This window comes from Diabrotica undecimpunctata, chromosome 10, assembly GCF_040954645.1.
Source record: "Diabrotica undecimpunctata isolate CICGRU chromosome 10, icDiaUnde3, whole genome shotgun sequence".
In the NCBI taxonomy this organism is placed as follows: domain Eukaryota; kingdom Metazoa; phylum Arthropoda; class Insecta; order Coleoptera; family Chrysomelidae; genus Diabrotica; species Diabrotica undecimpunctata.
In genome coordinates this window covers 31,766,449-31,838,537 of record NC_092812.1, presented here as the reverse complement: position 1 = coordinate 31,838,537, position 72,089 = coordinate 31,766,449, and the positions used below count along the sequence as shown (strand labels likewise).

At 33.1% G+C, this 72,089-nt stretch overlaps 1 protein-coding gene and 1 non-coding gene across 2 annotated transcripts; one reads left to right on the top strand and one right to left on the bottom strand.

Moving 5' to 3' along the window:
• Nucleotides 1–38,358: 38,358 nt before the first annotated feature.
• On the bottom strand, nucleotides 38,359–39,243 carry LOC140451679 (uncharacterized). Its single transcript, XM_072545523.1, has one exon. The coding sequence runs from the start codon at nucleotides 39,241–39,243 to the stop codon at nucleotides 38,359–38,361; it is 885 nt and encodes a 294-aa protein (XP_072401624.1).
• A 12,537-nt stretch (nucleotides 39,244–51,780) lies between these two features.
• LOC140452572 (U6 spliceosomal RNA) lies at nucleotides 51,781–51,887 on the top strand. The gene has a single exon (XR_011952216.1). It is a non-coding gene; the product is annotated as a U6 spliceosomal RNA (small nuclear RNA).
• Nucleotides 51,888–72,089: the final 20,202 nt, after the last annotated feature.

The window sequence follows — 72,089 nt, the reverse complement described above, 5'->3', positions numbered from 1 at the left end:
AGATAATACTGGCGATTATAATCGCAACACAACTAATTACCTGTAAAATCTTACAATTAACCCATCGGATTATCCTTTTGACGGGAAAAATATATTTTTAACCTTTTTTTCGATCTGCCGACATATATATCCAACAGGTTGTTGGCATTAATTTAGATTCTTGAAGGGGTTGCCACCCCATTTAGGGTAATGACCCTGCATTCATTAATTTAAAACCTAAAGATGTCCCTCTTGAAAACAAAATCGAAGTGTAGTGGTTTACTGGAATATATGCATAATATTTATATATACAGGGTGCAGATACACGGCCAATTAGAAGTATTTCTAGAACTAAAGTAACTAAATCATAAAAATTGAAATGAAGAGGTTTTGAAGACTGAACTGTTTAATGAAAATATTTTTATCTCTTTGCTATAGTCGGTTTGCTATATTTACGCGGGTTTCGGATTAACAAAATTATGCTAATGACTCATTGATAACCAGTTGCAGTAAACGACTTCCCAGAAAATTAGGTAAAAACTGCATTAATTTTCATATTTTAAAATACATTAAAATAACATTAGGGTAGGTATAAATTTGTTACAATATTGCAGTTGAATTGATTCTTTGCCAGTGTTGACATTGTATGTTTGGTGGAAATATTTAAAAATGCCTAGACGTTTGTTAGATGTAGATAGTCTAATTTGTAGTGTATATAAGTATTTTACGGATGAAAAAGAAAATGGCGGTCCTTTAAAATCGGTAATGTCTGTTCAACAATGCGTATGTGATGCTCTAGGAATTAGTGAAACCAAACTAAGAGGAGTATTAGAAAATCGCAATAATGAACGGCCGAAAGAAGATCACCGAAAAACTCGCCTATCATTGAAAACGATAGATATTCCAGATGGAAAAAAATTTGAAATTCGTGATACCATTTATCGAATGCGAGCCAACAAGGAACATGTGACCTTAAATACAATTCTCTCGGAATTAAAAGATAGAAAATTTGAAGAAATTGGCAGAACAAGTCTATGGCAAGTGATACATAATTTGGGTTTCAAATTTCAAAAGGAGGATAACAGAAAAGCCCTTTGTGAAAGAAGTTCTGTTGTGCATAAAAGAATTAACTTTCTAAGAAAATATTCTAAATTAAAAGAAGAAAGGGCAAATTTTATATATTTAGACGAAACATGGATATTTTCTAGGGGTGCAACCAAGAGAATATGGCAAGATGATAACGTAAAGTCTATCAAACATACTGATGGAGAAGGGAAGCGACACATAATTTTACATGCAGGGGGGAAATCGGGTTTTATAGAAGGTGCTGATTTAATATTTTCATTCAAATCAAAATCAAGTGACTATCACGATAATATGAACACAGAAATGTTTGTAAAATGGTTACATGAAAAACTTCTCCCAGGTTTAAGTGAGCCCAGCGTAATTATTTTAGACAATGCACCTTACCATTGTGAAGTATTAAACAAAAGTCCAACGAATTCTTGGACTGTTAATAAAATTAAAGAATGGTTGACAAAGGAACATATACCATTTACACAACATATTTTAAAATCAGAATTATTACGCTTGGCAAATATCCACGCAAAACCAAAAACCTTTGTTGTGGATCAGATTATTGAAAGTTACGGTCATCAAGTTTTACGTCTGCCACCGTATCATTGCCAGTTTAATCCCATCGAATATATATGGGGAATAGCAAAACAATATTATGACAACCATATTGGGCCTAACGGTTATAGCGACGACGCAGTTCGGGAAACTTGGCGAAAGGCACTTTCAATTGTAACTCCAGAAGTGTGGTGCAACTGTATATTCAAGTATAAAATTATTATTAGGTTTATATTAGCCACATTAGACTCCATTAATGAAGTAATTCTCCTTATTATACGGTCAATTATATAAAAGATTTTCCATTATTATTTAATTAAAAAAAGTTAGGGATTATTTTTCATTTCATTTGACCAGTTGATATTTCCCCAAAGAGCAGGTAATTAAAACTGGGTACTTACAATAAAATTTTTAATCCGAAACCCTCGTAAATATAGCGAACCGACTATACTACGTTGCTCTATATCTTTTAATTTTAAAAATATTTTTATGTTATTTTGTTTATACTTTTTTTGTTGAGTTATAGTGGTTTTTATATGAGAATTATACTTTTCTACCATGTATATAAAGTTCAATATTTTCTAATGTAATTTGAGTAAAAGTTTAAATTCTTTTGGAACTTATTAACCACTTACAGTTTTATCCTTTACAGCGTAAAGTTGCCTTTTTTAGTATACAGGGTGCTATCAAAATTGGTAATAAACTGACATCTTAAATAATCGCCTATTTCCTTTTTTCAAATGAGACACCAGGTATGTCATTCATTATTTTAGAAGAATACGTTTCTCTCTATCCATCTGTATTAGTATCTCCTATACCTATAGTTTTCAAATACAATAACAAGAAGAAGAAGGGGTTCGAATAAGAATATTTTATACCTGAACAGATTATGTAAGTACAAACATTATTGGTTTATTAAAATTATGGCAACATTTGAGACAAGAAAGTTTTCAATGATTTCATTGATTTATGACTTTAGTTTGGGGATTAATAGTTGTATAATAAAACTATACTATCAATGATTTTTAAACGGAGTATAGTAAGTGCATATTTATAAAAATTTTAACTCATTTTTTATATTCATCAAATGGTTCATTAACTTTATTCTACTTTTTCTATAGTGGCATAAAACTTGTCATAACTTCTTACTTTTTATCAGAATCATCAATGTAAAATTTATTGGACTTATCTCACTGAATTCAAACGATTTTCAGACCATTTGTTTTTGGGAATATATAAAAGCATTATATCAACCAAATCCTGAAACAACTAAAGTTTCCAATAAATAAGCAAAATAAATCCTTTTTGATATTCTCCATTCCATCTTTATGCCAAATCCATTTTTTCCTTTTCGATACAACATCCTTTCCTTACGACTTTATGTCAAATAACGACAAAGTCGTAGTCACGGGGGATTTGGATTGTAACACCATTCCCTGCTCTTCTGGTGATAGGGTTATAGTTTGTAGAAATAAATTCTTTTTTTAGCTGCGTTAGTTAGGTAGGTGATAAGAAATATTTTAATATATTTAAAAAAGCATACTTTTTCCTGAAAAACTATCTTTCATGAATTGGTCTTTCACTCAAATAAATTTTTTTTATACTCCAGTAGTACAGCAATCTGCCCACATGGCTATAACAATTTATTTTGTTAAATATACTGACATGTAGAGAGCTATTCCAGTGACTGAACTCCTTAAAACTAATCTAAAATTAAGATTTTATTAATCTGAATAAACTTCATTAAATTTGGTTGGGATCTGAGGGCAGCTTAGACGGCAATATTCGTTTAGGTCTGCGTACTTTGGAAACTTTGTGCACATTTAATTGTCTGGCTATAACATTAGGATGCACAAGCACTCGTTCACAGTATTTTGCCCTGAAACGTATGGCTTCTTTGACGGGTTCTAGGGGGGTTCTGTGCTCAATCACCTTATTGAGGACATAATATGGCGTATTGACTATGGTACGCAGCATCTTGTTTTGAAATCTTCGTGAGATGTTTATATTTAAGGTTCTGGTATAGATTTTGAGATACTTGGTCCCATAGCTGGATCCCATAAGTCCAAATGTGTTTAATGATCGACTTACATAATAAAACCTTGTTATCCAATTTTGATTTGCATTTGGGATAAAGTTAATGTCGCACACGATGAAAATTTGGGAGAGAGACATCGATAAAAGAACAATTTGAGTTTAGTCCAGGAAGGAGGACAACATATGCCTTATTTGCTTTGAGACAGTTGATAGAGAAATGAAATACGGCGAGAAGAAAAGAGAGCTACATTTGATATTTATAGATGTTAAGAAGACGTACGACACAGTTCCTAGTCAAGAGCTATGGTGATGTATGAGTGAGAAATGGGTTCCTAAGAAGTACCTAATACTCGTGAAGGATATGTATAAGAGAGTGTACATTGAAATAAGGACTGTTGTCGGATTGACCAAAAATTTTCTACTGACGGTTGGTTTGCATCAAAGCTCTTACTAAGTATTTACCTATTTAATCTTGTTATGGATGTACTGACAGAAAAAGTAAGGGAAGGCGTTCCTTGGTCAATGCTCTTTGCTGATGATATCGCGTTTGTAGAAGAGAGCAAAGAAATGTTGGAGGAGAAGCTGGAGTGTTCTTCTTCTTCATGTGCCATCTCCTCTAAGAAGGTTGGCAACTATCATGGCGATTCGCACTTTCGATACCGCTACTCTAAAGAGGTCAGCAAAAGTGCAGTTAAACCAAGCTCTTAAATTGTTTAACCAGGAGATGCGTCTTCTTCCGCGACTCCTTCTACCCTGTATTCTTCCTTGCATTATTATTTGCAACAAGTTATAACGCTCGCCCCTCATGAAATGTTCCAGATATTGCAGTTTTCTGACTTAATTGTATTTAAAACCTCTTTATCTTTTCCCATTTTTCTCAACACCTCGACATTCGTGACTCTATTCACGCAACTTATTCTTAATATTCTTCTGTAGGCCCATAACTCGAAGGCTTCTAATCTATCTGGAGTGTTAGAGAAGTTCTATTGAAGAGGAAGGGCTTAGAGGAAGGTTAGCAGGTCGAAAACGGAGTACATGTGGTTTGGAAGAAAAGGAATGGTTGGGGACATAGAATTGCTTGGAGAAAACTAGGACGAGTCGGAGAATTAAAATACCTTGACTTCTATATAATGAAAAATGGGACACTAGATCAAGTAGTTGCCCACAGGATACAGGCTGGTTGTTCTAACTGGAAGAGAATGGGCAAGGTACTTTGTGATCAAAAACTCGGAGAAGGGCTGAAAGGGAAGATATACAAGTGTGTAGTGAGACCTGCGTTGGTGTACGCGGTGTAGTGTGGTATGTAAAGAAAATTCAGGAAAAGAAGATGGATGTAGCTGCAATGAAAATGGTGGGTTTTGGGTAAGACTAGAAGGGACAGGATCAGAAATGACTTGATTAGGGAAAGAGCAGGGATAGCAGAGGAAATAGTAAGAAACACCAACCCCTGAAAAGGGAAAAGCTGAGGAAAAAGAAAATCCAATTTTGATTTGCTCCCGATATGCCAATAAATATTACTTAATTTAAGTATAAATTGCTTTTGGTGGTAATATATGATTATTCCAAGTTTTACGACGCAGCGGTCTAAATACATGCTGACATATTTGGCATTGAGTAAACTAACAATTGTCAATATATATATATATATATATATATATATATATATATATATATATATATATATAAGAGGAATAATAATGCCTCTGAACCCAAAATAGCAGTATCATCTGCAAACGTTGCTACTGTAGTTTTTATCGTTGTTGGAATATCCGCTATATACAAGAAATATAGTAGTGGGTCAAGGACACTGCCTTGCGGGATACCTGAATAAATAGGATATACTTCAGTATACTCGGTTCCTTGTTTCATCAGAAAGTGTCTATTTTGTTGGTTAATTTTTAGAGGGCTGTAAATGAGGATAGGGTAAGAGCTTCTTTAATTTTATTTGCAGTTCCCTGTTGGAACCCTTAATGAATGCCTGAGATATGTCAATAAAAGCAGCTGGCGTTTAAGTCTTTGTTTTCTTTTTGTTAAAGAGTATGTGTACTTGTTCTGTAGTTCCGTGCTATGTGTATTGATGATCTGGAATTATATTGTCTTTGTCTAGTATCATTTTGAGCCATCTCACGTACATCTTCTCAAAGACTTTGCTGAGCAGAGGTAGAAGGTTTATAGGCTGGTAAGAAGATACATTTTCGGGCTTTTTTCCATGTATAAGGATTATTATGATTTGTGCCAGATGCTAGGAAAGTAGTTTACTTGTAGAATTTTTTTCAAAATCGCTAGCCAGATAGTGGGTCAAAACTTTTTTGATGTTAATGTCTGTTATTATTGTTTGTTTTACTTGAATTGCTATAAATTTCATATAAGGCAGCTACATTATAAACGGTGCCGTTGGGAATTTAGTAATTCTGTTTCTTTTTCTGTGGACAGTGTAGGATATGGCATAAATACGTTTTGAAGGTGCTTGTCAAATAGATCAGCTTTGTCTTAATCATTCCTAGCCTAGTTATTGGCATCACCTTTATTGGGTCGGTGTTGTTGTTACGCCCTTTTGAGTGTACTTGTGACTTTCCAAAGTGAATCAATTATAGTTTCGGTTGGAGATAAATTTTTTAGGTGTTCTCGAATTGCAAGGTTTTCTTCTTTATGGAATCAATATTTGAACCGTTTTTTGCTTTATTACATTTTTTATTATTTTCTTGTAATCTTCTGCCATAAAACTGTACTAGCATGCATTACCAAATTAAGTATAATATGTAGTGTATTAGTTGCCATAGAATTTATTTAATAATTATATTAGAATGTGTTTCATTTAACTTAAGAGAAACAGTTTATGTCAAAATTGCTCTCCGTGCTGTTTCTACCGGGAAGCAACTTATGCAGTATGTAAATTTTGTGTTGATCAGGAAACACTCCGTAGTACGAAGTTTATACGTAATGAGGTCCACTCCTCCAAGAAAATTGCTTTTCTTCTTCCTTCCTCGAGAAAATCTAATTTCAACGTATACGATATATAGAACCTAAGTAAGCAATACATTTGCTTGCATTTGCGATAGAGTTTCGAAGAAAAAAGCACAAACGGGCTCACTTGTATTTATGGCTCAAATATTCGCATCGTCGGGAAGGCCTTTGTTGGTTCTCATATTATCGTTACTCAGGGTTGTGACCGCATATTTTTAGGAGGCGACAAAGATTTAAAAAAAAATAAGTATCTATTTTTAAAAATAAGTAATTCAACAAGCAAATTATTTTTAATGGTTCTTTATGACAAGGACAAATTTTAGGTTAATTGAAAACTTTTATTCTTTCTAAGAACCTTAGGTGCTTCCTAATGATAGTATTTTATACCTAAACAGATAATGTAAATATTAATAATATTGGTCTATTAAAATAACTGCAACATTTGAGAAAAAAGTTTAAAATATTTTTGATTTTCTTCATTACTGGATTATGATGTTACGTTGGAGATTTTACGCCTTTAGACGGACATCAGGGCATTATAAGGAACCAAATAGATTATGTGACAATTAATAGAAGGTACAGGAATGCTATTACTAAGGTATCTGCATTACCTGGAGCAGAGATAGGATCAGACCACAATCCCTTAGTAGCAAATATCAAACTGAGGCTCGCTACAGCTAAAAGAAAACACCAGAAGGCATCAGTAAACATTAAAAAACTCAAAAACAATGAAACAAATGAAGCGTACACAGAGGAAATAAACAATAGGTTCTCTAATATGGCAACTGAGAATGATGTTGAAAAGTCATGGACCACCATAAAAGAATCATTTGATGAGTTGAACAACACTTTTCTACTCGAGAGTAAAACAACTACCAAGAATGAGTGGATGACAGAAGAAATATTAGAGATGATGGAACAACGCAGGCAGTGTAAGATCAGGCAGGACGAAGTAGGGTACCGAAATATACACAGTCAAATTCGTAAAGAAATTATAGCGGCGAAGGAGATCTGGATGACTACACTTTGCGCCGAGGCTGAAAGCCTATATAAACTCGGCGACAGCTTCAATCTTCACAAGAAAATTAAGGAAATTGCTGGTGTCTTCAAGAAAAAACAAGTCACTGGTATACATAATGACCAAAATGAATTAATAACGGACCCTAGCGATATACTTAATACTTGGAAAATGTACACAGCCAATTTGTTCAATGATGACAGAACACAAAAACCACCACAACTGGGAGACCATTTGTATGGCCCAAGTATTTTGAAAGCTGAAATTGTACACGCTATCAAACTATTAAAAAGTAACAAAACCCCAGGACCAGATGATATGTACGCAGAAACAATCAAGTTACTTAATGAAGAAAACCTAGACATTATTGTCAAGCTCTTTAACGACATCTACGATACGGGCCAGATTCCAAAAGATTGGCTTCGACCTACATTTATCGCCCTACCAAAAACACCACGTGCGAACTTCTGCAAGGACCACCGACTAATAAGCCTAATGAGTCACTTTTTGAAACTTTTCCTGAGAATACTTCACACTAGATTGTTTAAGAAATGTGAAGAGGTCAGTGGATGGAGTCAGTTTGGTTTCAAAAATGGACTTGGCACGAGAGAAGCGATCTTTAGTATGCAAACATTGATACAGAATTGTTTAGATCAAAGAAAGGATGTTTTTATCTGTTTCATCGATTACGAGAAAGCATTCGATAATGTAAAACATGAATTGATGATAAAATACCTACAAGAGTTGGGATTGGATGCAAAGGATATAAGAATCATTGCCAATCTGTATTGGAATCAGACAGCAACAGTACGTCTTCAAAATTCCAACGAAACAGAAGATTTCTCCATTAAAAAAGGAGTAAGGCAAGGTTGCATACTGTCTCCAATGCTGTTCAATTTATACGTAGAAAAAGCCTTCGCAGAAGCAGTATAAGACTCTAATAAGGGTATTAAAGTTAACGGCATATTTATTAATAACATCAGGTATGCCGATGATACAGCCATAGTGGCAGATAACATCGAAGATCTTCAATGCCTTTTAAATGATCTAACTCTTGCAAGTGAAGCTCGGGGTTTGAAAATAAATATCAAGAAGACAAAATCAATGATTATAAGTAGAAATGATTACCCCAACGCAAAGATATATGTCTCTGGAGAAGAAATCGAACAAGTCAGGCAATTCAAATACTTGGGATGTTTGCTGAATGAGGGTTGGGACCCCGAGAATGAAATAAAGAGCAGAGTTGAACAAGCCAGAAATGCTTTTTTGAGGCTTCGTAAGTTTCTGACTGATCGCAAATTGGACTTCAACCTCCGATACAAGATGCTTAAGTGTTACGTGTGGCCTGTTCTCCTGTACGGAATGGAAGCATGGACGTTAAAGGCCAGTTCCATTAACAAACTTGAAGTGTTCGAAATGTGGTGCCTGCGTCGAATGCTCAGAATATCATGGACGGACAGGGTCAGAAATGAGGAAGTACTCAGAAGAGCGGGCTTACAGGATAGGGAACTTTTTAATTATGTAAAAAGTAAGAAGACTGCATACTTGGGGCACATTATACGAGGAGAACGATACACTTTTCAGCAACTGATACTCGAAGGGAAAATAGAGGGTAGGAGAGGTCTCGGACGTAAAAAAATGTCATGGCTGCGCAATATTCGACAATGGACAGGAATCCACAGCTATGAAATGCTTCGCAATGCTGCTAAAAACAGAATTATTTAATCCAGAATATTTAACATCTCACCTGACAAGACGATGTACGGTGGACGCCTACGCAGAAATGCATGGCACCTTAAGAAGAAGAAGTTGGAGATTATCAGCTGTGTTATAAATACTCTGCTATCAATCATTTTCTAAGGAAACTCCTCAGGAAATTCATTAGAAGAAGAAAACTCATTTAATGCAGCTGAGCGATCAAAGGCAAATACTTACTGTTTATGTTGGGTTTTTTAGAAACCTAGAGGTATCACCAAACAATAAGGTGCAAGCTGAAACTGAAGCATCATACAGCGAAAAAAATTAGCTACATTAGCAATTTCTGAAAAGTTTGATTTTAATTATTGTGTTCACTTTTGATCGCTGAAAGAAAACGTTTATTTTCGTTTTCTTCTATTCCTGGATTTATCGGTCTGTTACAAATAAAAACACTTAATTATTGCACCTTTCGTCTATTTGCCATTTTCAGTAAGCATTTTATTTGGATGCATAGGAATTGGCCCCCGCTTGCAAGTAATAAGCTCTCTACGGAAAAAAAGGTTTGTGTGAATTGGTTTCCAATGAAATTCTTGGAAATTTAGGTAGGTAGGCGATGGCTTTTATTGGGTGGATGGCCAGTTCAAAATTGGATTTTTCCATCAATCTTAAAATTCGTATACCCTTCACTGCAATGTCTCATGGTATTTAATTTTAATGTCCAGGCTTTGACTCCATATAGAAGGACTGACGAAACGTAGCATCTAATAACTTGAATTTGGATGTCTGTGTCTTTTTTTGGTAATTTTTTTCCAGTTTTTTTTTTCTATTAAGGTGCTTTATAGTTATTTATATATAATATAGGTGATGAGGTCCTCAGAGTTCCACAGCAAACTCTTCTGCAGCTATCTACTTAATTCAATAGCTACTTTACTGTATACTGTCCAAGTTCCTCATTTTTCTCGTTTTTTTTTTTAAATTTTTATTTATTTTTTTAATTATTATTTATTTCTTATATTTTTTTATTTTATTTTTTTTTATATTCTAACAAATTACAAAGAAATACTTACTCTATATTTACAATTACAATTTGAGTTTAATATCCAAAACATGTTTATACAATAATCTATATAAAAACTCATTGTTTTCTAATGTTAATAAATAATTTAAACTAATGGGATGGTGGACATCGGTCCAAGAATACAGGGAATTTAAAAAAATTATTAACCTTATTAGATATAAGAGAACAGTCCAAAATTGAGTGTTATTTAGGTCAATGCGACAATTTTCGTCAAATTTGCTAATCACAATTACTTTAAGATTTATTGTCAGTTCCATTGCTTCACTTGCATTATTAACTCTGTCTGTAACTCTATAAGTCTGTCTATTTATAGTTTTATTCTTCTTCTTTTTTTCTATGATAGTTCCATTTTCCTCTTTTATTTCTTACTGTCCTTGATTTTCTTCACCTTGCATCTAAGTAGTGTATCTGTACTTCTAGCTCTGTCCCATAGTGGTCTGATGACTGTTTTGTAATTTCTGCTTTTCATTTCTTTCCCGATATTTTTATTTCTCCATATTGTTCCATTCAGGCAACCTATGGTTTTGCTCTATTTTATTTATAGTATATTTTGTTATTTTTGTCTTCTATTTTTTTCTGCTATCAGAACGATATCGTCTGCATACTTGATATTGTTAATATATATATGTACTATTTTTATATTAATTTCGGCGCCGTGTAGTGTTTATTTGAATTTTTTTCGAGAATAATTATAAGCTTTTATTAATATTCTAAATCTAATCTCTAATTCATTCCCACATGGACCATAAATTTAACTTCAACATTTTGATTTAATTCTCATAAATTGAATGTTTTGCAATGATATTTAACTTAAATTGTTATTTTTGTATACTAAACTTTTTTTTACAACTGATATTTGATGGAGAATATATTGTATCTAGTTCAAAATAATTCTAGAATTATCGTTAACGGATAGTTAATATACATAGGGAGAAAATCTACTCTCTTAGATTGATATTCAGAAATGTTTATTACTTCAAATTACAGTAATTGCTTAAAGTAATAGCCTTCCTAATAACATAATTGTTTTATTTGCTATCAGCTAAGGGTTCATGGTTTAATTCCCAGTTTAAGACAAGACAAACTCACACTTAAGATACTCAGCTAGGCGAAGCATAGACGATAAGCTTCCATGGTTGATTGAGGTATTATTTTTATAATAGTGTTTCAAGTATCTTTGGTAGTCTTACCGTTACATAGTTATTCCCCCAAGACCATTGTCGTGTGGGGGCCTTGTTTGAATATACATTCAGAATTTAAGTTAAAGAGCAATTGAGACATGACACAACCTTGTCGGACACCAGATTTTTTCCGTCATTTCATTTCAGCTTCATTTTTATCTGGCGATCGAAGCATTTTTGAATAAGTGTTTGAATCGCAAACAACGCCTCTCTTGTTCCCAAGGTCTTTCAAAATCCAAACTGACATGTCTATTTCACATTTTTTATAAATTCTTTATGATCTTTAAAAATATTTTTAGTTAGTGACTCATTAAGCTAATATAGCTATGAATTCTAATTTAAGCCATTGCTTTGGTATTAAGACACTTTCACATATTGGAAGTTAAAAAGATGTATTGTAGTTTTATGTTGTTATCATTAAACAATTGTTAGTCTATGAAGTTTAATTATATGAAACAGGTGGCGAAAGATTCAGAAACTGGGCTTGGCAATGGAATATTTGAAACAATCAGATATTTCGTATTATTTAAAATACATGTTTAGTGTTTATTCAGAAATATTACCCAGATATCCAGCAGTTCAAACATTTGCATATTTCTTGGTAGAGAACTACATTGCTGAAGGCGCCAAATTTCCACCTAGCATGTAGGCCGAACATAGTACGTCTCTACAAAGAATGACAAATGCATGTGAGAGTTCAAAATTCATTTTTTTGTTTTATACTTGCCATCCGAACATTTTCCAATTTTTTGAGGTTCTGAAAAATGTTCAAATAGATATTATATTGATAGTGACTACTATATCATATTAAAGTTAGAAGTAGTAGTATCCCTAAAAGAGAATACCGAAAACCAATACGTCTTAAAAGAAATTTTATTGAACATCAAATACGCCTTTTACAGGAAAAACGTATAACTACTTTTGAGTTTGTAAACAATATGTCCAGAATGCATCAACCTGTATAGTCTGTACGTTGCAGTGTCTTTAATAAATAAATTGTTTATGATTTCTTCTGCTTCTTTTGGCATCATAACCCTGGATGGGTCTTTGCCTGTCTGGCTATGTCCTTCCATTCAGATCTCTCTTGTGCCCTTCTTCTCCATTGTCTTATGTTCATTGTTTTCAGGTCGTCTTCCACGTCATCCAACCATCTCGTTCTGGGCCTTCCTTTTTTTCGCCTTCCTATGGGCTTCCATTGTAACATTTTCTTTGTTGTTTTTGCATCGTTTTGTCTCTGCACATGTCCCAGCCATGACAGTCTTTGACTTTTCACAAATCTTACAATGTCATAACCTTCATTTAACTCATTAACCTCGTCATTTCTCCTGATTCTCCATTGTTTATGACTACATTTCTAATTATTGGTGTATATTAAACCTCTTTTCCTTAATATCCAAAATTTAGAAGGAGATGCAATTTCTGGCAATTTGGGACATCTGCCATGGTACATTTAAAAAAACAACTCAATTATTTAAATTGTGGTACATATTGAAAATATTTTTGATTTCAGTCTTATTATTGATAAATTTTGATCTTTTTTTATGTGAATTATCTCCAATATGCTAATATGCACCTTTTGTTGTAATTGTGTTTTTTTTTTTTAAATCTCTGTAGACGTAGACGTAGACGTAGACGTAGATCTCTGTATATTCTCTGTTGACGAAATAGTCGAAGTTATTAACTTTAGAAGAGAAGTGATTATAAAATAAACTTTATTTCTGATATATTTACATAAAAAAACTAATTTAAACTGAAATTAAATGAAAGGCGTTGTGTATCGTCTATGGTTGTTGATTGTCCCTTTTTCTCCCTCGCCCGTCGCAGTTGCGTCGCTTCAAAAAGCTGGTACCGAATTTGGCGCACAAATCTGTCATGTTTAATTTGTTAGTTTACAAACTATGTTTGTGTCCACTGTCCACCCGGACTGTAATACCTATAGTGATATCGCCCTTATGTTTATGGGTACAACAACAAAGTAGCTTAACCGCCTATACTTTTACATTTTATTTTATTGGACATTACTAATACATTGCTATTTCTATATATCAAAATATGCGATGATATGCTCTTAAATCTCTTATTGCAAGGCATATGCATTTATGAAGAACATAAGAAATATGCAGCTTATACACGCATATGCATTTTGCATATAATTTAGTCTCTAGTTACAGCCTATCTTCTCAAATATAAATGACATTGTTAATTATATCTCGAAAAATGTAAAAATGAACAATTAGCTTAGACGCAGATGACATTATTTATGCTGTAGTAATTATAATACAAGAAACAATAAAAAACCTAGAACTACGATCAGAATAAATTGGGCTTAAATTATCCTGCTTATTAGAATTTTATAATTATAGCGCCCGACAAAGGGTAATGAAAGATAATTTTATATTAAGTGTCTTTCGATAATTTGTAAAATACGTTTATTATATCTCTTTGAAAAACGTCTCTTTGCAATAACGGAAAATGAAATAAAAATTAGGTCTTTGAAATTCTTTACAACTAGACCACGTAGTTTAGTTTTCAATCAATATTAACTCGGAACTTATATTTTCACTACAGTGACAATCCCCGATCAATCTTCTTGCCTTTTGCTTTTGTAAATCTCACTAGGATAACGGTATAATCGGATTTGCTTGAAGCCTCTTATTTTTTGCTGAGAAATTGTTTTGGCAGCACTTAAATAAAATCGTACTAGAGTTCTAAATAATCGTCCAGTAAGTATGAGGTATATTTAATATTGATTTGAACATTTAGATTTAGATTTTGTTAGTATTATAGGAGGAGCATAACACTAGGATATTTAACAAAAATTATTATAATAATTAAATATATTTGCATCTCTGTGGAGAATTATTTTACGAACTAATATTTCCAAATATTTATCCTTTCCGTCGCGTTCTTCTCCAATGGCCGAACTCGATGCCTCGTGAAGTTTAACTAGCGGTTTCGTGTTCTAAGGCGATAGCAAGTGCTTTATCTAATAGTTTGGGTCTAGATAATCGTAAAGCTTGCTATTATTTTTGTACGCTTGATTCTACTTTACAGTCATGCTTTTTACACTTGTTACATGTGGAAATCTTCATTAGGTTTTACTCGTCCAGAGGATAAGGTCCGATAACATTAGCGTAACATTTTCTGAAATAAACGGATCCAGAAGGCTATTAAATGGTGACAATTTGAATCTCATGTGATGTGTTGATTTTTTTTGTCAACACTGGTACTACTGTATGGTAATGTATGGTACTGATAACATCATCAGATATATAAAAGATAACCGAATAAGATGGGCAGGTCATGTGGTAAGATCAGAGGAAGACACAGTGCCAAAGACAGTGTTTTTGAGAGGTCAGACGGTAGATCAGTACAACAATTACTACAAATGAGGTACAACAATGGGAAATGTTGGGTGATTGGGAAATTTGTGGGAAAACAGCTGAAAGAATCCAATGTACTCTTTATTCTTTAATTCTAATATTTCGTCGGTGGTCATCAACCTCATCAGGGAATGCTACAATTTAGTTACATGGGAAATTACAGTCTTTTAATATGATATATAATTACAACGCGAGGATAATACCATATCCATAGCTGGTCACCATTTAAAAAAAACAACCAACATATTTAGAGTAGGCAAAGTTGGTAATAAATATCCTAGAATGATCAAAATGGTCATGAATAATGAGTATGAAGCTAAACAAATTCTGCGAAATAAAAATAAACTCTTAGAAAAAGCAATAACAAAAAATGTATCCATTGTTGATAATAAGACACCAATGCAAGTTAACTTTTTAAAAGATTTGCCATCTTTTAAAAGAGATTAGAAAAGAAAACGGCGAACAAAAGTTAACAATAAAATACATACGTGGTATACCAAAAATTACTAATTTTCGACAGCAATATTAAAAAAACTGGCTTTTGCGACTGGTTCTGCTTTTATACCAATTTGGCTACACCACATTCTAAATTTAATGAATTTTTATGTTACATTCAGGATTTAAAACCTAAAATAATACTAATAACCGAGACTTGGCTAACACAAAATAATTCTGACAATTTTTATACTATAGATGGATACTCTCTTTACAGATTTGATCGCAGCAGTCGAAGAGGGGGAGGAGTATGCATATACCTGTCTTTAGAAATTTCTGAAACTTTTTCTGTTGCTCATATGGATATTGTTGATCCTAACATTCAATTTTTATGTTTAAAAAATTTTGTTAATCCACTTGTTATCCATTTGGCGTGCCTATATCGTCCAGGTAGTACTGTCCTAAAAGATGACCAAATCTTGATCAAAAACTCCTTATGATGGAACTCCTTTTAAACCTTGAAAACCTTGTCTTATTTGGTGACTCAATTTTCCTGATATCTCTTGTTCTTTGCCAAGCAGCATTGGATAAAAAACGACCTATAGATGTTGTATATTTAGAATTTGCAAAAGCATTTGATCAGGTACCAAGAAGAAAATTAATGTATAAACTAGAACACTTTGGCATTCGCGGACTTCTTGAGTGGATTAATGATTTTTTTACCAAATTGGAAGCTTTGTGTTAGAGTTGGCAAATCGCTGTCATCTAAAAAACCAGTGTTAAGTGGTGTGCCACAAGGAACTATTTTGGGTCCGCTACTATTTGTGTTGTATGCTAGTGATCTTGATTCTGATATCATATCTAGGAAAGCTTTCTACGCAGACGATATAAAAACATTTACTGACCCACTTTTGAATGGACAAGACTTACAAAGTGACTTAGATTCGATCTTCAAGTGGTATTCGGATTGGATGTTACCTCCAAATGGAGATAAGTGTGTAGTTTTACATTTGGGAAAAAATAACCCGCGTTTGTCGTATTCGATAGACGGCATTTACTGGATACTGTGGGATCATATTGTGACCTTGGTGTTACAATTACTGAAAATTTGAGTTGGTCGGAGCATATTTCAAACATCATTAAAAAAGCGAACAGTAAATTATACCTACCTAATAAGACTTTTACAAAAATATCCTTTTCTGGTTCTATTCGTTTGTATAAAACTTATGTCCGACTATCTTTCAAACGAAGAAGGCCAGATTACCCACAAAGACTTTCTTCTCCTTAGGCGTGTAATGCATAGACAAAAGAGGAAAGAAATCACTCCCAAACAAACTTTCTGAAAGGGCAATTGAAATCATAAAAGAGCATATTAATAAGTTCACTAGGTACACAAGCCATTACACTAGAAACAAGACTCAGAATAGGAAGTATCTTCCTAAGGAGTGTAATCTTGTCTCCTAAAATATATCATGTGGAGGCGAAAATAAGAGTCATCTGACAGTCAAATTTTAGCTCTACATTGTCAGAAACACTAATATTCAAACAGTAGATCATCGCTTTTTTTTAAGTGGTCATTCTTAAAATGAGTGTGGCCAAGACTTTGGTTTGATAGAGTTAAAAAAAAAGAACCAAAAAGGACTTATATGTACCTCAACGTTGGATGGAGCTGGTAACTTCTACAAGTAGAAAGTTCTTTACAGTAAAGATGGAAAATGACGTTTTTCAGACTTTAAAACACTTACGCTATACTTCAAGAAGAGCGTAAGTGAAATACAGAGCATGAAATGGTTACATTTCCAACAGGACAAACCTTTAACCCTGTTTTACAAGAAAACAGTTGGTATCATAACAGAGGTATCATAGAAGAGTTTAGTGAGCTATCTATGAAACCCACTCGAGCTGGCGAAAACTCTGCTCTTCTGCCAGATCTCTTGCCAGTACCGATTGACAAAACGCCTATCGTTAAGTAAGCTAAATATTCAAATCTTCAACAGTTAGTAAACTACGTACCAATTATGTATTACTGTTATGGTGAAGAATAAATTTGTACAAAAACTTTATGATTTTTTACATTTTTTACCTTTATGTTGCACTTCTTAGAAGTAAAAGGCTACTAAGCAACCTAAAAATAGCTTCAAAATGAGTAAAGTCAATAAAATTATCATTTTTTTGTTAAAAATAATAATAATAATGCCTACAGTTACTGAATTTTAAAAGAAAAACTAGCATTAAAAAATCATGGCAATTACAGTGAGGGCTTAACTTTGAACGGCGTTTACTCAAAATTTACTTTTTGTCACTTATACCTCTTTACTTCTAGGGTCCTCAATTTTGATTGTTGAAAATTTTTTTATGCTGTTTTTTTGTTTTCCCAAAAGTCTATTATAAATTATGTGATAGTATGGTGAATGACTTTTAATTGAGTATAAGATGGAGTCTAGAGAGGTTTTAAATTTCATGTGTTGTTTGAAAACTGTTAGGAGAAAAGAATAAATTTCAATGAGATGATTTAAATCTGTTTTTTTTTTCTCTGTTGTTTTTTCGAAAAAAGTCTGAAATTACAAAACTGCAATAAGGAGTAATCTATCTAAAGATCTTTTATTTTCATCATAGCCAACTAAATTGTTTTAGTAATTTAAACTTCAAATTCTAAATTAAATTGTAAGCAATAAAATAATATTTAACAATAACACCTTGTTTTATCGGCTTATCTGTAATGCAAGAAATAAACTTAAATTACACTATTAACCTAACCAAATAAACTTGAATTGCACTGTTAACATAATGATCTAGTTTTAATGCTTTAGTAAGGGCAGTTTTATGGACCTGTTTGTATGTTGCTACAGAAATTAAGTGTCTACATTACAAGATGATAAGTTTTGTGAGACATTATGTACTCGAAACTGTATAGACCATAAACAGTTAATGTTTTTTTTAGTTTTTTACTTTATTCTGGTATCCGTCAATTCTAACAAAATATATGATTTAAACATGGTTATACGGAATTAAGATACAATTATAAGTTGTAATGAAAATCACAATTTTAACTAACTACTTTTACTACTACTTCACTAATTTACCCAAAAATATACATTAAATATGCATTTTTTTTTTAGAAAATATGCATACTGTCAATGGAAATATATATTAATTAATAATTAGACAACAATATAAACAAATTTAAAAACTAAGTAGATAATCTACTGGTAGAATTAAACGGAGATTTGTGGATGGCGATCTTCCTACCATTTACAGCGTACTCAGTCGTGTAATTAGTTCCAAATCGAAGGACCACCCACTGGCGTAGGAAATAAGAACACAAGTAGTTTAAACAATACGTAATTTATTAATTAAATGTTACTCCAACTAAGTTAATATCTAGATACAGATTAAATTGTTACTAATAATTATTACTTCAGCTAAGGATGTTTTCTTCAATATTAATATACTTGATTAAGAATGAGCGTTTAGCTTTTAACTATAAGCTATGTAACAATAACTAGGTATACTCAATACTCGAGAGTCTAAAACTCTTAGACCAGAAATGCGTCGAATTTGATCCAATACGAAACTAACAATAACAAATATGCGAAAGTTAAACCTCTAACCAAGAAGCAATCAGCTAAACTGGAATACAATTTTAAACTACATACTTAAAATTCTGATTGCAGTGCCTGACTATTACCAAGGGATTTGCGGGGAACAACTTCGATATTTCTATACAGAGGTAGGTAAAACCCACCTTTTAAATTCTTTCTAACAGAGAAATTTTGGGAATTGGTCGAAGACAGTTAATCGGTAGGTAAAAATATATTTTCAATACATTATTGGCTTTCATGAGAATTTGCTGGAGAATTTACCTTGGTAAATTTTAAGACGTGTAAGTTAATTGCTACCAGTGGCGTAGCAACACTTGAATACATTTATTACAGAAATTTATCCATCTACAGTAAGATAAATATTATTATAAAATAATAAAATAAAACAAAATCCGCAATTTGTAATAAATTAACATTTATGCATTTTATGTATAATTTGTTTTATTTTTTGTATAAACATGCAAAATCCCCAGATATTTGCATAAAATAGGAAAAATATGCATTATATACATTTTGCATAAATGCCTAAGTCTAGTTATTAGTTTATGTCATTTCACAATTGACATACTTGACCTCGTCTTGTATGCAATAGCATGTAAATGGCTAAAAAAAATCTGAGAATAGAGTGTTACCCTTTGGATATCAAATTATGACCGCTTTGTGTATTTTTTTGTGTTAAATGTGTCGTAATTAAGATTCTGTAACGTAAATTGTGCAACGTAGATTTTTGTTCTCTGTATTGTGTGTTGCATATATTTGGTGTGATTGTACGTGATATTTTTCGATCAACTCCGCTTATGTTGGTATATTCTATTTCTTGACTTCTTCTTTAAGTCTTTGTTTTTAATGTATATTTCACGCTAAACTCTCCTGAAACCTAATGGTCTTGCGATTTTTCCCAAGTAGAAATTGTTGCATTCACACGGTATTTTATAGATGCACTCACAAGGAGGGACTCAATAATGATAACAGTACCATATGTCCGGAATTATATGTCAAGAGGCTTCTTCTATCAGAAAAACTAAAAAGGATAGAAAAAAATACATCACAATACTACTACTACTACTAAGGATTTCCACAGTTTTCACTGTCTTCCTTCACTCAACCGTTTTCTCCAATTTTCCCTGTCATTCCAGTCTCCATCTCGCAGGGTTCTTTTCTCCATAGCCTCGTCGATTTCATCTCTGAATGACCTTCGGGGTCTTCCTCTCTTTCTTCTTCCAATCGGGCTCCATTCTGTGATTTTGTTTATCCAGCGTCCTCTGTCCGCTCTTCTGACGTGGCCGTACCAGGATAGTCTCTTCTCCTCTATATAGTCGATTATGTCTGATTGCACTCCCATTCTCCGCTTAATCTCTGCGTTTTCAATTCTGTCTCTTTTTGTAAGTCTACAGCTTCTCCTCAGGAACTCCATTTCTACTGCTCTTATTCTACCTATATTTCTCTTGTTTATTGTCCAGTTTTCGGACCCATATGTCAGGATACTTCTTGTCAGGGTGTTATATATTCTCTTTTTTGTCTTTATCGTAATGTTCTTATCCCACAACACTGAGTTTAGTTGTCTTATACAGTTTCTTGTTTGTCTCAGTCTGTTGTTTATATCTTCTTCTGTTGTTCCCTAGTTCGATATTATATATATATATATATATATATATATATATATATATATATATATATATATACAAGGATTTTCACAGTTTTCACTGTATTCCTTCACTCAACCGTTTTCTCCAATTTTTCCTGTTTAGCCAGTCCCCTTCCTGTAGGTTTCTTCTACTCATTGCTTCGTCCACCTCATCTCTGAAAGATCTTCGGGGTCTGCATCTCTTTCTTCTTCCTATCGGGCTCCACTCTGTTATTCTATTTATCCACCGATTTTGGTCTGCTCTTCTGACATGTCCGTACCATGTTAATCTCTTCTGTTCGATGTAGTCTATTATGTCGGAGTTCATTCCCATTCTCCTCTTAATCTCCATGTTATTTATTCTGTCTCTTCTTGTTACTCTGCAGCTTCTCCTTAGGAATTCCATCTCTGTTGTTCTTATTTTGTTTTTGGTTTTCTTATTTATTGTCCAATTTTCACACCCATAAGTGAGGATACTTCTTGTCATGGTATTATATATTTTTTTCTTTGTTTTCATGCTGATGTTCTTATCCCATAGTACCGGGTTTAATTTTCGTATGCAGTCTCTTGTTTGTCCTAGTCTATTTTTTATCTCTTCCTCCGTTGTTCCTTTGTTTGATATTATGAAACCTAAATACTTATACTTGTCTGTTCCTTTGATTTGTTTACCTTCGTCTATTTCCAGCTGTTTTATTTCTGTATTCTCCGTTGTTAGGTATTCAGTTTTCTTTAGGTTTATTTAAATCCCATTCTTTGTGTATTCCTGCTCCAGTTTTCTCATCATAAAACTGAGGTCATCCTCGTCTTGTGCGATCACTATTTGGTCGTCGGCAAAACTTAGCGTATATAGATATTCGTTCCTTACTGGTATACCCATTCCTTCGCACTTTCTTTTCCATGGTTTCAGGGTTTTTTCCAGGAATATTTTGAACAGGGTGGGGGATGTGGAGCAACCCTGTAGTATTATGGTTCGATATTATGGTTCCTAAATACTTGAATTTATCTGTTCCATTTATTTGTCTTCCCTCGTCTATCTCTAGGTTTCTCATATCCTTGTTTTCTGTTGTTAGGTATTCGGTTTTCTCTAAGTTTATTTCCATTCCGTTGTTTTTATATTCTTCTTCTAGTTTTCTGAGCATAAAGCTGAGATCTTCTTCATCTTGTGCGATGATTACTTGATCGTCGGCAAAACTTAACGTGTATAGGTATTCGTCTCTTACTCACATCACAATATCCTGTCCAAAACCAAACCCAACCACATACGAGAAAGATAAAAAACTGGGTCCCTGTGAATGCAACAATTTCCACATGGGAGAAACCGCAATACTACTAAGTGTCAGGATAAACAAGCATGAAATATAAATTGAGAACAGATACTTCGAGAAATCCCAGATATGCAAACATGTCTGGGACAACGAACACATACCACAATGGAAAGATTCATCAACAATCATAAAAGAAACAGACATGAAAAAAAAGTCAAAGAAGTAGCCCTCATCTTACTTAACGAAGAAAAATGTGTAGCCAAACCACTAGCAGAATGTAGCAGGCTTTGGTTTCCAGTACTAAAAATGAAGTGAACAACAAAATGATATCAAAAACAGCGGAGTAACAGTAGGTGGAAAAATATCATCTACAAATTTATAAACAATACATATATAAAACACAATACACAAATCTACGTTGCACAAATTACATTACACAATCACACATTTACACAAACAAATAACAAAAGAACACACAACCGTCAGAATTTTATATTTCTAGGGTAAAAACACCCTTCTCAGATTTTTTTCAGCCACTTTTTAGCCGCCGCCTATAAGATCAAGGCCAAATATGTCAATTTTGAAATGACATAACCTAATATCAAACAACTTAATTTATACATTTCGTAGAATTTTTTAATAATCTTCTTTAAGAACGATTTCCGGAGTGAAAGTCAAACAATAATTGGTTAAAAATGAGCTTCATTACAACCAATAAATGTGGCTTTATCCCATATAAACATACTTATACCCATACATACAATATTTTTATTAGACATGCTCCAAGAAAGTAGTTTTAAAACCTTGCAAAATATATAATATAGTTTTACATATTTTATGAAAAGCAATAAAGAGACATTATTACTTTATGGAAACACCAAACATGGAAAACAGATTAACTGAGAGCTCTGAAATACGAATACAAAAGACAAATACATACAAGAATGTTTATATGATGGTAAATTTCGTAAATAACTGAAATATATGAATTTTACTTTAAAAGCTTTTTAAATATCTCGTAATAAACGTAAATAAAGTTTTGAAATTAAATAATTTTTCTTATTTTATTACGTCAAACACTGAACCAGAACTGTCCACAATAGATATAAGACAAGAAACGTTAAATACTAACTTTCTTGTCTATCTGTAAATTATAAATCAGTGGGTATTGTTCCAATCTTGATAGAAAGCTAATGAATTAAAACATTTTTTTTTGCTTAACAATAATCGAAAAAATGGAAAAGAAAAGCTGGCTTACAAAGCCATCTTCAGAGCTATCTACAATAGAATAACTAATATACAGTTGAGTCCAAGGTTCTTTATCCGTGGAGCATTAATACCTGGCAAGATAAAACACATATTTTTTTATGTGTTTTATAGCATCATTGTCTTCCACGTATAAAACTAAGACAAACCATCTACGGTAAGTTATTATGTAAAGTCATATTTTTATCATCATCATCAATGACGGCTACAACTCTTCGTGAGTCTTTGCCGCGTTTACTATTGCCTTCCATGTTTGTCGGTCCTGTGCCAGTAATTCCCATTGTCGCACTCCCATTTTCTCTAGATCTTCTTTGACTGCATCTTTCCACCTTTTTCTAGGCCGCCCTACATCCATATATCATTCGAAGAATTTTACGTTCCCACACCAGCAATTTATTTATTTCTCTTTTTGTTAGCGTCCATGTTTCGCTTCCATACGCGACTGCTGGTCGTATTATGGTCTTATATATCCGTATTTTTGAACCTCGTGAAAGAAGTTTTGACTTCATTACATGTTGCATTGCAAAGAAAGATCTGTTTCCTGCCATTATTCTTGTTTCAACTTTTCGCTTTGATTTGTTGTCATTTGTGATTGTTGCTCCTAGATATTTAAATTCTTTAATCACTTCGAAGTTGTGATCATTTATAGTAATGTTTTGCCTTATTCGCCATCGTTCTTGTTTTGAGACGACCATGTATTTTGTTTTGTCTTCATTTATTTTTAGACCGATGTTTAATGCAGCTTCTTCAACGCTCGAGAAAATATCCTTAATTTCTAATGTTGATTGTGCTACTGCGTCTACGTCATCGGCAAAGGCGAGTATGATTTTTGGTCCCCGAGCAGTTATGTCTGGTTTTTTATATTTTTATGAACGCTCCTCTATATTGTGTACATCGAAAAGAGACAGTATAAAAGAGAGTACAAAAAAGACGCTTGGGGACGTTTTCAGATTTTAAATGTTTTTAGAACAAGCATATTTACTAAAAATCCTAAATTATAAACACACAACCTTATAATCCCAATTTTAATTATAATAAATAGTTCAATTACAATATTTTAACAAGTTAGATGGAAACAGTAACAGTGTTTTTTTTTTATATACTACCCAAAATAATTTCTATATGATAAAATATACATGTAAAATTTTATTCAATTAGCTGGATATTTTAAGTTAAAGCCGGAAATTGTATGGTGTAGAATACGATTCAAACATTGCTGCTACGTAAAGTTTAAGAGTTTCCGTTGTTAAAAAATTCAGCAGTTATCTTTTTTCATAGCATAGCAAATGTTTCGCCAGATATGAATTTTTGATAGTCAATCAAAAACCGACCAGGCCAAAGTTATTAATAATGTGTAAGGTTCCTTTTTGTTAAAAAGTTAAAAGTCCTTGTGCGTATACAAACAAAATAAAATCTTTATTAGATTTTCTATATTTTTGTAACTTCAAAGATTTAAAATGGAATTGAAAAGTTATAGTCCCGCAATATCCAGAAACAGGGTATTGTTTTTAAATTTTTACATGAGTTCTATAAAGTTTGGAACAGTAATAAGTAAATACATCTTAACGATAGCGCAGGTTTTTCATAAAGTTTGGAATAAAGGTCTTAACTACCAATTAATACCTTGTTGCCTAAAAAGTTTCGAGAAATTTTAAAATCATGTGTTTTGGATAAACATTTTAGGACAATAATCGTCAGGTTTATAGATTTTGGATTTTCTATTACTTTTGGAAAGTATCTATATAAAAAGTAATCGTAAAATATAAGAATTATTCAAAAAAGAAAAACTTTACAATAAAAAACTTTCAATGCAATTGGTTTATGTTTAATAAAACATTGAAATTAAAAATACAAATGGATTATAATTATTCAAATTGTTCAGAAGAAACGTTTTCGGTTCTAACATAACATCTTCAGTGAGCCTATAGTTAGCCAACAAATGCAAAATGTAAACAGCCAGCCAATGCCAATCCAGTATCCATCAAACCAAACAAATTGTGACTTGCTAATGCAGATTTTAAACAACACACAGGATAAATCACAAATCAACAATATACAGGGTTATCAACAAATCTCCTCACAAACACCAGGTATGTCCAATATGCAAATAAACCAACCCACGTCTTCCACCAATATAATATTTCTCTGTACCTGGTCTAATACATTTTTGTCATCTAATTCGTATACAGATTGAACGAATTTAAAACGGAACATACAATTTAATATATGTCTGTTTGAACTACATTTTAAATAGTGGACCAATATAAAACTTGGACAAAAATAAATCCATACCCGGGGATAGACATTGTATAAAATATCGTTCAACTATCTGTCTCCTTTATGGGAAAGAGGAGCTTGCCTAATAGTCGGAGAGATAGAGCCGAAATTTTGAACTGATCAGTAATATGACATTTCTCTATTGGAATATATTCATTGTAACTGGGTTAAGACTTTGCCTTACAGGCGGACGCCGCTCGTGGTACAGGGGGTGGCTATACAGGGATGAAGTTGTCATTTTTTTTTCGGAAAAATTAACGATCGATAATATGGCTGAAAATTTGCCCAGAGTAAGATCTTGGTATAACTAGACGAAATCCCAAAGGGCGGACGCAAGAGTGGATACATAAGGGGTGGCGGACAGGGGTGAAATTGCAATTTTTTGGGAAAAAATTAACGATAAGTAATATGTCCGCCATTTTCATGGCTCATTATTTAGCCCCTAAAAACTCTAAATCCAAAAGGGCGGACAGCTGGGTTGGTACAGAGAGCCATAAAACGGGGTCAAATGTACCACTTGCCTGCGCATTTTAGGTCTCGGTAACAATTTTCAAACTGATTTTATTATAATATTTTTATACCGATTGATTTGAAAATTTTTGTGCTCACTTCTGTTACTATTCTGAAAAGCGTCAAGTAGAGTTTTCCTCAAAATTTTCCAAAAAAATTTCCGTAAATGAAAATTTTCGTAATTTTTTTAGGTAAAATCTAATTTGTAGAATCCTTTCGATTTTCTGTCAGTTATACCATGATTTTTTCCAAAAATTTTCAAACGATTTTTCCGATAAGAAAAAAAAAACTTTATTAGAAGTTAAGAATTAGAAAAACTTTAAAAATTTCTTCATTTTTCTCACTCTCATTGATGTCATCACATTCATCATCTTCGTTACTTTCACTTTCAATAATATCACATTTATTATCTGCTTCATTTTTAATCACTACTTCTCGAACTGATTCTGGCATCTGAGGTCCACTAAACCATTTGAATTTATATGTTTCATCTTCAAACTCCCAACCATGTTCTTCAACAATCAATTCTGTTGGTACTTTTTTATGAGCATTTGTCCAAATATTTGAAATATAATGAGCTCGGAGTAGATGTTGGTGTAATTCATCTTGACATGGTGGTAAGCTTGAAGCATCGAAATTTTTTAGTTTTTTTTTTAAAGGCTCGTTCACATCATGCAACTTATACTGCCGGTTAAATAGTGAAAATCTGACATCGTTTACTTTTCTTTTTGGAATTGTTCTCGTCAGTCCTGTTCCATGTAAGTGACATATGAAAGTTTCTAAGGTTTCAAAAACTTCATTACAATCGAAGTCAGTTTCACTAAGTTGAATAAAAGCATCTTGATACTTATTACATTTAGCGCATGCGTCTAGAATTACTGATCTAAATGGAACGCGCATCATTATTATTTTAATATTTTAAAATAATATTGATGCAAACTTAATGTCCAAACAGAATTTGTAAAATTATAATTAACTAATGAAAAAAAAATTCAATCAATTTGAAAGTTAAAAAAAATATTGAAAATATCTACAAAGTAAATTTCAAAACTTGAAAAATTGATAATTCCACTATTAAATTGATTTTTATTAATATTTATTTGTAAAATGTTAAAGAAATTCTACATATTGAATTTTACCTATTGGTAAATAGAAATAATATATTTTGTATTTGATTATTAATGTAATAATAAATCAAATTTTTCTTATATCTGAAAAACCATTATTTATGCAATATAAATTTAAATACCTTTTTAATGTAATAAAAAATAAGTAAAATTACTATTTGTTATACCAAAAATATTTAATGGTTAACATTATAAAATTACTTTAATTTAATAAAAAATTAAATATCAAACATTTATTCAATTAAAAACTAATTCGTAAAATATTTATATTTAAGAAAAAAATGTGATTTGTAAAGTAAATATGACTTTAGTTTGAAAAAAACAACATTATCATAATATCATTTTAAAACTACAAAATATTCTATAAAAAATTCAGACGATGACGTAGAGTTTTATCAAATGTTTTAGAAAAGTTTTTCTAACTTTTTTTTTCTTATTGGACAAATCGTTTGAAAATTTTTGGAAAAAAATCATGGTATAACTTACAGAAAATCGAAAAGATTCTACAAATTAGATTTTACCTCAAAAAGTTACGAACATTTTCATTTACGGAAGTTTTTTTGGAAAATTTTAAGGAAAACTCTACTTGACGCTTCTCAGAATAGTAACAGAAGTGAGCATACAAATTTTAAATCAATCGGTATAAAAATATCATAATAAAATCAGTTTGAAAATTGTTACCGAGAACTAAAATGCGCAGGCAAGTGGTACATTTGACCCCGTTTTATGGCTCTCTGTACCAACCCAGCTGTCCGCCACCCCTTATGTATCTACTTTCGCGTCCGCCCTTTGGGATTTTGTCTAGTTATATCAAGATCTTACTCTGGGCAAATTTTCAGCCATATTATCGATCGTTAATTTTTCCGAAAAAAATAACAACTTCATCCCTGTATAGCCACCCCCTGTACCACGAGCGGCGTCCGCCTGTAAGGCAAAGTCTTAACCCAGTTACAATGAATATATTCCAATAGAGAAATGTCATATTACTGATCAGTTCAAAATTTCGGCTCTATCTCTTGGACTATAACTAAGCGATAGGTGGTTTGACAGCATAATAACTGCTTGTGTAGTCTAGTTTTCACAGTGATTCTAGGCAACCTGTTTGGGTGGAGTTTTGACTTGTTCTTGAATGAGTTCAGAATCCAGCAGCCCTCTGAAGTATTGGATTTTTATAATATAATTATTTGACAACCTTTTGTCGGCCAACCACCTAGAGCGGAGTTGAGCCAAAATACATTGATTTCGTATGTTCCGTTTTAAATTCGTTCAACCTGTATATTCGGATATTAAATGCTCTACTTCGATTGTTACCGTTTGGTGCCAATATAGTTTAAAAAAACTCGTGTTCCTAGTCTGTTTTATAATCCGAATTGACTGTCACTCATCTGAAATTAACACTTCTTGTAAATTGGGTATGCCTGATTATGACTAATTTTTTTGGTAATGCTACGGAGCTTTCTACTGGTTTATTTTTCTTTGGTTATTTCTGGACCTTTTTCATTTATTCGATTATCTGTGGCTGGTGAAGCACAAGGTCTATCTTCGTCAAAAAGAGTAAATATCTTCTTTCCATCTCGCCAATTTGTCTTCTATACATGCCATTATTTCTTAATATATAATAATTATTTTTAATAATTATTTTTGTCATTTTCTGTGTCTAGCTACCTCATATATTCTCTTTATACCGCAGTCATAGAGAAAATGCTGTCTATTAGAGCTATTAAATTTTTTGGTAGTATAATACCCATTGAGTAATGTCAATGAAATAATTTCCGCAGAAATTGGAATGAAAACCGCTGTTGTGTAAGCGCGAATTCATTGAATTCATTTGATAAACAAAGCCAAAACATACAATTTGTAGTCCAGAATTGTATGCTAGATAGAGCACCAGAGCAACGAAAGGTTAACTAGTGGTCTACGCATTGTGGAAAATATCTGTAATCTGATTAATCTCATTAACTAATAATTTTCGGCCAGATTGCCACCCTTCGCAATTCCCGTGTCGTCCTGAACGGCGTGATAGGCAATCACATATTTCATCAAATGGCCCGCAAAATGTAAGATACGTTCAAAATTATCTGATTTATATATGTCTAAGCGGCCACAAGTTATACACGTTAATAACTCAGTGTCAACATTTTTCCTAATCCTTACGATGCACGTTATTGCCAATTTCGTCCGCTAACTTTAAAATAAAACATACTACCTTACCTATCATACGCTTAAAGCTAGCAACAAAATTTTAAAACAACAGTATAACAGTAAATAATCCAAGCAACAATAAGTCATAACAACGCAAGTGTGCTTTAATAATTTATTTATAAATTTTACACAAAAGCTTTTAGAAAATTCAACTTTAAAGGCGAACAATATGTGAATTTAAAATGTAATTTTTTGTAAGAGACTGCGGCACTGTGAAGAATTTTGTAATAGGAAAATAAAAAAATAGTTGTTTGTTATTGATTAACAGTTTTAAATGGTTCCTGTTAAATTGTTAATATAGTTTTTTTACTGTAGTATAAATTTTTTAATTGCCAATAAAAAGATGTAAGTATTTAAAAAGCCATACAGTTTATCGGAGCTATTATTATTCAGATTGAAGATGTAGACTCTCACTTTATCTGGGAAAAATTTACTGATAGGTAAGGTAGGTAGTAGCTAGGCTATCAAAGGGATAGATAATTTAGTGTGTGGGGTATTATTCTAGAGTATTTCCCCAAAATTTTCTCTTTTCCAAAAGCAGCAGTACCACTTTCTAAATCTGAGATGTTCAGTAATGCCCAACTGTTTTATGTTCTCTAGGAATTTAATTAAAATATAATCATTATTAGAGAGAATAATAATAAGCTAAATGACAACAAATACAGTAGTAAGGACGGCAAGAGACGCTTCCCCAATAGAAAGATGATCAGTAGGAAGACCACGAAAACGATGCAAGGACAACTTACTGGAGGCACATTGAAAAACAGACAGTCATGTCTATATAAAAAGAGAAAAAGAATAATAATAATAATAATAATAATAATAGGTATCGTCTTTGATACTGATGACTGTTGACAAGCACTCATGAGCACTCTAGAACTTCTTAAGCCAGAAGTTTTGAACTCCGTCTGGTCCAGGAGATTTCCAGTTATGAGGCTCTTTGATGATATTTGAGACTTCTTCTGTGGTGAAGGGTTCATAGACAGTTGTACGGTAGTGTTGACAGCTGTGCGCCGTATCTTCTATCCATTCAGCATTGGTGTTAAGAGCAGTTGGTGTGGAAAGTTGATTTCCCCAAAACTCCTGAATTTCTTCTTGGCTTGGGTATGCTAAATCTGGTATCGTCTTTGTACACTCCATTTCCTATTGCCTCCTCATTTATTTCTCAAGATCTCTGTACTTGACAATCTTCTAAGTTGTAAGTTCTTCTTCTTCTTCAAGTGCCCTGTCTGTTGCGAACGTTGGCTATTAACATGGCAATTCTGATCTTATTTGCGGAGCTTCTGAATAGTTCGACCGATGTGAGCCCGAACCACTTCCTCAGATTTTGGAGCCACGAGTGTCTTCTCCTGCCTGGCCCTCGCTTACTGTTAATTTTTCCTGGACAATCAATTGCAGTAGACGGTACTTATCGTGTCTCAATATGTGGCCTAGATATTCAAGCTTTCTTTGTTTAATTGTATTTACGATTTCTTTCTCCTTTCCGATTCTTTGGATTACCTCTGTGTTGGTGACATGTTCGGTCCAGGATATATGAAGAATGCGTCGGTACACCCACATTTCGAATACTTCTAGTTTTCTCGTGAGCGTCTCCGTCAGCGTCCAGGCCTCCACACCATACAGTAAGATCGGAAAAATGTAGCATTTAACTAGACGTAGTTTTAGGGGAAGAGACAAATCCCTGCTTATGAGGAGCTTTTTCATATTGCTAAATGCTGCTCTAGCTCGTTCTATTCTCGCCTTAATTTCTGTGGCCTGTTCCCATTTTGCATTTACGTTGGTGAAAAAGGTACACATAAGATTCTACATGGTCAATTAGTATTTTACTTATCCGTAACTGTCGAGCAGGCTGTTGCTTCCTGTTTATCAGCATCCACTTTGTCTTCTTGAAGTTGAGGCTCAGGCCGTATTCCTTACTAACTGAATAAACTCTTTCCATTACCTGCTGTAATTCGTCTATGGTACTGGCAAGGATCACCGTATCGTCGGCATATCTTATATTGTTCGTTAACTCGCCGTTTATTTTTATGCCCTCATTTGCATTTTTCATACATTTATTAAATATTTCTTCAGAATAAATATTTAATAGGAGTGGGGATAATATACAAGTTGTAAGTTAGTTAATCTATTAGCTAGTAAGGTATCCGATCAGGTATATGCAACTGGTTGGTCTGTAAGCACAATACTCCCATGTATAGGTTGTTATAGCTGGTTTGGAGAAGTCCCAGTTCATTGTCTAGTTCTTGATATAGGTAGGATATTCTTGGATGAATTCTTTCTTTTATTTGTTGTTTTGTTATCTTCTTCTCATGTGGTGCCTATTTCTACGAGTATAGGGTTGTGATTCCTAATCCTTCATTTAAAGTTTAGATGTCTATTTGTAGTACTAGGTTTTTAGCCACTACTATATCCAAATGGATTGGTAGAGAATTTCTTGGAAAATAAGTTGATTCGATAGGCCCAATTGCCATGGTGTCTTTGTTGTTCACTAAATAATTATTTAATATTTCTCTGTTTGTGTTTGTAGGTCTATCGTTCCAGATAGGTGATCTGGTGTTTAAGTCTCCTATTATTATGGACGGTTCTTCTGTGTTAGGGAACGCATCCAGGTCATCGTTGTTTAATGGATCTGTTTAAGTGATCCTTATGTCACCATGTCTCATCTGGAATTTTCAACGTCATTTACGTCAAAAAATTAATAATGAGTGGCTCCACCTTGGTTTTCTATAGACTCAGTTACTCTATGGAGCATTAATCGAATTAAGTGGTCTATATTATATTGCGGCATACTCATCCAGATTACTAAGGTATGCCACAGGTCTTCTAAATTTGCTGGAGGACGTGGCGAACGATTTAGGTTTTGACCTACCATATCCCACACATGTTCAATGGGTGATAAATCAGCTGATCTTGATGGCCACTCCAAAGTCATTATACCAGATTCTTGTATGAACTCCTGGATTTCACATGCAATATAAGGTCGTGCTTTACTCTGTTGAAAGATTGCATTTATAATGGTTTGTAGGTAGGGATTTAAAACTGGTTGCAGTTCTTCACCAGTGTCTCGTAGAGCTGTCAAAGTGCCATTAATAACAACTAAAGGTGATCTGCTTTCCAAACATAGAGCCGTTCATATCACAATACTTGTTGTCTTGCTGTATGACGTTCAACAGCAAAGTCTTTAATTCGTCTCTCAGTTATAAAACGTCTTATACTTATGCTCCCATCAGAGCCAACCAAAAAATCTAAGTCCATCACTAAAGCAGACAAAATTCCATTGGCTATTCCAGTTTTGCTGAGCTCTGCTTCATTCTAAGCGCCAAGCCGTATGCTGTGGTGTCAAAGGTAACACAAAAATTGGACAACAAGCTCTCATCCCCATTCCAAGTAATCTTTGATTAACTGTTGTTCTTGAGAATACTCTTCTAAATCATCTCTTATTATATATATATACACTACCGTGTCTATTTCTGAGAGCAAGAAGTCGAAGATGGCGCAAAACATCAGACCAGCTCCTTCACCAACTCTTAACACCGTTGATGGATTAACTTTAACTCTTCGTGAAATTTTCCGTAAACCAAAACCATGATGATGAGGACTATTCTCAATAATACATAAACATTAAAGCATAGATAATGGAAGTGGAGATCGGACAAAAAAATGTCTAGAACAAATTACATTGTTTTAAAATGCGTGTTTCTATTTAAATACTTACTTAATCAGTAGACTCATTTGTACCTTTCGGTGTTGGGCCGTTTAAAATACAATTCATTAAATTACAATATTTGACAGTCTTCTGAGGTGTCCTAGCTCTTAACGAACTTTCTCCATTCCTTCCTATTGGATGCCATCTGTGTTGCTTCCTGCCAAGTCTTACCCTTACTCTGCAGTATCTGCGAGATGTCACTGTTCCATTCTTTAATGAGTCTTCCTCTTCTGTTCTTCCCTATTGGTTTGGCGTCCCACACTCTTTTTATTTGTCTATTATTGTCCATCCGGGTTAATTGTCCGAACCATGCCAATTTTTTTTCTTTGATTGACTCGAGTATCCGTTTGATTTTGAGTCTTTCTCTTATTTCTTCGTTTCTGATTCTATCAGTTCTTTTTACTCCTATCGTTCTTCTGAGGTATTTCATCTCTGCTGCCTGAATTCTGCTCTGATGTCTTTTGTTTAATATCCAATTTTCTGCTCCATATGTCACTGTAGGTCTATATATTGTTTTGTATATTTTCATCTTGGTCTTTGTTGATATTTCTTTGCTATTAAGGAATCCTCTATTTAGTGCTTGGAATAGTTTTCCTATGTTTTCCATTCTGTTGTTAAGATCATCCTCGATATCTTCTTTGTTGTTGATTACTGTTCCTAAGTATTTGTATGATCTTCCTATTTGATCTTCCGTCCCTTGTTTCCTTGATATTTTCATTATCTGAGTCTTCTCTTTGTTTACGTTTAAGTTGTTTTTGCTTGCTTCTAGGTTCCATTTCTCTAAGTTGTATTTCAGTTTTTCTGCAGTTTCCGCAATTAATACTATGTCGTCTGCAAATATACACATTTTAGCATTTATCATTTGAATTCTGTTCCAACCGATGCAGTATTTCTTGAATGTTTTCTTACATTCTTTCACTATCTCATCTATTACATTTATGAATAGTACTGGGCTGAGACTTCCCCCTTGTCTAACTCCTTGGGTTGTTTCAAATGGTTCTGACTGTATATTTAACATTCTTACTGTATTTGTTGTTTTCATGTATATACTCTTTGTTGCTTCTATCAGTTCTTTACTTACTTGTTTCTTCTTTAGGCTTTCCCATATATCTTTTCTTTTGACTGAGTCAAATGCTTTTTTCATGTCTATAAAGCTCAGATATATTTCTTTATTTTTCTTTAAGGCTTTTTCTTTCTGGTCTTCTGTGTTGTGTCCTTTCCCGAATCCACTTTGTACATCCTCTAATTTATGTTCTATTTCTTTTCTAATTTTTCTATTATGGTTTGGTATACTTTTGCTGCTACACATAGTAGTGATATACCTCTATAGTTCCTACAGTCTCTTGTGTTTCCTTTCTTGTATATAGGTATAATTACTGCATTTGTCCATTCTCTGGGTATTACTTTTCTCTTTCATATTAGGTTATATATGTATAACAATTTTTCTTTTGCTTTTACTCCTATATATCTCTTCATTTCTGGTGCTACTTCATCGCTTCCTGGTGCTTTTCCAATCTTTATCTTTCTTATTGCTTCTTGTTCTTTCTGTTATTCTTTATCTATAGTTTCTGGATTTTCTGTGTTTTTTATGGATACTCTCTTGTTGTGGCTTTCCTTCTCCATTGTATTCGCTTGATTTTCATTCAGTATCAGCTGAAAATGGTCCCCTTCATCTTTCCATTATTGTCTTATCGTCGTTTATTATTGTTCCTTCCTTGTTCATTATTTGTTTCAGTTTCGTTTCTTTGTTGCTTCTTAGGTTTTTCAGTGTTCTGTAAAATAATTTTACGTTTTCTGTGCTGTTTTCTTCCATTTTTTCCCCGAATTTTTCCCAACTTTTCTTTTTCTCTTTCTTAACTATCTCTTTAACTTTTGTTCTTTGTCTCTTATAATTTTCATATTTTTGTTGTGTTTTGTCTTGGATGTATTCTTTCCATAATTTCTTCTTTTCTTTTATTTCTCTTTTCACTTCATCGTTCCATCAAGATGTTCGTTTCCCTCTGTTGTTATTTCTTGTGGTTCCACATATTGATTTAGCTGTTTTTATCATCGCATTTTTAAATTTTCCCCATTCTTCCTTTATTGTTTCTGTTATTTCATGTTCATTGTCCATCTCTTTCTCTAGTCCTTCTGAGTATCTTATTCTCGTTGTTTCTTCCCTTAGTTTATAACTTTTTATTATTTCTTTGTGTTTTCTGTTTATGTTCTCATTTCTTTTATTTCTTTTCTTTTGCTTTTGAATGTGGTTTCTAGTAGATAGTGGTCACTACCAATTTCATAACTCTTTACCCTTACGTCTCTTATCCAGTTCTTCTCTGTTTTTTGCACTATAGTATAGTCTATAATTGATTGTTCGTCTCTTGATTTGACTTCTCTTGTGATCTTGTGTATCCTTTTTTGTTTGAAGTGTGTGTTCATAATCACCAGGTTATTGTCTAGACAGACTTCGAGTAGTAATTTTCCATTTTTGTTTAGTTTTTCCTCCCCATAAGGTCCGATGACATTGTTCCATTTTTCTGTTTCTTTCTCCACTCTACTGTTCATGTCTCCTGTGATCACAATTTTCTCTGTACAATCATTTATCAATACATAAACATTAAAGCATAGATAATGGAAGTGGAGATCGGACAAAAAAATATCTAGAACAAATTACATTATTTTAAAATGCGTGTTTCTATTTGAATAATTACTAAATAATGTATATAAAATTTTACGTTGTTCCTAAGCCTTAAACTTTATTCACATGTAAAATTTACTAAATATTTTAAGAGGTTATTTCAAAGCTGCCCGACCTCATCTTATTTAAAGGGCAAAAGCTTTTATGTTGGAGTTTAGCTCAAACCGCGGCTTTTACTGTAAATAATAAATCTTTTATCAGTAGGCACACTTCCAATTTTATATCCAAACATTATAAATTTTTATTATGGCTATAAAAAAAGAAAAAGAAACCATTCGCAAAGTATCCATTTAGAAACATGACGTATCCACTAAAAAAGTTGTTTCTTGGCGCGAAATGACGAATGATAAGTCTCTCTCGTTGGAGAATTGTTCGGTTTTCACCATTCCCACAGAAAGGGATAAAAGACGTATGGCAACTAGCTTAGTTATGGCCCTTCTCGGGAATTTGAGGGACGCAACCGAGCAGAAGTTACGATTACTTTACTCAAGTGCTTTCGAAAACATTAGAACATCCTGTTTTCAAACATAACTGCTAATAAATACATTGACTGTGCTGGTGTGCTGATAACTTAATTCCTCGTGTTTGATCTTTGAGAGGTTGAAAGGCGATATTAGGGAAGTTAATCGACAAGAAAAATATAAAGAAAGAATTAGAAAGTTTTCTGATACAGACATAAAGCTTGTTACAAAATTTACGCAAGTGGTTATTCGATTTACTTTAGGCATTATTACAAATATAAAATTAATATGTACTGGAAAATGTTATTTTATAAATACTACATTAAAAAGTAAACAATAAATACTCAATATTAGCAAAACTGGAGACAAGTAATCACAATCCAAATTATGTCTTTACTGTTAGTAGTAAGAGGGTGGATCATTACTGTTATAATTTAAGTTAGGTGAAGTCCTCCTTCTAGTTTGAAGACATCAAGAGACAAGGGAATATGTACTTTAGGAAATATACACCAATAAACGTCTGGCCATCACCAATTATACTTTATTCTTTCTTACATACAGAACAATACAAAACTTGTCTGACAGTAGTTTATGACCTATTTTTGACATTACTCATTGCACTGTCAACAATGTCACTTCATATAGGACAACATCCACTTTTTATGTTGGATATTCTTACACTCTCCCTCAACATGAAAAATAAATAAGCTAAATAATAGACTTTAACAAAATAAACATTATTTTAAATTCAAATTCTGACAGATTAACTGCAATTTCTTTGAATTTAACGACTTGGTCAACATATCAGCCACCATTTCATTCGTCGACATATATTTTAATTGAATATCATTGTTAGATACTTTTTCACGAATAAAATGATACTTGACATGAATATGTTTCGTTCTCCTATGGTATACTTGATATTCACTCGCACTTTCTTTTACACTTTTTATATTCTCAGATTCCACAATTTCACTGATACCACTTTTTACTTCTTCGGAGTTTTCATTCACACTAAAACATTCCGACTGATGTTGGTTCACTGATTTGGCTTTAACTTCAACAATTCGCAAATTGCATATAACCTCAGGTTTAAATCGTACGTCGTGGCTCGATACGATTCTTCTTTCAGATGGAATCCATATCCTAAAACCATGCCTGTCATTCACATAATCAACTAAATGACCATGTATCGCCTTGTCATCAAATTTACTGCGAATATTCTTGTTAACGTGAACATAACATTCAGTGCCAAATATTCTTAAATGTTTCAAACTGCCAATTGGCTTTCCATACCACAATTCATAGGGACTTTTACTTTCAATTGATGACTTTCCTGTGCGATTCAGAATGTATACTGCAGTATTGCATGCTTCTGCCCACAATTGTTTGAACAACTTACATGTGTTTAACATGGAACGTGCGCACTCTACAATGGTGCGGTTTTCCCTTTCAGCAACACCATTTTGCTGAGGTGTATAGGGTGGAGTGATACAATGCTCTAAACCTCTCTTCGCAAGAAGTTCAGGTACCTTTGTATTGTCAAACTCGCTCCCTCCATCGCATCTTAGTTGCTTTACTACATGGCCATTTGTACTAGCTTCATTCAAAAATTGTTCTAAGAAAGTACATACCTCACTTTTGTGTTTCATAAAGAAAACTTTCCGAAACTTACGAAAGTTATCTTTAAAACATACATAATAACGTGCTTTTCCCAGTGATTCTATAGACATAGGCCCATTCACATCTGCATGGATCTGCTCACCAGTGACTTGTAGTCGATTGATCCTAGATTTGAATGGCAATCTATGCATTTTTCCAATTGCACATCCATCGCAAAAGCATTCTATCCTATTCTATAGACCCATCAATGTCTATATTCATTTTCTTCACTACCTTCTTTACATGTTGCTTATGCTGATGACCAAATTTTTCATGGTAAACTTGCAACATATCTGTTGACTCTGCTAAGTTTACTTGAACGGGATTTGTCGGTTTCATAACACGTATATCAAGTGCATACAGGCCATTACTGAAGTACCCAGTCATTACAGATTCACAAGTGTTTTTATCATATATATTTACACCTTTTTCATCAAGTACTGTAATAAAACCCCTTTGTACAGCAGTTTTCACAGAAAACAAATGAGCACTTGCTTCAGGAACAAAAAAAAGCATTCTTCAAGTCAGCACCTTTACATTTATTATTCAGATGCGTTTGAATTTTCACTGTTCCTTATCCATGGGCTAACATACATACATCTTTCTTACCAAGTGATATACTTTCTGGTTCAGCAAATTCTGTATAAGATGAGAAATATTGCTTATCTGTAGTGATATGATTTGTGGCTCCACTGTCACAATACCATTTTCCAGCTTCAATACAATTGTTAGATGAGGCACTTAAAACAATAGACAAAAAAGCAGTATCATTACTTCTATTCTTACCTAAATTCTCAGCTGATTTTTTCAATGGACACTCTTTCGCCCAATGGCCTAATTTCTTGAATTTATGACATGGAAATTTTTCTTGCGCATTATGTACATTTTTCTTTGACTTCATACTTTGGTTCTGATTGTATTTTTTTGTCGGGCTATTGCGTGCAACAAACGCAAAAGATTCTACAGTACTTTGGTCACGTAATTCAATGGTACACAATTTCTCAATTAGTAAATTCAAAGTTTGATTCTTTAATGGTATTGTGTCCCACAAATCTTTGAAATTATCAAAGTCCTTACCCAAAGTTGATAAGATCCGACCATTTAACATTCTTTCGGATAAAACATTTTCATCATGCTTCTGCAGTTCATCATTTAAATCTACAAACAGTTTCTGCAACTTCGCAACATGTATACTAATATCTTCTTTTTCATCACGTTGGACTCTAAAAAAGGCTTTAGTTAACATATTTAACCGTTGCGTACTGCTACGTTCAAATCTCGCACGCAATTTGTTCCATATTTCACTAGCGTGAGTACACGTCAACACTAGCTCGGCAACAGTTTTTCCCAGCGTACCTGCTAACAAACTTGCCGCTTTCGCATCGTCTTTTAACCATTGCTGATGCTTCTGTATTTCCTCTGAAGTTGAATCTTCACTAACCTCAGGACACTTACACATACCGTTTGCAATGTCTTCAAGTGCATACGAACGTAATAACATCGAAACGTGCCATTTCCACTTTGCCTAGTCTTCAGGACCCTCGAGTTTGTCAACTTGAATTTTATAATCGTTATTGCTGGTCGCCATATTTTATTCACCGACAATAACAACAAACAAAAGTGAATGAAGTACGAACCTAACCTGTTCACAGTTCACACGTGGACTGGGTCCAAAACCTGTTATAATTTAAGTTAGGTGAAGTCCTCCTTCTAGTTTAAAGACATCAAGAGACAAGGAAATATGTACTTTAGGAAATATGCACCAATAAACGTCTGGCCATCAACAATTATACTTTATTCCTTCTTAAATACAGAACAATACAAAACTTGACTGACAGTAGCTTATGACCTATTTTTGACATTACTCATTGAACTGTCAACAATGTCACTTCATATAGAACAACTATAGGACAACATCCACTTTTTATGTTGGATATTCTAACAATTACTCCAGTAGTAGAAAGTTTACAGAATACTTTATATGCACATCCAGACAACTTTTTCATATTATTACATAACATCTTCACAAGAGCTAGAAATGACGATAAAACGAGTAAAAGTAATAAACGAAGCAGAGCTGAACACACAACGTAAACTAGTAATATAGGAAATAATAGAAACACCAGATACTGAATTAAAGAATATACAGTATAGGAAGATAAACCTATAGCTTAGGTTTAGGAAGCTTAAGAAAATTAAAATAAAATTGATATAAACAGCTTAAAACAACCTAAAGTTAAACTAAAAGTCACAGAAAAATTAAATGAGGCAATAGAGGATATCACGGCTCAAGATCTAAACAACCGGCCAGTATAGAAGACAAATGGAATTGTATTAAAAAAGCTATCGTAACCACCACCAAGTCTCTGATCGCTTCCCAAAATTACAAAAAGAAGAATTGGATGACTGAAGAAATATTATTAATGATGGACGACCGCAGATCATTTAAAAACAAAGACCGAACCAAACATCAAAATACAAAAAGAGTGTCGCAAAGCTAAAGAACAGTGGCTGTTAGAGAGGTGTGCAGAAATGGAGGAATTGGAAGAAAAACATGACCACTTTAACATACATAAACTCGTTAAAGAAGTGACAGGTCATACAAAACCTTGCAGTTTTAACAGTATTGTGAAGGACAATAAATTACTGATACCATGGATCTACTTCAACATTGGAGAAACTACACACAGCAACTATACTCAGACGACACTAGAAGAAACTCTGAAAGTAAATATAAAAGTAAACCCACCCCCAACATATTGAAGTCAGAAGTTGTAAGGGCAATCAAACAGAGCAAATAGGGAAAAGCACCAGCCCCAGACGACATATACATAGAGGTTCTAATAATGTTGAGTGAAGACAATATAGACGCCTTGGTAGATCTTCTTAATGACATTTAATTTTTAGTTTTAAACACTGAAGGAGAACGACTGGGCTTGAAGATTAATATAGACAAGACTAAGGTAATGGTGGTTAGCAGAACACGAAATATGCAATTAAATATAAGAGTAAACAATAAGAACATCCAAAAAGTCCCCAAGTTCAGATATCTCGGTAGTTGGATAATTAAAGATCTAGATCCAGACATAGAGATATGTAGCAAGATTGAGCAAGCCAGAACAGCATTTACTTATATGAGAACCTTGCTAAGCAACAGCAGCCTTAACTTAACGCTTCGATATCGCTTTGTAAAATGTTACATTTACTCCATACTGCTATATGGTGTAGAAACCTGAACCCTAAAGGCCAGTGTGATGAACCGATTGTAGGCCTTTGAAATGTGGGTGTTCAGAAGAATACTTAAAATTCGCTGGACAGATTACACAACAAATTTCGACGTATTAAATCGGATAGGCAGAGAAAGAGAATTGCTGCCAATAATAAAAAGAAGAAAAACTGGTTATCTGGGTCATATATTTCGAAAGTCCAAGTACCAGTTCTTAAAGATTATTATCGAAGGGAAGATAGAAGAAAAATCTATGCCTTCCGAAAAAGGCATTGGAAGAAAGAAATACTCATGGCTTAAAAACATAAGGAATTGGACAAACCGCGATGCTCATGCACTCTTTAGAGCCACACAAGAGTATGCCAGAATTGTCGCCAACATCCACTAAATGGATAGCTCACCATAAGAAGAAGAAGAAGAAGTTATGTTAGTATCTAACTGCTAGTTAATGTCTAACCTAGTGTACATTATTCCTTGTAGAAATTGTAATTTACAATACATTTGCCATTCTTCAAAGCGACTAAAGGTCACCTCTTACAAGAATGATTTGAAGAAATATCCAGATAGGTGTAGTTTATCTATGCACGCTAACCAAAACGATCACACAATGAATTACATAGAAGCCAAGGTATTAGCAATTAAAAACAATAATTATTTTAAAAGATTGTTTGTTAAGATGGCTTTTATCTCTGAAACGGAGAAAACCATAAACAAGAAATCTGACATTAGCCACTTGAGTGAGATTTACTCACATTTACTGTTTTTAGATCAAGAGTTTGGTCATAGTTGTTCAATTCAAAACAATTAAAATTAGAACAATAATATTTATAAAAAGATTATTTATGAATTCTAATATCTTAATATTTCATCACACTTAAAATCAAGAGGTATTTTCAATGATACTTACTCGGTTAGAAGATTTGAAGCTACAGTTTTTGTGAAAGATCAAGCTAAAATAGAAAGATCAAAGTCAGCATCCAACGAGGAAAAAACGTTGAATAGTATATTTAATTTATTCATTGATCATTTACGGAAAATCCTTACAATAGTCTTAGGGCAAGCTCAAGAAATTGGTACATATTCAGTCCACAGGATTTTCAAAAATAATAAATTGCATCCTTACAAAGTGACACTTGTTCATGAGATAAATAAAGATGATCAAGTCCAACGTTTAGAATTTTGTAAGGACATGTGACTTAGAATAGATCAAGATCTAGACTTATATTCTCAGACGATTTTGAAAAATGTTGTAACGTGTTTTTTGGTTTTTCATTGAAAAGTTTATTTCTCGAAATTTTTCATATTCATTCTCGAGATTGTTTCCATAATTTTTACAAGATATTAGGATAAATTATTTTTTTTCCGATAATAGCATTATCTATTAACAATTAAAAAAATATCTCGAATGAAAGTAATTTATGTTTTATGAATTTATGAATCTATATCTGCAATAAAAAATAAGGGTTCCTGGTAAGGATTTCAAAGTTGCCCCTTTTCTCTTTTCACGGCCCGATATCATACACTTTACATGAAAATTTACGTTGAAAAGCAATTAATTGTTTTCTATGCTATATCATTTTAATTTATACCCAGGAAAATTTCAATTGGGAAAATATCTGCCATGAAAGTCATTAAGAAAACAGTTACAGAAACAGTAAGCTGGAGCAAGAGAAGAAAACTTCTAATTTTACGGTTTAAATGGCTCTGCAGTGAGATTCTTAATTTTATATAGCTCCACTGTACTATAAAAGGTAGCGTAAATTGAGAAAGAAACTATTACGTTTTAGTACAACCTTTACATAACTCTAATTAGTTCAAAAAGTATTAAAATTATGCAGTAGAATATTTACTATATACATTAATGACTTATTCTAGGACAATTTTATCAGAAAACTGGTCCAAACCATCAGATACCGCTTGTTTAAATAATCTCAGTGTAGTGATTAAAAGTAGAAAAAGTAGAAAGACTGATGCAAGTCGAGTTGCAATACTTTATGCAAACAAAATTAATTACAAATCTGTTTAATTTGTTAACAATTTTAATCCAGATTTATAAATTTGAGGTGTAAATATTAGTCCAGTAAAGGTTAGAGTAATAGTGCAAAATTACGTCAATATTTTTACGCAAATTAACAATCACTGTATTTACATTCACTTTATGGTTGATGTGAATCCAAATCATGCTCACTGGAGGACGATGTACTAGTAGAATCTATAGATTCTTTTTTTAATTTAGCTCTTGTAAACGACGTATTGGCTACTAGTGCTATTCCTCCAAGTCATAATACCAAATGGGTTGTAAATCTTACTATCATATCTTGTAATCTATTATCATCCTGTGTCTGGAGTATTCCTCTAGATATCTATGGATCCACGTACTTTCTTACTAGAGTTTGTGAAAGATATTTCAATTGAAAATACTAGAAAATTCGAAAATTAGTCTACGATTTTATTATCAGACATTGCGTCTATACGAAGCCATGTTAGAGTTGCTTCCTAAGACAGAAAATATTTATTTCACGTTCAGAGCGATTGCGAAAGCCGTTCTGATGAGGCCTATTAAGCCGAAATACGTATAAGCAGATGCGTAAGCGCCCTGTACGTGAAATCAAATCTTAACTGTCTTTATCTTTTTGAAAATACTATGTTTATATTTTTAGCTTCAGTGGTCGTTCTCTATGGTAAAATGGGATACATTTAGAGTTTTTGTACAGAAAATTCGTAATCGTAGTCAATTGTCTAAAGTTTAGATTTTTTTATAGACCTTTTTGAGAGACTTTTGTATAGAGGGATTTAGTAAGTAAGTGCGACAAACTGCTTCGTTTTTCGAGATACGGTGCGTTGAAATTTCTCTTACAAAACAGACGATTTATTTATTGCTCTGAAACCGATTGAGATATAACAATGAAATTTAGTAGGTGTTAAGAGATAATTATAGCGCATTTTTTACTTAAAAAAGTTAAACAGCTCAACGTGTATTTTTCATTTCTTTAATACATATTCTAGTAGGCAATTGTCAACCTTTATCAGTTCTTTTATTTAGCTACTCTCAACATCTATTAAATGTTAATAATACAAAATGTTAAATTATCATTTCTTCATTATTAAGCTTTAAGTTTGCTAGAACATTATTGTTAGTAATTAATTTTTCTTTTGTCCAAAAAAGGAAAAAATTTAAAATGCGGCATTGTCAGACATACATTTTATCTATGGCCGAAGTAGTGGAAATGTTCAAAAAGCATACGGACGTAGTGTACGGCTGACGTACACTACGTCTGTCGTCTACGACGTCTCGAGAAGTACTAAAGGGCAACTAGAAGAAGCAATTCTCGAGTTAATTGCAGAGTCACCTGAAACAGATACTCGTGAAATTGCTAACATTTGTATTCGTTTTCCGTGGTATCATTTAATCGGTTCATATTTTCTCTAGCAAGCAAATCGTACCTGAGTTTTCTACAGGAAGAGTTGCCTATTCTTTTTGGAGAAATTCCTCTACAACAGAGATACCTAACACTTACCGTTTAGGCATAATAGTGTACCAGCCCATTTAAGCATTAAAGTACGTAATCTATCAAATACAGTAATTCCAAATCGTTGGATAGGTAAGAAAGGTACGGAATATTGGCCTGCGCGATCGCCGGATTTAAATACTCTAGATTTTTTCATTTGGGGTCTTCCAAAATCCTTCAATGTTATTGTATTAGATAGTGCTTGATAATGTATTAAACAAATTAAAAATACACGTTAAGATGTGTCATGTTTTTGCATAGAAACCGCGTATCAAGCATTACCCGAGAAATTTAAAAGTAACCAATAAATAAACAAGTTTTTGTATAAAACTTTTGGTAAACTATTGAAAATAGCATCTTGTCACATAGTCAATCGATTAAAATAAGTTTAAAATTGTGGGTATGGAATTAATCTTTTTTTACAAAAGCCACCGCCTAATAATAGTCTAGGGAAATGAGAATCAGAATAGTCACTGTTATAATTAATGTCTAACAATTGGAAAGAATAATAAAAGTTATGAAAATTCATCGAAATTGTTTTCGTTTATTTTTATCCATTAACAATTTAAGTGAAAAATTTTTGATTTTTTGAAGTTTGATCTGTAAATTAAAACCAATATATTTTATCAACCAGTTGTAGTGACTGAATGGTGGACGGACGAAATATGAAGGAAAGTAAAGAACAAAAAAGAAAAATGGAAGAGATATCTAAGTACAAAGCGCCCTGAAGATTATGAGGCATATAAAGAAAAAAGAAAAGAGGTTAAAATAGCTGTGAAAGTAGAAAAAGAAAGGTCATGGGAAAAGTTTGGACTAAAAATAACAAATTATTATAGAGAAAATCAAAAACTGTTCTATGGTCCATTAAAACAGTTCAGACAAAAGAAAGAACACACAATGAAAAAAATATAAAAGATAAGAATGGAAAGTTAATAACAGAAGAAAACCAAATAATAGAAAGATGGAGAGAACATTTCAAAGAGCTAACTCATACAGACGTAGACAACATAGTGGAGATACAAGAAATAAATGAAGAACAAAAAGTAAAACCCATAACAACAGAGGAACTAGAAAAGGCAATTGAAAGAGTTAAATTAGGCAAAGCACCAGGCAAGGATCATATCACCCCGGAAATGATAAAATTTATGGGAATAGAGGGAGTGGACAACATGAAAGAAATAATGAATGATGTCATAAAGAGAGCAGAAATACCACAGGACTGGAAGAAAGACATTATACTGCCAATACACAAAAAGGGCGACAAGAGAAACTGTAATAATTACCGAGGTATTACTATATCAAGTATTCCTGAGAGGGTATTCGCAAGAATAATAGAAACAAGAATAAAAACCCAAATAGAACCAACTATGGAAGATACACAATGTGGACTCAGGAAGGACAGAAGCACGCAAGACCACATATTCACAATAAGACAAATAAGTGAGAAACTAATCAATAAAAATAGAGAAATACATATAAGCTTTATTGATATGGAAAAGGCGTTTGATAGAATACAACGAAAGGACGTATGGAGGACATTAAAGAAAAGAGGAGTTGACAGGATAACAATTGATGTTATAAAGGATATGTACAATAATAATACAAATACGGTGAGAACCAACAATGAGGAATCCGAAGAATTTACTACAATTCAAGGCGTCAAACAGGGATGCGTGTTGAGCCCACTGCTGCTCTCGGTGGTACTGGATGAAGCAATAAAGAAAGCCAAGAGAAGAATGAGAAAACTAACATTAGGATACTGGCAAATGAAACAGACTCAACTATCAGAGCTTCTATTTGCAGACGACATAATTTTGATAGCAGAAAACAGAGAAGACCTACAGAACAACCTTGAAATCCTAGAAGAAGAATTGTCAAACATAAATATGAAAATAAATACAGAGAAAACAAAAACAATGATAATCTCAAATAAGAGAAAGACACACGCAATACAATTAAACGAAAAACAACTAGAACAAGTGAATCATTTTAAATACCTAGGAGTAATAATTGAATCACACGGTAAACAAGACATGGAAATAAATGAGAGAATGGGACGAACAGGAAGCTTATTTAACACTATGAAAACAACATTTTTGGGGAAAAAAGAAATACCGGAGAAGGTAAAAACGACAGTCGTTAAATCAGTAGCTACAATCATGTATAATAGCGAGTCATGGACATTGACTGGGAGACAAAAATCTCGAATTAATGCTATGAAAATAAGGTTCTTGAGGAAAATAGCAAATAGGAAGAGGACAGACAAAATACGAAACGAAACAATCAGACAAAACCTAAAACTAAAACCAATAAACGAAAAAATAGTAGAGGGGCAACTAAGATAGTTCGAGCACGTGTGTAGAATGTTGAATGAAAGATTAACAAAACGAGTGTTTGAAACGAGAGTGCAAGGGAAAAACAAACGAGGAAGACCAAGAGTTAGATGGGTAGACGAAATCAGAAAAGAAGTTGAGAAGAAAGGATTGACATGGGAAAGTGCACGAAATCTAACACAAGACCGGATAGCATGGAGACAACAGTGTAAAACTTAACCCCACCAGCCTTACACCTAACGGTAGAAAGGCTTAGGATTAAGTAAGTAAGTAAGTAATATTTTATCAACCAGTTGCAGTGACTGTCAACCAAACACTGTAGTTTTCCTTATTTTCTATTGTATAATACAACTATTCCAAACAGAGTAACACTTTGAAAGATTGTAAACAGAATATTATTAAAAAGTTTTTCTAAATTTAATAGTTATTGACAACACAAATCTGTAATTTTCTCGTGTATTTTTACACAAGAAGTGAATTTATTTGGCCTAAATCTTTCAGCTTCTCATTACGTTTTAATCGCCGCAATACTCCTTACCACAAACTGCCAAGTATTAACATCAGTTGTATTTGTGCATTTAATCTCGCACAAAGTAAAATTTTCATTTACTTTGAAACCGTTTCACTGATTTTCTAAGCGATTAAGAAGGCGCTAGGCTTTGATAAGGATAAAATAATTCTAGTTCTTCAAGATTGGCGAGAATGTCGTAGAGGAGGTATATTATAAAAAGTTAACTAAAACAAAACTTATAATGAGAATTTGATGCAGCGGGCTTCACTTATCAAATGTTTATCTAGTAACCATTTAGAGTTTAGAAATTTAAAGACAATAAGGAACGTGAAAAGCAAGATACTCGGTTTCTCAATCGGCTGAAACATAATGAAGGTAGCTCATTTTTGATGTCTTTATCTTAAGACATAAATAATCTGAAAAAATTGTAAAGACAAAAAGTGAGAACAACTATAATAATTATTGATAGAAATATTTCTTGTATATACATATACATGCGAGTAGGTCTACACCATTCGGCGTTTCCCGCTTCCTTGCCTCCTCCTTTTCCTCATAGCATCTTTTGCTGCTTTGTTTCAATTATGTCTCGGTCTCCCACTTCTTCTTCGATGAGCTGGCTCCCACTTCCACATTTTCAAAAGTCATCTGTCTTCTAAAATTCGCCTTAAGTGGCTGTAAAACTTTAACGTGTTTTTGCTTCTATGGTATCTATTATATCCACATTAACCTCAGAACTCACTCTTATTTCTTTATTAGTGACTATTTCCAATTTAGCAAATCCGCAAATTTGATGCCAAAATCCATTTTGAGTTCTTTTAGTCATTGTTGTCGTTTTTTTTTGTAATCTACGACACCTACAATCCGTATATTGCAATACTCTCTACAGTACTCTTGTTAAGTCCTCTTTTAAATTCGATTTTGGTTTTTCGATACCAAATTATCAAGAGCAATTATCTAATTGTAACTTTCTAGTACTATCCTACTTGATCCTATCTAGGTGATGGATACCTATGTAATACTATCCTAGTACTTATGGCTTGACGATAAATGCTGGAAAAACTAAATGCATGGCACTAAGAAAAAACGCACTTTTAAGAATACAATTGCAAGTAGATAATGCTCCAATCGATCAAGTGAAAACATTTAAATACTTAGGAATGGTGATGAATAATCAATGGGATTCTCAACAAGAAATAGAATGCCGCACCGAACAAGCAAGACAAGCTTTTATCAAATTTAAACCGGTACTATATAACAGCAATCTTTCCTTCAATCTCCGCTACAGGATGGTTAAATGCTATGTATGGTTCATATTGCTATACGCCATGGAAATATAGACGTTAAGAGTACCTTCCATTAATAAGTTGGGGCCTTTGAAATGTGGACGTTGCGAAGAATGTTCTGCATACCATGGACAGATAGGGTGAGAAACGGGGACGTCTTAAGAAAGGCAAATACTGAGAGAGAACTACTCAATTTGATCAAGGTATGAAAAATTGGATACCTCGGCCATATTCTAAAAGGAAAAAAATACGCAATCCCTCAACTAATCATCCGAGGAAAGATTGAAGGCAAGAGAGGAGTAGGGCTCAAACAAATGTCATGGCTACGGAACATAAAGAACTGGACAGAACTGGACAGACATAAATAACACTGGCGATCTTTTGCATGCCGCAAAAGACAGACGTCTGGCCTTAAGATAAGTCGCCAACGCACTATAGGTGCACGTCACTATAAGAAGATAAGAAGAAGAAGTACTATCCTATTTCTAATTTCCTTGTCGCTCCTCCACTGGCTCTAATTCTACTGTGAAGACTTTATTATATTTGACATACTCTTAGATTGATGTATGTATATTTTGTTTATTGAGTCTTTAATATTAGATATATATATATATATATATATATATATATATATATATATATATATATATATATACATATATATATATATATATATATATACATATATATATATATATATATATATATATATATATATATATATATATATATATATATATATATATATATATAGATGATTTTTTGGTTATTTAAAATTAACATCACCTCTTGCTAATGCTGCACGAGGCCATTTGCGTACCATTGTAATATTCCTAGCTCTTTCGCCATTTCAACATCTCTTAGCTTCACTGCCATTTAACCGTTCTAGGATAAAGGACATAGCCGGATCAGAATATCAAAATTGCCTCAGGGGAAACTTGACCACAAATTTTGGGGTATTGTTCGGCATCATAAAAGATCAAGATTCACCAAGTTTTAGCACAAAATATTGGCCCATAACCTCAAAATTCTATAAAACATCAAAAATCGTTTTTTGGCCATAACCCACCTAATTTTTTAACAAAATAGATTTTTTTTTAAATAAAAGGTTTTTTCTGATCTACAAAAATGTTTCACGGGATCACTAATTCAGAGGTGTTCAGAGAATATATTTGTTTAGCATACTCCCTAGAACAGATTGACAAGAAGAAGATCAACGTGTATGTACTAAGAAGGAAGATATTAAGATACTTTTTTATGCGACGGCTGAATCCAAGACGAATGACGGCTGTTATGCGAGAATAACAGATTATTAGGGGTGGGTAAGGAGATAACAATAAAGGTTTTTGTTAAACTGATACTCATTAGCTAGAAAGATTGGAACCTCTTAAATGGTGTAACTACTATGGTGATGAAAGAAAAATAACAGAAAAGAGAATAAGAGAGAAAGCGTAAGAAAGAATTCAGTAAGGATGCTGTAGTTTCAGAACGGAGTAGAATACATACTATTGTTCCACTGCATCCATTTTATTTGATGCTCTCTTCAATGAGTAAAGACTGTTTGACAGTTTTTAGAAGGTATAAATCCCACAGTACCACCTGGTACTAGCCGGAAGGTCTCTTTCTAATATCTTCTTCTTCCACGTAATAAAGGTTTTTATTTTTCATTTTATTAATTAAAATTATTATTTTTTCAGTTACAGTAAAATAAGGATTTATTCTGGATCTTCTGTGATTTCAAACTTAAAGTTTGGCTTTAATAGCAACGACGAAATTAAGAAGAATGTTTATAGTATTCAGAAAATGTCTTTCGTCTACACCCTTGTAAGTAGGGAATTAACGACTTTGGTTCTAGGAGATTGATGCTTCGATACTTTCTTTATAATAGCTGTGTGTTTAAAACAATTTTGCCACTATTTATTATCCAAAAATTGTTTCATGGCTCATACAGTTTTTAAAGTAATTAAAGCCATGTATTTATGTAAAGACGTATAATTTGATTCATTATATTGTTCATTTATATCAGTAAAGTTTTTCTGTTTTTAATCTTATGCTATTATAGGATGATACCGCCCTACTATTACCAAGCTACTTAAATCTCTGAGGCGAGTAATTTGCCAACAAAGACGAAAATGAGTCTCTGTGAGATAATGAACGACGGCTTAAAACAGGAAAATATATTTGCCTAACCAGTAACTTTTCAATGTCTCTTGAAAGCGGTAAAATTTAGTACAGTTGGAATAAAAATCGTTACCTTTTTTTTCTGTTTTCTCTACATATTTCTGTATTTTATTTTATTCATTTTTCTGTTGTCTGCTTTTTTCTTCTTTATCTTTTTTTATAGGTTTCGCATAATCGGTTTCTGGTGATAGTTAAGCCAATGATAACACTAAATACTGATAGCTAGCTAGAAACATGATATATATATATATATATATATATATATATATATATATATATATATATATATTAAACCTGAAGCTAAGATTATTACTATTACAAGAAATAATATTAAACTGAAACTAACTCAACAACAAAATCAAATAAATATTTTTATGGGACGGTTTAACCTACATCAACACGCAGACAGTCATAAATACTTTCGAATCTAAGACTAAAACTCAGAAGCGCAAATTAGTGCATCTAATTACAGAAGAAATTCCAAAAACTACCACTTTGAAACTCACTACAGTGATTATCAACTTTTCTGATACCATTATTTCTACCATTGCCACTCAAGCTTGAGCAAAAGCTTTTAATTATTCTGTTACCTTAAGTCACATTCGAGTTGAGACAATCATTTGTCAAACTGAAGAAGCCATCTAAAGTTTAACTTCCGAAAATGCTGAAATAACGAGACAAGACATCGCTACAGTTCATAGAAACTAAAAGCCTTCTACTTCAGATATTAACAAATCCGAGAAAAAACCCCTGAAAGAATATCAGTCAAATATAAATCTTGCTTTTTATGCCAATTAAGGAAATGCTACTGTCATCCTAAACACTCTTCTTACAATAATAATCTCTCAAATCTTATAAAAACTCCAGGCTACAGACCTGGAGTCTGTATTCCTAATAATCTAACAACTTCTCTAGAAAAAACAACAAAAGTCATTATCAATAAAACTTCTTTTGTACTCACTTCGACGGTACATATACTAAAATTGGGACGATACAGAGAAGATTAGCATGGCCTCTGCGCAAGAATGACAAGAAAAATCGTGAGGCGTTTCACATTTTTAACATAAAACTATCGAAAACCTTTTAAGGTTTAAAAATCTCAGAGCTCAAAGCAGACAATTAATCAAGAAAGAAAAACGAGAAAGTTTAAAAAAGAACGTTTCTTTAATAAATCCTTCCACTGCTTTAGGCAACATATGGAACAAAGTCCGCAGAATAAAAGGAGCAAAATACTTTCGAGGTATAGATACTCTATCATACAATAACCAAATGCATTTAAACAAAGAAGATATTCCAGAAATACTAGCAGATATATATGAACTTAATTCTAGTGATTCCAATTACAGCCTATCCTTTCTAGAGCACAAAAAACTAACGGAGTTTTCAAATATTCAAATCACAGAGAGCGGCCATCCAATAAACAAACCAGTAAGTCTTCAGGAATTAGAATTTTGTTTAAGTGCTAAAAATTCGAGTCCAGGACCTGATGATATTCACCCTCTTTTCTTACGAAATCTTCATCTGAATGCAAAACTAATATTAGTTGATATTTTTAACAATATTTGTATTCACCATAACCTTCCTGATCTATGGTCACAAGCAACTATAATTTCAATCCTTAAATATAATAAACCAAAAGACGATCCATATTCCTATCGGCCAATATCACTTATGTGTTGTACCTGCAAACTTTTAGAAAAAATCCTTAATTGTCGTCTTAACTTAACTAATAAGTATCAGACAAAGCGGATTTCGTATGGGTAGATCCACAACAGACAATCTAATAACACTAATATGTTTGACACAACATGGAGACGTCTTATACTAAAAACACTTCAAAAATGGGATGTTCAAGGGCATATGTTGTCCTTTATTACAAATTTTCTAGAAACACGAACTTTTCGAGTTAGAACCAATGGATTTACATCATCCAGACGAGTAGTTCAAAACGGCACTCCACCAGGATCTACTCTCTTTCTAATTGCAATAAATAGACATTTCCAATAAAATGGTGAAGGATGCAATGCGTCGTGACAGGTTTATCCAAATAATGCGTTTCATGCATTGTGCTGATAATACGCAAATGGATTTAAATGATAAAATGTGTAAATTGAGACCAGTAATCAAAAAATTACAGAGTACTTTTCTCAAATATTATCAACCAACTGAAAATATGAATTATGATGAGTCGATGGTGAAATATTACGGCCGACATAGTTGTAAACAATTTATTAGGAGAAAACCGATAAGATTCGGTTAAAAAGTATGGTGCCTTAACTCTGAGACTAGTTACCTTGTGAATTTTGAGATCTATCAAGGGAAAAGTACCAATTCCAACGATCTTTACCAACTTGCATTTGGAAAGGCAGCCGCTCCCCTTGTCTTGATGTTATACACTTTGCACAACAAAAGCTGCCTTACCAAATCTATGTAGATAACGTTTTTACTGAATTCAATTTAATGGTGTATTTAAAAGCAAAAGGATATGGTATCACAGGAACAATAAGAGAGAACAGAATACCACAAGATGTTTCAATTTTCGATAAAAAACAATGACCAAACAAACTCGAGGTTATTTGGTTTCAAAAATTGACAAAGAAGATGGTATTATGTTAACAAGATGGATGGATAACGCCGTAGTAACAATGGCATCAACTTCATATGGTGTGTATCCTATTCAACAAGTGAAACGTTATTCACATTCTGAAAAAAAAGTCGTCCAAGCTCTACGCCCACATGTTGTTGGAATGTATAACAAGTTTATGGGAGGTACTGATAGAATGGATGAGGATTTAACAAGATACCATATAAGTATTCATAGTAAGAAATGGTATTGGTCTATACTTACATGGTTAATTGATGCTGCGGTGCAAAATGCGTGGATACTTTATAAGTGTTTAGGAAGACCGACAACTAATTTGATTTTTCGACGTGAAATCGCGACTACTTACCTTACCAAATTAAAAAACCTTCCCGTTAGACCTTGTAGACCAACAACAAGTAGAAATAGTTTATCTCTTAACAGAATCTCTGACAACATTAGGTACGATGGTGTTAACCATCTCATTAAACCTGTTCCTAATAAAAAACGAAGGCGGCGGTGCGCAGGGGACGGGTACTGCTCAGTAGAACGTACGCAGTGTGAGAAATGCGATATTGGACTCTACATTGAATGCTTTGCCATATTTCATAAAAAGTAAATCTTATAATATTTTTGTAGTATTTTGACCTAGTGTTACCATATGGTCACAGTTTGTAGTGTCATATGTTCGATAAACAAATAAAATTTAATACGTTTTTCTGCTTATTTGTATTTTTCCTAAAATAAACTTAGCAAAAAACCACCAGTTTTAAATAAAAAATTAATTCAGGCTTTGATGGGATATATTTAATATGGTAATTGTTAAGATTTGCTTGAAGATTTATTTAACTTGTATAGAGTTTCTAGCTGAGTGTATAAAGATTTTCATTTCAGCGATACTCGATACTTGGTGAATTTTTAAAGTTTTTACTTTTCAAGTTAACACTTTAACTTATTGGCTTGTAACTCTCATACGTGGCACTAGGGTTCGGAAGTTCGTCCAATAAAAACGTAACTGCGGCACAAGTAAATCAGTTGAGAGCCCTCTCAAAGTTCAATGGCAATTTACAAACTTTTTAACGAAAATTTGTATTCCCTATTGCCTTTGTGAGGTTTACATTATCCATTGCTGGTTCCCCTGGATTCAACGTATTATTCTAAGGGTAGCACTTTAATGCCAGTGAAATCTCAAAGGCTGTTTTCGGAATTTTGATGGATAAATATAGGAACTAAAAGATTACTAAATAATAGATAAAAATATATTACTGACAAAAACAAAACCTTGTTTTATTAAAACTCTTTTTCTAATATAAAAAAATTATTTTATATTATAGAGAGATTATATAGATTTAAATGTACATAACATATTTTTTATCACATTATGATTTTTGAACAATTATATACAATTGAACAGATAGATCAAGAATTAGATTTATTTGTCAAAGATATTCAAGATTTAGCATGGGATTGCATTCCCATACTGAAAACAAAAGTTAAAGGGAATAACTACCCTAAAGAAATTCGTGAATTATTAAAAGAAAAAAGAAAACTAAGAAGAAAATGGCAGCAAACGAGAGCCCCTCGAGACAAAACTAACCTAAACAATGCCAGCCAGCAACTTAAAAGAGAAATCCAGAAAATTACGAATGAATCTATTAAATCTTATCTGGAAGAGCTAACAAACGACAGCACCACAGAGTACTCGCTTTGGAAAGCTACAAAAAGAATTAAAAGGCCAATATTACATTCTCCTCCAATAAAACTGGAAGACGGTAGTTGGGCCAGAAATAATCAGCAGAAGGCAGAGAGATTTGCCACTCATCTAGAGAACACATTTAAGTTGCAAGATGACCAAGACGATGACCAGGATTGGCCCAAACCAAAGCAAATAGATGAGAATATCAAGCCAACTTCCCCAAAAGAAGTAGCTGAGTTAATTAAAGAACAAACCGACCCAAATAAAGCACCAGGTTATGACCTCATTACCGGAAGACTGCTAAAAAATCTACCAAGAAAAGCTATCGTAAAATTAACAAATTTAATAAATGCTGCCTTAATACTACAATATGTTCCAGATTTATGGAAGATAGCTGAGGTGATCATGATACCAAAGCCTGGGAAACCCCCCAATGAGGTGACATCATATAGACCAATATCACTCCTACCTGTGATGTCCAAGGTGTTTGAAAAACTCCACCTGCGAAGAATCCTACCAATAATTGAAGAAAAGAAAATATTTCAAGATCATCAATTTGGATTTAGAAATAAGCATTCGACAATTGACCAGGTGCATAAAATAACTGCTATAATTGAAAGATCATTAGAGAAAAGAAAAGTCTGTTCTGCAACCTTCCTAGATGTGGCACAGGCGTTTGATAAAGTCTGGCATAAGGGTTTGATACATAAACTTAAATCATTCATGCCTAAACAATATTTAAATATATTACAATCATATCTAGCGAACAGACATTTTAGAGTTAAACAAGAAGATGCATACACTGATCTCAAGGATATTGAAGCAGGTTTTCCACAAAGGAGTGTATTGGGTCCAGTCCTATACCTAATATACACGTGTGATATACCTGAACTAGAAGACGACACCATAGCTACCTTCGCAGATGACACTGCTGTTTTAGCGATAAGTGACACCGTCGAAGAAGCTACAGAAAAACTACAAAATTTAATAAATAAAATCCATGAATGAACCAAAAAATGGAAAATTAAGCTGAATGAGAATAAATTAGTCCATATAAATTTTACCAATATGAGAATTAATAATATTCCAATTAGAATAAATGATGTCCAAGTGCCTATTGCAACATCAGCAAAGTACTTGGGGATCACTCTTGATGCGAAACTTCGCTGGAAAGCTTACGTGAAGAAGAAAAGAGAAGAACTAGGCATCCGCTACAAGAAAATGTATTGGTTGATGGGAAGACATTCCTCTCTATCCATAAATAATAAACTCCTAATCTATAAACAAATACTGAGACTAGTATGGACCTATGGCTGCCAACTCTGGGGCTGTGCCAAGCCTAGTAACATCAAAGTAATCCAGATATTCCAGAATAAAGTGCTGAGGAACATCGTAGATGCGCCTTGGTACGTTAGGAACAACGACCTTCACCGGGACCACAAGATGGAAGACAATCAGATAATAATCAGAAAGTCAATCAGATAATCAAGAAATTTGCAGGGAGCCATGAACAACGACTCCATCATCGTGTAAACGTCGAGGCTATCCAGTTCCTCGACAATACGAACCTAGAGAGAAGGCTCAAAAGAACAAAGCCTTTTGAACTGGTATAATGAGTGAGTGAAAAGCAGAGTAAAGTGTTGTGCGAGTATGCATGCTAAACTTAATGCTAGTTATTAGAAATAATAGGAAAGATACTGGTGAGTAGACACCTAATTTTAAGATTTCATTAGTAAGCTAAGTTTTAAACAAATTGATAATTGGTCGTACTGACCAGATTTTAATGTAAGTACACTTCTGTGTCTTTAGTAAAAAAAAAAATTATAATTTTTGTATGTAATAAGTTACAATAAAAATAAAACTAAAAAATATATGCAGTGTTAGCAAATCTTTAAGGTTGTTATTGAGAATAGATGACATATTTGGGAATACAACCAAAAATTCTAACTTATCTTTGTTAATAGAATTGTAGGAAACGGAGCGAAAATCCACCGATACCAAACATTGTAGTATATTCTTAGTTGCTATCGACCAACAAAATAACTGTGATTTTTTACGTAGATATATATTTAAGCCCTTCTTTCTATTAGGATTGCCGAATATACGCCTCTCCTAATTCTCGATATTCATCTCTGTTGTGTGTAAGACGTTTCCACATTGGTCCTGCAGTTCTTTTAATATTGTCTCTCCAGCGCATTTCCGGTCTTCTTTTTTCTTATAGAACGTGTTTATTGCATAGTATTTGTGGGCTTGTAGGAAGTTAACCAAGGTTTCTTCTCTCTTATTTCTAACTCCAGAGCCGAGTTGTCCTATATAGTTTTCGGTTTTTTCAAGTCGTTGTCCGATCTTAGCATTAAAGTCTCACATGCTCATGGTATACGTGCTGTGATAATTCGTGCTGGTTTCTGTAATTGTCTCATAAAATTGTCTATCTCTTATGTCGGAATATGCTGCGGTTAAAACATATACTTGAATAATTTTCAGAGAGATATTCTCGTTTATATTTAGCCTAATAATTGCAATCCTTTTAGATATTCCTACGAATTGCTCTACTTTATTTGCATATTTCTTGGAAATTAGTAATCCTACGCCATCTAGGCTTTGTTCTTCTTGGCCTTTGTAATATAGGACGTTACCGGACGATAGTGTTATGCACTCTTTCCCTTTTCTTTTGACCTCTGCTAGACCAATTATGTCCCATTTTAAGTCCTTGATGTCTTCTACGAGTTTGTAGACTTTTTTTATCTTTGCTTAAGGACCTTGTATTTAGAGTTGCTATGTTCAATCGTGTGGTTTTTAGCGATTTCTTGCTTCCCCAGATTCCATGAAGCTCCAAAGAAGTCAGATTTGTCATTACTGTATGGTCTACCCACCTAGGAACCTATTTCTTTTATTTTAGATATCACCATATTCCTGTTAGGAGGTTTTTTAGCCTTAAAACACTACGCTAGCTAGACGGTTTGGTGAGTGATTTTGTACAATCCCTAATATCAAGGAATTACCACTTCCGTCATCCACACTATACCGAAGGTATTCTTCTGCACCGTGGCTGCCGTTGTGGACTTCATCCGTAATCCTGGACAAGGGATCCTAAGCAGGTACTAGTTTCCCAGGTCAGGAAACACCTGGAATCTGCGGAGGGCAGGGATTGATTCATTTTTCTTGGTAGGACTATCCAAAGGAGTTTGTACCCGCTTCCCACGGGATTACGTAGATATAATAACTACTTATTAAAATGCGAAACAATTCTCTTCAAAAATTCTCTTAAAATGACTATTTGCAAAATTATTTGTACTAATGTGAATGATTTTTCACAATTGTTTGCATGCAGAGTAAAATCTTCCCTTGTAGCTTAACATAGTTTACATGGTTTGACAGAATCGTCATGTTACGTTATCTAAGGAGAGTTCATTTTAATGTTAAGTATAGTAAGAACAAATCAATATTCAACGAGGTCTTAGTTTATCCAACTTTTTAAATCGTTTTAAGGCAAATTATTTAAATTAGCCAATGCACACTGAAAAAAACCTTGACTTAAATAATTGTATAAAGGATTTGAAATAAAATTTTTTGTGATACATGGTATACAGCCAGCTACAGGAACTTAGTTTCCTAGTAAATTTTAAACAATTGTGTCACCTTACATTTGCAATTGTTGCAAAACAGTACTGGGAAAATATTACCAATAGGTTAAGGAATCAAAGTCTATTCGAAGAAGACCAGAGAGATATAGCCTCCTACTGGAACAGCATAAAGGAAGATATTGAGTCAGCAGCACAAAATGAAATAGGAACAGAAACTTGTACCCGAAAAAATCACTGGTTTGAAGATTAATGCAAAGACGCAACACAGAAAAAAAATGAAGCCTTTGCAAAAATGCTTACCCGCCGAACTAGAAGAAGTATAGAGAATTACCAGACAAAGAGAAGAGAAGAAAAGAAAATACACAGAATGAAAAAACGAACTCACTTAAAAAAGGAACTTTAATATATAGAAAATCTCAACAGAGAGAAATAATTCAGAACATTCTATGAGAAAGTTAACATCAACAGAAAAGAATTCAGGGCAAACACAAATCAATGTAGAAGTTTAAATGGCGATCTATTAACAACAAGAACAGACGTACTAAACCGATGGACGGAGTATTTTAACCAGATACTTAATATAGAGGAAGAAGAAGAAAACCTGAAAGACGAAAGCTGTGAGGTAAGCGGAGCAGACGAGAGGAAGGAGGATCCACCAACGATCCTGGAAGTTAAAGACGCTGTAAATAAACTAGCCAGAAATAAATCACCCGGAATAGATAATCTCCCAGCGGAATTATATAAAGAAGGTGGCCACGATATCATAATAGCGCTACAGCAGCTTATAAAAGAAATATGGATACAGAAGTTCCTTCCCAATGATTGGAATATTAGAATACTTTGTACCAATACACCAATACACAAAAAGGGAGATATCTTTGAATGCTCTAACCATCGAGGAATTACGCTCCTAAATGCAGCGTATAAAATATTTTCCAATATACTATGCCATCGTATGGCACCATATGCAGAGCGAATAATAGGACAATACTAGGCTGGTTTCAGACGTGGTAAATCAACAATTCATCAGATTTCAACCCTGAGACAAATTCTCGAGAAAACACTGAAATACGGTGTAGACACGCACCGCATATTTATAGACTACAAGGCAGCCTACGACTCTGTAAATAGAAGAGAATTATTTAGAGCAATGATAGACCTAAAAGTATCAAATCAGTTGGTAATTCTAACCAAACTAACCCTTGAAAAAGTTGAATGCAAAGTACGAATCCAGGGGGAACTCTCTGAACCTTTTAAAACAAATAACGAGCTACGTTAGGGAGACCCACTCTCCTGTATACTATTCAATCTAGCTCTGGAAAATGTAATACGTACGTCACAAATCACAACTACCGGTTCAATATATAACAAATCTGTGCAAATCCTAGCATATGCTGATTATATCAATATTGTTGGCAGAACGGAAAACACAGCACGAGAGGCGTACGTAGCACTAAAGGAAGCGGCTACAAAAATGGGTTTAATAATAAACACCAATAAAACAAAATACATGAAAATAGGTACGCAACCACAAATACTACGGCCACTTGTTATAGAAAACGACGTCATCGAAGCAGTTAACGAATTGGTATACGTGGGAACGCTCGTCAATATTGAAAATGACACTACCGCAGAGATAAACCGCAGAATTTGCACGGCTAATAGATGCTATTTTGGGCTTAATCTCTTTTTTAAATCTACATTTATATCAAGAAATACACAAGTAAAACTCTACAAAATAATAATACGCCCAGTCCTAACATATGGTTCAGAAACCTGGACTTTAACAAAAAGCAATGAAAATATGTTAGGATGTTTCGAAAGAAAAATACTAAAAATACTAAGGTGAATCTATGGAGCGGTAAATGAAAATGGTGTCTGGAGAAGACGATACAACTTCGAACTCTATAGAATATACCAGGAACCAGATATCGTAAAACACATTAAGATAGGACGTCTGAGGTGGGTACGCCATGTAATGCGGATGGAGCAAACCGACCCAGCTAGAAAAACGCTCCTTGATAAACCTATTAGTCAAAGAAGAAGAGGAAGATCCAGAACAAGATTCCTAGACAACATAGATCAAGATATGAGAAATATGGAAATACGTGCTTGGCGGAGGAAGGCGATGGATAGGGACGACTGGAAAAAAATTCTTGGGGAGGCTAGGACCCACACAGGGTTGTAAAGCCAAAATGATGATGATGATGTCACCTTACATTGAAAAATATAAAAAAAAACAAAAAGTCTGACATACGGTATGATATAGAGTCTAAAATAATCTATACAGTCTTGACTTTTAAATTTTTTAAGACAAATAAACTTTGAAGTAATCTTTCTAATATATATGAAATCCCATTAATTATTCTCATCACATCACACCCTTCAACTTTTTTGCAGCTATCTCTTCCCAGACTACGTACATGAACCTGTCCACAGCACACAAAAAAAGAATTGTTAAAAATCATAATAAGGCATGAAAAAATTCTGATTTAAACAATGAGTAAAAAAACAATTAATAATTATATTGATATTTAAAAACGAACAAATGTAAACACAAAACAGTCATATTTCAATGTAATGACTACATTTGCTGACTGTCATTATTTAAGTGACAACCGCGACTTACTATCTTAATTGTAAGCACGTTGACGTTTGCAATAAAGTTAAAAAGTAGTGTATGTTTTTCTTTTGAAGAAAATATCAGTTAAAAGCCTCAGTTGGGCTAGCGCTGTGGAAGCCCATCCCCACATGGAGATCCTGCTAAGAGAATGGTGAATCTTCTGTTCCGAAAAGAAGAAATTAAAATAGAGAAATTACATCACAGTATGTACGAAACTTATATTCTCTATCTGTTCATGAACAATTTTAAATATGTATTTTTTCAAATTAATACCTAATAATAGAATTTTGAACAATATTTGTTTTGTTTCTAAACAAAATACTTTATTTGACAAAAATTAATTAAATCATAATTTAGTCAGTAGGTGAAATGGTTAGCTAAATTGCCAATCTCAGTTATTTAAATGTCACTTTCATAGCCTCTATGAATTGCGTATTTTTCGATAGCTCAATATAATTTAGTATTGTAGTAATTATATATTGAATATCAATATATTTTTATTATTCTGATATGAGTCATAAAATTATACTAGTACTGATTTGGTATTGTATAATTAAATTTTGTAATTAAATATATGTGTTTCACTGTATACGGATAATAATCATGAATTTTTGCTATGACGATCTCGCTGTTCAATTGATGTATATTTTTACCAATTACAGTTCGACATCAATGCCAAAGGGAATTTTAAAAGCCAATCGTTAAACAATTTTACTAATACGTACATCTCTTTGTATTAAAATATTTATAAAAATGGTTAAAATGGAGAGCAAAATAAAATAAATTTAACTCTAGTAAACACAAATGATGAATTTATAGGTAATGTTACAGGCCTGCAAAAAATATTTTTTGAAAGTTGTTTGAAATTTGATAACTGACTTTCATGTACATTCTTGCGCTGATTTCAAAAATGCAAACAAATAAATATGCATTCAAAAATGCATTTTTATCTATCACGTCAGGTTTTCTCACAAAGTAGGGAGTATGTTTGGGTATAATAATAAAATTTAAGTAATGTTTCACCTTTTTCCAACGTTATAAAATTTAGTTCATTTATTAATAATATTCTAAACTAAATTCCATTACAGTTATATTTCTCTTTAGGTTCCTAAGTCCTTATAATAACGCTTTCGCTTTCTGTCAAAGCTTATTTTACTGCTTTTCTTGCCGAGAAGTCATTGAAAATCATTTCTTTTCATAATCCAGCAATAGTTTTCTATCATGCTCACATTCTATCTTCCTATCTTCCTTGGTATCTTCTTTTCATTGCTTTGATGCCTTGGTGAAATCTTTCGCTTTACTGACATCACCAAGGTTTGCCGGGAAGTATCAAGATGTAAGTGGAGAACGTGAGGTTGATTGTTAATGTTACAGCGCAGCTTCTTAAAGTTGTCGATCATGTCTGCGACGATTTTCTTGTAGTTTGGATGTCTTTTTTACCAAGGAAGTCAATAACAACTAATTTAAAAGATGTCCATGCTGCCTTTTTATTTATTTCTATTTTGTCCACAAAGTTGCCCCCCATTGTTTAGTTAATACCTTGACAAATTGTTTTATCAGCCTCAACTTTATGTGAAGTGGTGGAAGTGATCTTTTATTAGTTTTCTAATGACAGATCACTCCCCTTCTTTAGTCAATGCCTTGACAAATTATCTTCCTCAAAGGCTCTTCCTCTCATCAGCATTTTTAAAACCTACTTGTAAGATTTCTCTCAAGGACCAAGTTTTTTTTTATATGGTGTTGCTTTCTGTCTCGACTGTCCCATGGCAGAGAAAGCAAAGGAACTTTGTATAGGAACTTTATTGACCAAGTAGCATTGAAATCACTTTTAAATCAGCACATAATGTCCATTTGTGATCTGAATAGCACAGTTTGCTTAAAACCAGTTCAAAGTTTTCGTAATATTCTTTCCTGTAAACCGAGTGTTCAACTGGTATAGAAGCATACTTATTGCCATTGTGTAGAAGTACTGCTTTAAGGCTTCTTTTTGAAGAATCAATTAAAAGTCTCCACTTATCAGGAGCATATTATAGTTTGAAATGTGTCATAAGTCCAGGAAGATCCTGCAAAACACCAGGTCATCTTGTTGGGAGAAGAAAAATACAAATATTGTTCCTAGATCGGTACCAAAAAAAGAATGTTTTCGGAACAAACATGTTTAATTTTCAATCTAGATTCTAAAACTTCTGCCGATTCTTTTACTACATTATTCACTGTCTTCTTTACTATCATTTTGCTGATCCAATGGCTCGTGATCATCATGTATATTATCCAAAGAATCTGGAGGCGTGGCACTTCAGGTCCATGAGGAACAGGGCGAATGGATGATTAAATGTTAGGGTAAAAAATATCTTTTTTGTTTCTCAAATTAAAACCTCGTACGTTGCAAGAACAAAAGCACCAGTCATTAATATGGTTTTTGGGGCTCCTTCTAAACCATTGGTATTCCAAAACGTAAGAAATCCTTACCTTGAAACCATTACCTTAGTTCTTTAACACACACTGAATAAACTTTATGTGGGGGCTCAAGGTTTATCTTGATCGCCTAACTTTATACCAAAATAAGCAAAATACACTTTGTCAATGAAATCGGAAACGCTTCTTTGTTGATGTTTAACGGTATAGTTACCCCAAATGTAACAGAAGCAATCTGGCAAGTTTATACATTCTCTGGTAGCCATTGTCGAATGTCTAGACAGCACAACAACTTCACAATACAAGAAAATAGTCACTACTTTAAAGCACTAATAAAAACAATACCAAGGGAAAAGCTGCTGTGAATTGTAAGACATTTCCAAAGGCTCACTGCTTGTTAATGGTGGATGGGTAGGGGGTACGGCAAGAAAAAGTGCTGACTTAAAAATACCAGTTTCTCAGTGATAATGTTTCTGATAATCTGCTGTCTAAACTACACTGCATACCAGTTGAAATATATTTCTTTCAGACATGTTTCTTATTAGCCCACTACTCGTTGGACTGACGATCTCAAGAAAGTGTCAAGAAATGGCAAGAAAAAGCACAATGGACAAAATTAGGGGGGCCTATGTCCAGCAGTAGACGCAAAGAACTGGGTGATAATGACATATATACTAGAATAGAATAATCTTACTTCATTCTAATTTTTGTTTATAACGAATTAACTATGTTTCAAATAAAAAAAATCGTTTTTCTTCTTCTTGTAGCATATAATCTTGTATATTCTAATTGCGTAATCCCAGCTTTTGTGATGTTGATGTTTAGTTGTCATACCACTTCTTCGTGGGTCTTCCGACTGGTCCTTTTTATTAGGTTTATGTGGTTTTGCCCATTTCGAGCATCTTCCTGGATACATTCTGTCGACATTATCCCACTCACTATCTATAAATCCTAAGAAAAGAGAGATGGTCCTCTTTACCAGGAAAAGAAGAATCACGGACTTAATACCTCCAAGGATTCTAAACTACAGTCTAAATTTTTCTGACGAGATGAAGTACCTTGGTATTACCCTTGACAGGAAGTTAACATGGAACTCACACTTAGATGGTAGAGCTAAAAGAGCATATATTGCCTATGAGCAATATCGACGAACAGTCGGACGCACCTGGGGCCTTTTGCCCAGGGTGATCGCCTAGGTCTACACTGCTTATCATTAGGCCAATGCGAACTTACGGAGCTATTGCTTGGGTACCAAACAGGCAACAACGATTAACAAACTAAACCATATTCAGCGGATGGCTTGCATAAATAAAACAGGTGCCATGAAAACAACACCAACTGCTGCAATGGAGTTGATCATTGACATCACGCCTCTAGATATATATATATCAAAGAGGTGGCGCTAATGACAATGAAGCGACTGCTCTCAACTGGTGCAAACCTTGATGTAGGAATAGGACAATTGAGAACTCGTTTCTGGAGGGGAGAGCTGGATGCGCTACCACTGCTACAGGCAGGCTGCAATTCAATTGAACCAAAGTTTATCTTTAACGAACCCTACAAAATCGAAACAAAACAGTGAAGAGAGACAAACGTGCGAAATGCCTATTGCATATACACCGATGGCTCTAAAATAAAAGAAGGCTCAGGATGCGGTATATACTACAGATCACTGAACCTAAGAATAAAGTGGGGTATAAGCAAAAATGCCAGCGTAATTCAGACAGAACTGACTGGTATCTCCATAGCCGCAAAAGAGATAATCCAAAAAGGTATAGCAGGGAAAACTTTAATGATCTGCACAGATAGCAGACAAGACTAACCTTGTCTCCTGGTGGCTTGTCCACCTTCCTAGAAATGGCACGATGGACAATGAGCTAAGCGTCACAGCTCCCTGGGAGGGTGCACAATGAGTCAATTATGGCCTAAGTGCTGTGAAACTTAACTCGCCCTCCCTACTCTACAGATACAGATATAATAGACCGATAAACCCAAGAACTAAAAAAGTTTATATATATATATATACATAAAGTTAATAAATCTAGTCCATGTAACGGGCGCATGAAATACAACTCATAAATTTGAATAGCGTGCCAGCTAGGAACGCAGTATATTATTTTGTAGCATTTATCGGAAAAAAACTAAGCGGACTCGACCCGATTTGGTTGAGGAGAAAGACGATTTATATTTCATTGAAATTTTTAACCATGCAAAAGGCAAAGTTTAACTGTCGTTTAGAGCGGGCTGAAAGTTAGTGAAGTGTTTATTTTGTTCAATTTGTTTCGACAACTCAAGTCGATTGTTGAATACGCGAGGCTGGTGTCGGAGCTCCAATTTCTCCCTCACAAAATATCCTTAACCAGTGATTTTGCCAAATTAATGAAAATCACTGATCTGTTTGATGAGTAAAATCGTTAATCATTTTTGCAGCTAGCTTCTTGAGTAATTAATCAACATCACTTTATGAAATAGTCGATTATTTGTTCTCAGACGCGGTTAAAGATTGTGCATCAGGGGGAAGTGATGCTCGATAAATTCAAAATACTCTTATATTTGAAGTAGACTTATCGTTTATATATTTCAATATAATGTTTTAACAATTTCTTATAATGTCAGTATCTTGAATATAGCTAATACGTTTTTTATTTAGTCTACTCTATATTAATACAAGTTTATATATATATATATATATATATATATATATATATATATATATATATTTGCTCTATAGGCCTTCTGAATTTTCTATTCTCCTTCATTGTGCTATATACAGTGCTTTTCCTTGCAAGTTGCTAAATTCATGTATTTTTGCGATCTTCCTTGGAATTTCTTGGATTTCTTCTTTTGGTTTCTCAGTAGAGCCATTTTAAGCTTGTTTCTCTTATCCATCTTGTCGACGTGTCGTAAATATCTTAGTTTTTTTTTATTTTTATTTCTTTAGTTTTTCCATGCTAGTAATTTATTTGTTTTCTCCTCCAATCCTGCAGTAACCTATCTCTGCCATAGATGGTCTCAAAATTTTACTTTCCCTTCAATCTAATACTTTTTCATCTATTATTCTTATAACCCAACTTTTACTAGAACTAAAGCTTCATATATTAGCCTTATATCTAGTTTTACATATTTCTGTTTTAAGTTTTTTACAATGAAAATTTTCTTTTTAAAATAAATATTTATTGGTAATTGTTCTATTATTGTTTTCTGATGTAAATTACAGACATTTTGGTTTCTGTGACACATATTATTAATATATTTCTATTCTTAATTAATATCCTTAACTAAGTTATTTTTTTTATTTGAAACTGCTTCAACCACAAGGGTTATTAGCAATGGTTAATTTTACAGATAATATAAATATAAAAAAAAAAACAAAGAATACAATTAGATTTTGTTGATTAGTCTTAAGAAACCAAAAAATATATGGTACGATTGTGGTCACTATGTTTACTTAGAATGTCTTTTATTGTTGTAGGTAACTGTTCATGTTATCTATGGAATGCGTACAACGAAAACCCCACTAATAAGTGATGTACTGTTAGATCACTATCACATGCGTAAAACAAAGGTTTGGGTTGCTTGTGTAGTAGGAAATCATGTGTGATCTTGGTGTGTCCTAATCATAGTCTGGAGTGGTAGCTTCCAAGGTAGCCTCCATGGTAGGACGATTTGTTTTATGGATCTAAGGTTAGCATTTGAGACATATCATGTTTCCTGCTTTTTGTTCATTATTTTCTTTTTAAAATATTGTTTAACATCAAGGTAATGACAAGTAGACATTGACAATGAAATTGACTTCTCAATTGCTTGTTTTGCAACGTTGTCAGCTCTTTCATTTCCTTTTATTCCACAATGTAAAAGGGTCCAAAAACTGAACAGTACGACGATTGATTTAGCATATCATGAATTCAGAGTTAATTAAACTTAAAATAGGGTGTTTAAAATGTAGTAAAAAGTTTGTTTAATGAGGATAATGAACTCAATGAATCACTAAGTATTAGACCATTATAATGTTATTTTTGTTGACGAATTTTATTGCCTGAAGAATGGCAAATAGTTCAGCAGAGAATATAGTAAATTTCTTAGGGAGTTGAAATGACCGTTCTTCGCTGGTTGTTACAAATGCAGCACCCACTCCATTTTTCGATTTTGACTCATCGGTATCAATATGGATGGACTTGTGATGACTATTTAACTTCTTCAAGGCTTTGGTTGTAAAGAGGTATGATGAAGTATCAGATTTTTTAAATGATGTAAGACTGATATCGCACTTTGGGAGAGATATTCTCCATAGTGAAGGATTATCAAAATTTGTAAGTGTATATATAGGGTGATGTCTAGGTTATTTAGAATTGTGCTGAGTGAAATATTATGTTCTGGCGAAATCTCCATTCCCGAATCTGTTTTTTCAAAATTTACGGAACCTTAATATCTCTTTTTATAATAATCAATCTAATTTCTGATACATTTTTAACTTAATAAGACCCTTAGCATTAATTTGAACAGAAAGCCCTTCGTACATTTGATAGATGTAGTAAAATCACAGAAAGTATTTATACTTGACCCTGTAAGTTGTTCTCTTTAAGATTTATCGCTCAAATTGTTTCTTTAAAGACGGAGTGAATTGAATTCAGCTTTTGGTTTGATTAGTTTTAGCTCTCGTACAAGATTTTTCAATTCCTTTTAAATTGCAGGCTGTTATTACATTTTTGTTTAGTTTATTTAAATTAGAAAATTTATACCATACATTTTTATGTATACTATAAATAATTAAAAATATCGTTGGTACTTTCATATTTGTTTATTATTTAGCATATTTATGGCACAAATAACGAAAAATGTTATGAAATAAAAACTGTACAGACATTGGAAATAATCCACGGCTAGTTTAAGATATAATAATTGCAAATACTATTACTTTATTAATTTAAAATAATATGCAACGATAGCTTGACATAATGTTAATTTTTGGCTATTGCAATATTAACATGCTTACGTTTGAGTTGGTAATGATACAAAAATGTTTTACTTCACAAAACTGGATAACAAAATATCTATAGGAGGAGTAGCAAAAATCAGTCTCCGCATCTAAAAATATACCTTTTCAATTTGGGTAATTTCCAAGGCCGCACAACTACACATATGTCCAAAAGTTTGGAATATTGGAATATTTAATCCTTTTATTGATTTTTATATATAAAATCTTCTAAATAGTTAAACATCATTTTGTTTTAATTATCAACAATACTAAATAAATCTCAAAACCAGATAAATGATTTGCGAAAAAAATATTTATTTTCTTGGAGTGAAAAACTGACAATGTACAACTTACATTTAAAAATAAATTAGTATAGAAAAAAATAATTTTTAATAAAACTTATAATAAGTATTTCCTCCATTGGCCTGTATGCAAGCCTGTAGGCGATTTGGCATGCTGCCGATTAACTGGTCGAGCTGGGCTTGAGGAATTCTCTCTCATTCTTCACGAGCAGTATCTTTAAGTTCTGAAAGTGTAATAGGGGGATTGTTTCGCTTCTTGGTGCGTGTTTTGAGAATGTCCCAAGCATGTTCAATAATGTTCATGTCGGGAGAATTCGAGGGCCACTGTAATGTAGATATTCCTTCTTCTTCAAGAAAATTTTGTACTGCTGATGTTCGATGAGGAGGTGCGTTGTCATGTATAAACACAAATTCATCACCTACTGCCCCTCGGAATAGACGTACGACAGGATTTAAAACTTCCCTAATGTATACAGCACCAGTGACTCTTCTCTCCAGAACCAGCAGTGACGTTCGTATACCACTCATAATACCACCCCAAACCATAATACTGCCACCTTTAAATGGGACACGCGGTTTAGCTGTTTCTAGTGGGGCTTGTCGTCCTGAGGCCCTCCAAACCAGTGTTCTTCACGAATCAGATACCAAGTCAATTTTTGACTCATCAGAGAACATCACGTTATTCCAGTTAGGATCATGATGTGCCATTTCTCTAGCCCATTGCAACCTTACTATTTTGTGTTGGTAGGTTAGTTTAGGAACACGTAGCGATCTTCTACGATACAAATTGACCGCATTTAGTCTGCGTGTTATTGTTTGCCGTGAAATATTCAGTCCTTGAAGCCTAGAAATTTCTCTGGAGATACCACTTGTAGATTCCAGACGATTTCTACGAGCTATAAATGTTATTTGCCGGTCTTGTGCTGCTGTTGTACATCGATTTCTACTACTTCTGAGACGATCCTTGACTTTATTTGTATCTTGGAATTTTTTTTAATTTTCGATACAGCACTCTGAGTAACATCAGCAGTATTCACGATATAACTTTGCTTAAAGTCCTGTTGTAACAAAGCAATTACTCTGGATCTGTAAAAATGAGATATCACGTTTTTAGGCATTATTAAACGGCTCAATTCAAATTTAAACGAAGACTGAAATAATGTGTAAATACGCTAATCAGTTGAATGTGACCAAAATAATACAAAAATGATTTAAACTTTTTATCATTTTCATTTAAAAACCCTCTAGAATGAATATCAACAACAGTTTTAAAACCACCATAGGCGTAGATATATTATTTGTACGTATTCCAAACTTTTGGACATGTGTGTATTTTATAAATGGGCTTCTCCAAACTCTAGCAACAAAAGTGTCTAACGAAAACCATTTACAAACAATAGCCGGCTTATTACTTTCTCTTACCGTAAATTTTATGGCTATTATTATTATTAAAGATAAAGGTTTAAACATAAATAATACAATTGTCGAACTTCTAGAGAATTGTATTAAAACTAATATTTTAATTATATTTAGGGATATTTTAGGAAAAATAAATTTACCAAAAGAACTTCAAAAATTACACATATAAAAACTAATAAAATGAATTAAAATATAAGAGAACACTTAAATTATTCCTTCAAGAGTTGCTGTAAAAAAGTTACTTTATATTCTTGGATAGGTTCGGAGTGTGCATTCTGAAGTAATGTTTAGTATTGCAATTAGTTCATGGCTGCAATGACAATCTGAAGACTGAATCTTACCCAATCTTGGATATCAACATATTTACTCAATCTGTAGAGAATTCTATTTAATGTCACCAATGTGTTACAATACGAACACAAAAGTATATGAAAAACATGAAAAGGGAGTGGGAATACCGCTAGCCCAAAATGGAAGAAAGGCTCTAATAGAGAATAGAGTGGAAACCAGTATTAAAAAGTAATATTTGGGTAATTTTAATGCTGAAATAGGCAATGATAATATATAAACAATGAATGGCAAAGAAGTTAATAGGGGAGAGAAGCAATAATAAAAATCGATTAATTGAATTTTGTGAACAAAATAAAGTTATTGTAGGTAAAAGTATCTTTAAACATAAGTGGATACATAAGGAAATTAAGAATTAAATTAGCCAGAGATAAAAACCAACAAACCAATAGAAGAAACTGTGTAAGTACAACATCGATACCCTAAACAAGATACTATAACAAACAGATTTACTGAGAAACTGGCAATCAACAGAACTGTATCAAAACAAACTGAAAAGTAAGTCGAAGAAACATGAAAGCACATTAAAGAAGTAATGAGAAATCCGGAAAAAGAAACAATCTAATTAAAAAAAAAGGTAAAAATTTATTTAAAGTTGTGTTTGCTATTTTTCGCTAATTTATTCACCACAGTCAAAATATTGCATTTTTTCTTCATTATTATTTCGCAATATATACGCAATAAAACTAAATTCTGATAGGTAATGGACTGTACAACTGATAATTGTTCATTAAATAAGGAAAAAAGCTTAGGGATTTACCAATTGATAAGCCTTAAGTCTCGATCAAGTAAATTTTACTAGAAATGTATTATAAATAAACATTTGATAATATATTAATAACACAAACTTTTATTATAAAATGGCTTAGTAATAGTAGTATGTGGTAGTATGAATAATATTATGGGTAGAAGTATACAATTGATACAAAGCAAGAATAGGCGAAATTTACAAAAAAAGGCAAAATGTGCAAGAAAGACCTAGAACAAAGAAAATATGCAAAAAAGGTATTTTGCCTATAATTCGAGCTTCAATAATCATGCAAAATTGGGCTTGTTGTCTGTATGTGCTTGAGATTAAGTGCAATATAAAATATATAATTTATTTACAAACACCTCTCAACGCGTTCCCCATGTATGGTTTACATAATTTGTTTCTTATTGACATAATTTGCTAGTTTCTAAATCTACATTACAGTTAGATATTGTTAAATTGAGCTCGGTTATATATAATTACGATACTCTTATAACAAGTAACCAAACCAGAACTTGGTTAAAAAATGGAAACATTAATTTATTGAAAATGCATAAATCCATAAAAA

Bases quoted from the DNA above. Each gene is read 5' to 3' on its own strand.
- LOC140451679 (XM_072545523.1), bottom strand. From the start codon at position 39,243: ATGTGTAAGTGTCCTGAGGTTAGTGAAGATTCAACTTCAGAGGAAATA.